At 35.3% G+C, this 72,089-nt stretch overlaps 4 protein-coding genes and 1 long non-coding RNA gene across 7 annotated transcripts; 2 read left to right on the forward strand and 3 right to left on the reverse strand.

Moving 5' to 3' along the window:
- The first annotated feature begins 12,298 nt into the window (after positions 1-12,298).
- LOC121251085 (protein phosphatase 1 regulatory inhibitor subunit PPP1R7 homolog) lies at positions 12,299-15,808 on the forward strand. Its single transcript, XM_041150399.1, has 6 exons — positions 12,299-12,671; positions 13,124-13,354; positions 13,594-13,740; positions 13,849-13,991; positions 14,079-14,193; positions 15,301-15,808. Exons 1-6 carry the CDS (start codon positions 12,375-12,377, stop codon positions 15,379-15,381), a joined length of 1,014 nt encoding a protein of 337 aa, XP_041006333.1. The 5' UTR covers positions 12,299-12,374; the 3' UTR covers positions 15,382-15,808.
- Positions 15,809-17,160: 1,352 nt separating this feature from the next.
- Positions 17,161-19,997, reverse strand: LOC121251061 (SNW/SKI-interacting protein A). Of its 2 annotated transcripts, none has more exons than XM_041150365.1 (3): positions 19,840-19,997; positions 19,636-19,704; positions 17,161-19,204 (listed from the first exon to the last, which is right to left on the reverse strand). In XM_041150365.1, exon 3 carries the CDS (start codon positions 19,157-19,159, stop codon positions 17,345-17,347), a length of 1,815 nt encoding a protein of 604 aa, XP_041006299.1. In that variant the 5' UTR covers positions 19,160-19,204; positions 19,636-19,704; positions 19,840-19,997; the 3' UTR covers positions 17,161-17,344. The 2 variants fall into 2 exon arrangements, with proteins under 2 accessions (XP_041006299.1, XP_041006300.1); XM_041150366.1 differs by having other exon boundaries at positions 17,161-19,216.
- A 1,679-nt stretch (positions 19,998-21,676) lies between these two features.
- LOC121251054 (dolichyl-diphosphooligosaccharide--protein glycosyltransferase subunit STT3A) lies at positions 21,677-30,094 on the forward strand. Of its 2 annotated transcripts, XM_041150357.1 has the most exons (23): positions 21,677-21,914; positions 22,337-22,399; positions 22,691-22,746; positions 22,837-22,908; positions 23,098-23,203; positions 23,287-23,337; positions 23,944-24,039; positions 24,289-24,348; positions 24,433-24,546; positions 24,790-24,876; positions 25,392-25,495; positions 25,585-25,680; positions 26,070-26,190; positions 26,270-26,350; positions 26,454-26,585; positions 26,690-26,920; positions 27,286-27,429; positions 28,133-28,319; positions 28,396-28,493; positions 28,648-28,727; positions 28,832-28,919; positions 29,485-29,574; positions 29,670-30,094. In XM_041150357.1, exons 1-23 carry the CDS (start codon positions 21,798-21,800, stop codon positions 29,730-29,732), a joined length of 2,337 nt encoding a protein of 778 aa, XP_041006291.1. In that variant the 5' UTR covers positions 21,677-21,797; the 3' UTR covers positions 29,733-30,094. The 2 variants fall into 2 exon arrangements, with proteins under 2 accessions (XP_041006291.1, XP_041006292.1); XM_041150358.1 differs by lacking the exons at positions 21,677-21,914; positions 22,337-22,399; positions 22,691-22,746; positions 22,837-22,908 and having other exon boundaries at positions 23,146-23,203; positions 23,287-23,353.
- A 7,301-nt stretch (positions 30,095-37,395) lies between these two features.
- On the reverse strand, positions 37,396-41,860 carry LOC121251104. The gene is made up of 2 exons (XR_005937916.1): positions 41,746-41,860; positions 37,396-37,911 (listed from the first exon to the last, which is right to left on the reverse strand). It is a non-coding gene; the product is annotated as an uncharacterized LOC121251104 (long non-coding RNA).
- A 2,967-nt stretch (positions 41,861-44,827) lies between these two features.
- Positions 44,828-53,036, reverse strand: LOC121251052 (protein unc-13 homolog). Its single transcript, XM_041150353.1, has 5 exons — positions 52,232-53,036; positions 50,907-51,773; positions 49,586-50,041; positions 46,472-46,661; positions 44,828-46,381 (listed from the first exon to the last, which is right to left on the reverse strand). Exons 1-5 carry the CDS (start codon positions 52,727-52,729, stop codon positions 45,456-45,458), a joined length of 2,937 nt encoding a protein of 978 aa, XP_041006287.1. The 5' UTR covers positions 52,730-53,036; the 3' UTR covers positions 44,828-45,455.
- Between the last annotated feature and the right edge of the window lie 19,053 nt (positions 53,037-72,089).

Below are 72,089 nucleotides of genomic sequence, written 5' to 3' on the forward strand. Positions count from 1 at the left end.
AGAGTCGTAGGAAGTGGAATAAATTGTAGACTATATGCAAGGAAAAACAAAGAAGGCATTACTCATACATGAAACCTTACAAAATCAGCCTTAATCTCTCTTTGGCAAGTCAAATTTGTTAACGAGGAAGCTGAGAGGGGTGGTCGTGTTGGTTGACTGGCGTGGAGTGGTGGCTTGGGAGGAGTATGATGGCGCTGGGGAGAGCTGGTGGCCCTGGGTTGCGAATAGAGAAAGGGAGAGAGGGAGGGCTTGGGCTGTTGGGCTAGGCGTGGAGGAGAAGGGGGCTTCGATGGAGGACTTGCAACGACGTCGAGGTGTGGGTGGTGGCAAACGGCTCCCCTAGCGGTGGCGATATAGAGAAATCAGAGAGAGAGAGAGAGAGAGGTGAGGCCAGATTCGGGGAAAAGGAAATAGATCGCATGGGGGCTGGGAGAGAAGAAGGGGTGATCGTCGAGATGAGGTGACGGTGGCGTGAGCTACACTGGAGGAGCGAGGAGGAGGAGATGGCCAGCTTGGTGGGGTTGTTGGTGACGGGCTGTGTGCAACGGCTTGGGTTGTGCGCAGGGGAGAAGAGGGATTAGGGTGGGGGGAGACGGCTTGAGGGAAATAAATAAGGGTAAAACAGGTTTAAATTTTATTTGCTTTTACGTCGAGTTAATATCGCCGCACAATCTGAAAACTTCGCCACAAGAGTTGAATAATCCGGAATAAAAAATAATAATAATTCAAATAAGTTTATTTGCGGTGAGAAAAATTTGCCGTAAAAAGCTAATAACGGCGTAGCTAAAACCAATAACCCACGAAAAATTAATATTTCTGGTAAGACTATTTAAGGTAAGAAAAAGTCAATGCAAAAAGCTAATAACCTTATCACAAAAACTAATAACCCACGAAAGGAAAATATTTCTGGCAAGTTTATTCGTCGCAAAAAGTTGTTTTCCTACAAAATTTTACTTGCCGACGTGATCTCGTGGCAAAAGGCTTGTCTTTTTTCCCACGAACAATTTTCGTGTCATCTGCACACTATTTGCCATGATCGTATATCTTGGAAAAATAATTTGTAGGAAAAGTCCACGATTGTATAACATGTTAATGAACATCAGGAAACAAAGATTCTTTTTTAGATGGTTTTGGGTTTGTTTCCAAGTAGTCTATTTCTCTTGAAGATGAAGTTCATTGTCACAAATCTCCAAAACTCAAATTGCTTTTTGGATTTCACTTCTTCCACGGCAAAAGTTTGTATTTTTTTTTTCTCTCTATTAAAGCCTAATTCAGAACCACAAGTGCATGTAACCCCCTATTTTTCTTTTATAATCTTTATTTTCCATTTAGTTGCTTCAATTTTCATAAGATTGCATAATCTGGGTCTTTGCTATTTCTATTGTGTTCTTCAGTGAAGTGCCTACTTGACAACAAATTCACCATTTATTATAATTTTCTTATAAAATTTGCATGTTGAGTTTTCTCTCATTACATTTTGAAGGATGATAATTGACCGGTTGATGATTTGATACAGATCCATTCTTGGTATTTAGAGTTGTGAGCAATGGGCTAATTTGTAGTAAGAATCGATAGTAAAAGAGGCAAATATGTGCTGAGGTTTTTGTTCTGCAAGATTCATTGTGTCATTCATTTGCTTTTGTTAAGAAGACTTGGAGAAGAGAAATCAAGACTAGGTTGTAAAGGCATCTTGTCGAGAAGACGAAGAACTTTGGCATGCACCATTTTACTTACCATATAAGTTGGGTTCGTGCACAAGGAGTGCACAAAAATGCCTGGGTTTAGACTTTTTCTTCATTAAAAACAAAAGAGGAACGACCAAACTCCACAAGCAAGAGTCAATATATAGCAAGTAGATCTACAATCAGTACTCTTGTACGACGTAATTAACTACATGCAACTTCTAAATGGAACTTGTTAAAGGACAAAGATTTAAAAAAAAAAAAACAAACAAAAAAGTGTGATGATCATGGCAAAAGTTTCTTGTTCTATGGGAAAATAAATTATCAAAAAAAAAAAAAAAGAACATTTAGAGGAGAGGAAAGAGTACTTTTTCAAGCATAATCATGCAACTTAGTGGGAATTCATACAATTAATTACCATAGAATATGTATCCATTCCCTAGGGATGCCTAAAAAGAAGAAATGAAGCCCTAGATAGTCGGTTTACTCACAAAAAATATTGCATTTTCCTTCAAATGATTTTGGTGGCAAATGGCCAGCTCACTTCCATGGAAGAAAGTCATTTTCCACCAATCTTACTCGTGGAATATAACTCATCACAAAAACTGTTTTTTTCCTATGAGAGGCCAATTGTTCGGAAATACCTACGTTTTCCCGCGATAAAAATGGCGGCAAATGGCTACTGATCTCACCTAAAATGCTTATTAATTTCATATTTACCTGTGGAAATAGAACCTATTGCGGCGACAAATTCCAATGAGTTATAATAGTTTTATCGACCAAAATATTTGGTGGAAATAACTTCTTTCCCAGCTAGAGTTTGTTCTCAGTAAAGGTGATGACCAAACCTTTTCCCACAAAGACTTTCCCTCGATGTTCATTTCCATCATGAACTCATCCCGTAGGAAATAGTTTTTCAAGAAGTGAGATTTATATGCTTTTTACAAACATTATCTTATCGGGAAAAATATTATTTCTCACGAGAGATGGGTTCTAGAAAATACTTATTTTGAAGCATTTCCAATAAATTGTTAGCATTACTAATTGTCAATTGAATTGTATTTTCTGTACACGATCGTTGCGAAAAAAAAATCCAAAAATACAATTTTTTTCCACGGATGTTGCTACAACTGTTGGAAATAAGTGATGCTTATTTCTTGTTAGGTCATTCTTATGTGTCTTTGTAGCGTGATAAATCAATGCAGCCAACTTTGCATTTTCTGCACACAAACACCACATTATTGTTTAAACACTCACATCTATATAACACTCACAATTTGATATCTAGGTGAGATGTCCAAAATACTGGAAAAGATAGTCACATCCATATAACATAATTTATATATTTCAATATTTATAACATTCCAATATGTCTCATGTGATCAATGAAGACCATGAAAATATATCAATGTTGAAAAGTGGGAAGTATAGGAGGGTAACTCACATGCATATGCATGCTATATTGTTCATAACATATATATGACATATTTGACTTTAGACACACATAGCTTAATTCAGTCCATCATGTGAGATAGCCCCAATTCATCACCTTAATAACTCACCAAATAGCCTTTTCATCCACACATATTAAGGGCTGATAATTACCTAAAAATATATTGAAAGCATATTAGTCCATAATTAGCCTTCCTATAGTGGCACCACACTACAAAAAACCAATTGTTCCTGCTAAATGCCACAGATTTCCTGACCTAAATCTCCCCCAAATCCAATTGGTCATTTTAGACACCTTACTCAAGTTTATCATAAAGATTATCATGCAAAGAACCCCATAAATATATTACTATAATGGTCCATAAATTTGCTGGGATGAATGTCATGTGTTTATAAAATATGCTTAGTCCCTATGAATTTGAGTAGGAGTCCATTCATCACTCTAGTATGATTTTCACATAAAACATGTTTTTTCACATTGATCAGCCATATAAAATTCAACAGCTAATATTTGAATTGACCCTTTTTAAACAGTATCTGGAAATGATTTTATATCTAAGATACACCATCAATTTGTGTACAAATATAACGCCAGCTCCTCTTGCACCTATTTGGAAAATGATGAACTATGAAAAAAGATGAACAAGTTCCATATGCAAACATGACGAACTATGAAAAAAGACTTTGATATATTTTTAAAAAATTACTAACATGGATGTGTTTTTCTTATTGGTTACTTACTTATGTCAAAGTATATTTTTCATTTCTTTTGATGATTGCCAATTCTTTCAACTTTCTCCTCACAATCGCATTCCATCAAGTTGCATTTCTATTTGTTGGAACCCCTATAATGCAGCTACATGCATGATGGTGTATCCCATCATAGAATGAATTGTTGGTTTTAACCCCCCAATGTAGCTAATGAATTTAATAAGTTCTAAAAATCAGTGCATGGTGATTGTATAAGAGAAGATACTCACATCATCATAAAAACAATCAAGCGATTATGTAACACCCCATTCCTATAGGTTAGGAGTGTCACGTGTTTTTCATAAAATAAACCCGGCAAGAGATCATATTTAATAAATGAATTAATAATTTATTTTGTAGAAAAACTGTCAAATAAAATGTCTTCAAAAACTCAAATGAATAAACAATTTATTTCATAAAATAGTTTTTATTCTAGAAAATCTGAACAAAATCAACTGCTCCTTCTAATCCTGGCATGCCTGCTTGTATTCATCATCCTCACCTGGGTGGTTAATAACATGAAAACAAAGTAAAATGAGTCGAAGACTCAGCAATAAATCCATCATAACGTAAACATAATAAACATAAGGTCTTCATAAAAGTTTTCATGCTGAGAGCTTAAAATCATGACTGTTCATACTGATATTTATGCTATGCATGACTTGATTTATCTAAATTAACTGACTGATTTATCTGAATTAACTGACTGATCTGACTAGCCAACACACTTAACCTTATGTGCGAGGTTGTGCACCGGTCCCACGTCTCGCGGCCGCGAGGGGAGCCACTGATAGTATTCTGACATACTATGGTGGACCAAGCTTGAGTCCGTGGCTTGCACATCCATCCTAAAATTGAACTGCATTGGTACCATGCATCTGAATAGCCATATGATTAACTGATCTGATCTGATCTTACACTTGAACTTAAGATATCTTACATGTCTTATACACATGAGATGCATGACATAATACATACATAATTATAATTTTTGAATTTGAACATGATGGGGAATGACATGATCGTATGCTATGCTGGATAACATGTTTTCATATGACATGAATGGTTCATAAATGATGGTTGTCAATAAACTGGCTTGAATAATACTTATATATAAGCTGAACTGTGATGATCCTAATTTATGATCAAATTACTTATCTCACTGCACTTCTTCATGAATATCACTTCATAACTCGTCACCTATATGCAGTATTGACTATCACTAAATCTGTTTAGGAACAATATGTACTTATATCTTACTTAATTAAATTCATAATCTAGAAGATAATCAAATAAATCTTTTGTTTAACACCATAATCAATAAATCCTGGTATTTAAATTACTTAAATACTAATAACATATAATAATTTAGTAGAATACTAGGGCTATTTTAAAATAAGTCATAAAAATCTCAATTCTTAAAATAGGTTTCCTTTCTTAACATAAAAACTCATAACACATTCCTTAATTTTTTTTATTTAAAGTATAACATAATAATTTTAGTAAAAATCCGACTAAATAGACAAAGGAAATATTAACTAAAATATCAGGCTCGATAGTATACTTTAAAATATATTTCAAATTCTTTAAATACTTTTTTACTTATGACTAATACATTTCTTTAATAAAATTAAACTCAATTTGAAATATTAAGCCCAACTCAACTACAAATAAAATGAAGTAATAATATTCATAATTAACATATACTTAAACGTAAGGCTACAAATGTAATTATACTTAAAACACTCCTTCAAGATACTATGGGAAGGGATTAAGAAGGGCATAAAAGTAATCTCCTTTAACACCTGCACTTAGTATTTTAAAACTTAAAATCAACTACTATATTCTGTAGAGAAACAGAGGGCAACGGGAGAGGTGTGCAAGGCAGGGGACTCACCGAGAGGAGGAGAAGCACGCGACGAAGATGGACTGGATGGTGGCTTTGGGTGGTTGGGAGTGAAGACAGCGTAAATGGAGGCTCCTATGTGGTGGTGCGACGCCGAGAGAGGGAGAGAGAGTTCTGTCACACCGAAACGCAACCGAGAGAGAGAGGAGGGTGGTGGACTGCAATGTGCTTATCGGAAAGGAGTGGGCTCGAAGGGGTATAATTGGCCGGTGATTTCAGTGTCGTCCAAGGGTGCTCCGACGTCCTTGAGGTGGCTGGCGAAAACAACTTGGGCTGCCTACGTCGAGGTGCTCGTCTACGGGTGCAAGAGGCTTCAGCATGGTGCACGTGTGACAGTGCTTGGAGGTCTTCACAGTCATGCATGGTCTGGCAGTGGAGTCACTGCGGTGGTTCTGGTTCCATCACCGAGTCGCTACCCCATTTTGGTTGCTGTTGTTGGTGCTCTGTTTGAGGAGTGTAAAACAGGGCTATGTTCGTGCATGTTTTAGGCTCACGGTGGTCAACTTTCAGAGCTGCTAGCGGCGGAGGTTTACGTGCATGGTGTGGTGTCAGAGTTTTTCGGCTGCAATTCAGATCACGGGTGGTTCACTGGTGTGGTAGTCGGTGTTTTCCATGGCATGAGTGTGCTCTGTGTTTTGCTTATCTACGACGTTGGTTTGTTGTGAAGCAAGGTTAAAACGTGCATGGGGAAGGTCTGTTATTTTGTGTTGTATTTAATACAGTTGTTTTGTGAGCTTTTATAGAGGGAAAAAGGAGGATATATGGTAGGGTTTTCTGATATGAGTTAGTCTCCTAATAGGATTTGGATTTATCAATTGAGAGATAAGGATGATGCTTGCGAGATAAGAAGAAATAAGACTTAAAATTCAAAACTAACTCTAGTGGCTATTGCAAAAAATCGGGTCATAATAAAATACCAATAATAAAATGATAATAATCTTATAAAAATGAACAATATAAAATCTAATAATAATAATAATAATATATTATTAGTTATATGAAAAATACATAAAACTTATCTTATGGCATAATCTTAAAATTGGGTTGTTATAGATTACCTCTCATATACCATCACCATCATCATAATAAGTCCTCCCACTTGTATGTTTCACCTTCTTTTTTGCATATTTTTAGTGTTTGTTTTGAGATAGCTCTTGAAACATTTAAGAAAATATCAACTCTCATATTTTCACTTATTGCTAGATGCTAGAAAAAGAGTAATGACCAAAAAGACTGGATGGTATAACAGAAATAAGTATGACTAATGTTAGAATTTGTGGTCAATCATAGTCACAAGTACCTTGAATGTGCTGCTAGCCCACATTTCACATAGCCACTCTCAAACAGGTTTCTCCACCATGGACGTCCCACCAGATAGTGCCTGCTCATGCGATGCATATTCAAAGTAGAGTTTGTGTAGTTCATAATGATATGCATTGTACTTATCGGCAAGCGTTGTTATCACAGTTTCATGATGGTTTTTTTTTTTGTCCAATCCAACACAAAGTCTACCTGGAAATTTAAACCTTATATAAACATATGTTTTGTCACGCTAAAACACCAAGTAGAAACTCATAATATCATCATTAATGCATATATAATAAACTCATACTCTAACACAATCAATGAGCTCGTGTTTCTCCTTTATGACTACCACTGTCTTGCTTACATGCTTCATTTTTGCATATACTTTAATTATCCAGCTCACTCGACTAGTAAAAACGGGAGCATTCTTGCATGATGGACCTCTGTGCTCATCCTTTACATGTAAAGGAATCTTACCAAACTTTCGCAGGCGTTCAAATGTTGTTCCTTTCGTTGGCCCTTGACACTTTTTATTTATTTTATTTTTTTTATGGGTGGGACTATAAATAAGAGTTAATAAACTTGTTATAGCAAAAAACAAGGACAATATTGTAAACTAATAATGTTAGTATTCATGGCAGAAAATTATCCATAGAACAAAATTGCCATTAACTGCCATACCCGTAATAATATTCAACTGATCTCCGTCATGTTCTACATCCATGGACTCTTTTAGGCCCAAATCTGGTACTGCTTGAAGTGAATTATTTGAAAGGGGATCCTCCTCGTCTCATAGGTCCCTTGTTAGATGCAATGCATCTCAACCTCTATGTATAGGCTTGATACTGGTCTAACACATCCACTTCATCCCCTCCATCCTCCATTTATAGCTTGCATCATCGTTGTCTTTACTGGAATTACTTATACTTCTCAACATGCAACCTACAATATAGCCATTAACATTAGCTAATTTGTTATAGGGCGACATGAATTCAATTTTATAAATTTAACTACTACTAATTCCCACCAACAATATCATTTCTCTATATACATCACTACTTAATAAGCAAACTTAATAAAACATCACTTTCTCAGGTTACAAGAGATGAACAAATGATCCTATATAATATGCACTATGACACTTCTCACGAAAATACTAACTTAGATTTTTAGATAATTAAAACCCAACACAAATAGGTGCTTAGAAATCTAAGAAAATTTAACCAAATAAGCCTTGTGTGGGAGCTTGAAGAGGGTATATTTCTAGTCCTGGGTTCACCAGACTTAGCAAAAATAACAAAAAAAAAAAAAAAAAAACACAGATTTCTTGTTCAATATTTACATCTGTTATTGGGGTATCCTCGTATGAAAACTTGTGTAATCTGTGTCAAACTTCCAACCGTAGTTTTAAATCAATTTATAAGAGATCAACCATTACAAAAATCTTAGTATAAGCCTCAGAAAAATTTGAAATCAGTGACTGATATAGGAAAAACCACACATAAATTAACCAAAAAATGTTTGAAACCATTGGGGGAAAAAGTCTTGGTGAGGATAAAAATACCTATTGTCTCTGGGTTGCGTGAATCATCCCTGTTGTGATGTAAAACTACTAAGAAAACTTGAAATTAGTGATTGATATAGATAAAACCGCAAAGAAATTAAACAAAAGATGCCTAGAATCATTTGGAGGAAGAAGCCTTGGAGAAGACAAAAATGTATTTTTTTTTTTTGTCTCAGGGTTACGTGACTTAGTCCTGTTATGGTGTAAAACCATTGAGAAAATGTGGAGAAGATTTTTTGTGTGAAAGGGAGCTCGCTCTGGATGAAAAAGAAGGCTCCACTTCTTCTTGAAAAAGGGATTGGGCATATTGAATGTTCCTCTCAACTTACTTTTTCCTTCAAGCAAATTAACCAGTGCAAACTGTCACAAGTAACTGGGTAGAAACTAATCAGGAGCTGCTTGCATGTGTGTCTCTAACTACCGTGTCACCAACCCACTTACTAGCGCCAATTCACAAATTTCCACAATTAAAATCTTGCCTCTTACATTTCCATCCCGCGTGTGGCATTTGGTCAACTCATCTAAATCTTGTCATAAGCTTTGTTCCACATGTAGTTTGGCTGGTCCTCATGTGACGTGTCTGGGATTTTACGAAAACCTCCATGAATCCTCAAACAACATACAATAAAAATGAGGCAAACACATATAAATGTCAGCATTATCCTTCTAAAATAAAAATATAATAAGAATTATTTTCATTAGTTACTATTTACCATCCTACACCTCACACCTTATAAAAACACTCTCACATCTTATGAAAAACACTCATACACTCTATAAAAATGTTATAAATGTGGGGTGTGAGAGTGAATATAGTTGATGCATAGCATTCCTCAAAATATAATAATCACAATGCTATTTGATATTAATAGTGGTGAGAGATTTATTAATTTTTCAATCTTAAGTTTATACATTGGACGAATACGTAATTTATCGATTTATTCATACTTGCTAAGATGTCTAGAACATTTATTTATATTTCAACATACTTAACTACATATTTGGTTATTCTCTGTATATGTAAAATTCAAAATTTTGTATTGACGATGTCTTGTATTTTTTGGAATCTAGAAGAAATTTATTTAGTTTTAAATTTATTTGTTGTAATGGTTATCATGTTGGAATTTATGTTCCAATTACACATTTTGAACGCATTAAGATGGGTCATTAACGTAGACTTGTAATTTATTTTGATTTTGATTCTTACCCTATCGTTAGATACCTCGAGCTTTTAACTGGAGATATTTTTAAGGCATGTTTTAAAAATTATCATTTTGATGAAACAATCTTCCCATTATTAGGGGAAAAAAGTTGTCAGAATGACAAAAACAAATAGTATGGAACACTTTGATGTCATTTCATCTTAATCCTCATATATATCATTGGAAACTAGAAATTCAGAGAATTATTTATTTACAAGCTATTGCAAATCAATTACTGGATGCCTTTACTGACATTGAGAAAATAGTGAAGTCTCGCACTCTGGTTGCTAATAATTCAGTAAAGATCGATGTTCGTGTAGGACAATCGAATAATACAATAGCTAATGAGTTTAAGATGCTCGTGAAGTGTGAAAAACTTATTGGTGCAAAGGAAAAGACTTCCCGAAAGAGAAACTACAAATAAAAGAAATCGGTACTCTTGAAAATGCCATACCTACAAAATAGGTAATAAAAGCTATAGATCCATATAAACTTTTTACACAAAATTCTCTTAGAATAGAATCTCTAAAAGCAAAATTTTCTAAAGAGTTATCCCCTAAGGAGGAAAATATTCCTGAAAATAACGAGATCTTGACACATTATACAAGCACAAGAGAATTATTCAATGAAAACTAAATTGCTGTTTACAACATATTTTCATTTGAAATTGCTCTAAATATCACCCCAAGTGATGATAAAAATGAATAAAAAATAGTAAAAAAATGTCAACATAAAAATGATTGGCCAAAATAGAAATAAGTAATTCATGCAGAATTGATCTCACTTGTAAAGCGTAAAGTATTTGGATCTATAGTTCAAACACTTAAAGATGTGACACTTGTTGGATATAAGTGTATATTTATATGTTAACAACCAGAAAAAGAGACTATAAGATACAAAACATGACTTGTTGCATAAGGTTTCTCGCAAAAACATAATATTAATTATGAAAAAATATATTCTCTTGTAATAGATGTAATTACATTTAAATTTTTTATTAACTTGATAATCACAGAAAGTCAGGATATACGTTTAATGGATGTTGTTACAAAATATTTATATGGATACTTGGATAATGATATATATATATATATATATATATATATGAAAATTTCTGAAAGATATAAAATACCTTAAGTATGTAATTTTAAATTTAAAAGTATTTATTCTATCAAGTTATAAAAAATTTTATATGGGTTAAAGTAATCTGGACACATGTGGTACAATCATCTTAGTGAATATCTAATAAAAAAATAATCTAAAAATAATCCAATTTGTCCATGTGCTTTAATTAAAAAAATCATGGATTTACTATTGTTCTAGTCTATGTAAATGATTTAAATCTTGTTGTGACTCTAAATGAGCTCATAGAAACCGCCACTTATTTTAAAAAAAAGGAGTTTGAAATGACAGACTTTGTTAAGAGTGTAAAAAAAAAGCCAGAAAAATGGTTGAACCGAATCGAACCGGATTAAATTAGCGGGTTCGGTCCGGTTTGTAGGTAGTCCAATGTGGTACTGATTTTCCTAGTTTTAAAATCGGTTTAAACTAAACCGGACCGGTATATATATTTATAATTATATATATATTATAAGTTATATTGCTAATTAATATAACATGAAATTCTAATCTTATTATTTAAATTTATTACTTTTGATATATCAATATATATATATCAATGATAAATACATTTTTAGCATAATAAATTATCATATATATTTATTCTTTTTATAAATACATTTTTACAAATTTGACCATATATATTCTTATAAAAAATAAGTTATATAGACTATAGTTAAATTCAATATTATAGTAGTATTATTATAAAATAATGTACTTATACTATAATATAAATAGACTAATAGTTTAGTTTATAGAAATATCATATTATTACTAATATAGATAATCTATAAAACTGGAAAACTAAATCGAAATCGTAAGTTTCGGTTTTAGTAGTAAAACTGTTCGGTATCAGTTTTTAAATTTTCAAAAGCACGTATACTGGTTTGGTTCTAAAAAATATATAAAATCGGACCAAATCGAACCAATTGCACCCCTAGACTTTGGAAAAGAGAATTTGTATGGTTTACAAATTGAACACTTTTCAAATGAAATTTTTGTCCATCAATCAACATATAAAGAAAAAAATTTCATACTATTGCTAGCGAGCCAAACCGGAAGCATCAAAACTATCGAGCCAAATCTCTAATCCAAAAATCAATGTTGTTGTAATCGCAAACGAATATGTTTCGTTTGGTTATATAATTTAGATAAAATGAGATAAAATGAGATATTTTATTTAAAGTTAAATAAAATATTATTATAATATAAATTTTTAATATTATTTTTATTTTAAAATTTAAAAAAAATTAAAATTTTATTATATTTTATGTGAAATTTTAAAAAATTTATAATATTATATGGGATGAGATAAGTTTGGATAACCAAATTAACCCTAAACAACGCGACCTCTGTGAATTTTCGGATTCCTTCGAACTCAACTCCACTCTCTAATGGACGACGAGACCCGACCACCAACGAGTCCGGATCCCGAGGCGGATGATACGATGATCCAGGACAATCCCTCCTCCACCGTCCTCGACCTCACCAGCTTCCAGCTCCACGATCTAGATTCGGTCGAGTTGCACCCGAGTCTAACCGAATTGGACCTGACGTCGAATCGCTTGTCGAACTTGGACCCTCGAATTGGCCAGCTCTCCAACCTCAAAAAGCTGTCTCTCCGTCAAAACCTCATCGATGACAACGCCGTCGAGCCGATCTCTCGCTGGGACGCCTTGTCGGGCCTTGAGGTATTCAATCTCTTACCTCGCTGCTGTTTTCTTTTTAATGCTTTAATTGGGCGCTTGGTCGTGTTTCTGTTATTTCTTTGGCAGTCTTTTGGGTTTCCGTAAAATGTCTGAAAATAAATACGGTTTTTACTTCTATTTCCGGTTTTGAGACTTCATTGAGTTGTTAGAGTTAGGCCATTTGTGTGATTTTCTTGGTGCTCTGTTTGGGTTCTTAGAAGATGTTTACATATATAAGAATAAGTTTAAAGCATTGAAGCCCAGAACTCCTTAAAAGTAAAATTTGAAAGGCGTATATGCGGTGGATGAGCCATTGGACGGCTCAGATGGTTCATTTTTGTTATCAGGCTGATATTAGTTATACTTCTTCTACTTCCTTTATCTCATTCTTGTAAGGTTTAGTTTGTTTCTAGAATGGCATAGAGCCAGTTATTTACTTATTTATTAATATGCAGGAGTTGGTGCTCAGGGATAATAAGCTGACGAAAATTCCTGATGCCAGCATATTCAGGAAGCTTTTTGTTTTTGATGTTTCTTTCAATGAAATTACGTCGTTACATGGACTTTCCAAGGTGTCCAACACGCTCAAGGAACTCTATGTGTCCAAAAACGAGGTTACTAAAATAGAGGAGATTGACCAATTCTATGATCTGCAAATTCTTGAACTTGGATCTAACAGATTGCGGGTTAGCTCTCTACTGCCGTAAATTTTTCTGATGCGAAACTAGAAAAGAGTTTATTTTGATAATTTACAAATTTATAAGAGTGTATACTATACATAATTGGTCATCGTTTTTCAATTGCGCACCCTTTAGAGTGGGTCTATGCGACAATGAGAGGTATTAAATTGGATGGAACAAGAAGTTTTATAGTTGTCTTTATTGGGCTATTGGATCAAGCCTTAATTAATGACTTGCTACTTCAGGTGATGGAGAATTTGCAGAACTTAACAAATTTACAGGAGTTGTGGCTGGGGCGAAATCGTATCAAAGCAGTAAACCTATGTGGGCTGAAATTCATCAAGAAAATTAGCTTGCAAAGCAATCGTTTAACTTCTATGAAAGGATTCGAGGTATGTCATTTTGGCTATTGTGAGACAGTCTATATTAGTGATTCTGAAGGCATTGAGTTGCATAAAAGAGTCCACTGAGCGTGTTGTTTCGTTGATTGTCTCTGTAAGGACTGCGTCGGTCTTGAAGAACTCTACTTGAGCCATAATGGTATTGCTAAAATGGAAGGCTTGTCATCTTTAGTAAACCTCCGAGTTTTGGATGTATCATCAAATAAGCTAACGTCAGTGAATGACATTCAAAACCTGCAGCAGTATGTATTTTATTCCCTTCCCAGTCCTTTGTTATACTGTCTTGTCTTTGGTTGTTGATTTTACCACTTGGACGGATCTGTTTACAGGTTAGAAGATCTATGGCTTAATGACAACCAAATAGATTCACTTGAAGACCTCGCTGAGGCTGTTTCTGGTTCAAGAGAGAAGCTCACCACTATCTACTTAGAAAACAATCCTTGTGTATGGCCATTAACTTCTTGGAGATCCCAAGTTTTTAAAAGCTTCACTATTGCATTCTGCCTGTTTGCTTAGTCTTCTTTTCTGACTGGTGATATATGTTCTTTCTATAAGTCTGACTGGTGATATATGTTGACTCTCATGTTATTTCTTTCTGGTTCTGCTGACATTCTCCTGGTCCTTGATTGGCTGAAAATCAATCATCTCACTCACTAATGATTACATTTTTGAACTTAAGGCTCCCTTTAGAATGCAATGGTGGTGCCTGGAGAAGCAAAAGGGCAAACAAAAACAAACAAATGAGAAGTCCTTTTTCTGTGTATTATTCTTTAGAAAGCACCATACTGGACTTTTTTCTGCCCTTAAAAAAGTCATGGGATGTCAAAACTATGACTAGGAACGCATATGAATGTATCTTACTAATTGCAATGTTATTTGTACTGCTAAGTTCAATTACAATCTATTGTCAACTTTGTGTTTTGTTTTTTGCTCATGCATGTTGCGAGGTTTTTAAAAGGTTGTGGGATGTTACGATCATGCCTTGTCCACAATTTTCTTGAATTATGAGGGAGTTCTTCACATCATTCATCATTTCCAAATATTAAAGATATTTGATGGTCGATCTTTCCTTGTGCTCATATTCCCATTTAAGAGGTGCATGTTTTTAGTTTCTGACAAGCAATCTAAAATGAAAAGAATCTTACTGCCTCTATTTGTCTGTCGTTAGTAGTGCAAGTAAGTATTAAGGGGAAAGAACTGAACTAAACAACTCTAAATTTAGTTGTTACCTCATCTGCATTCATTGCATAGATGAGACACTAATTTGAAGGAAGTACACATAAAGCATGCACACAAGGTGATCACATTCTCTTGTGTTTCTAGTTAACTGATACAGACTAATGATCCTTGTTTGACAAGTGCAAAAAATCTTGTTTTATTATACCGTGTAACAGATTCTTGGTTCTGCTTTTCCGCCTTTTGCATGTGATATATGGATATAACTCTTTCCGTAGTTCGAAAGTATTTAAGCTTATTTTCATTTCAACTTTGGGTTAATGTATTTGATATTACTTCAAGACTTCTATATCTGATCCTCTTGCTTTAATTCAGGCTAAGTCTCCAACTTATTCGGCTACTCTGAGACAAATCTTCCCAAACGTCGAGCAAATTGATTGCAATGTATTTGCTTAAAAATGTGGCTACTGATTCTCTCAGGAGCATTACAGGAAGCCCATCCAGATGTGACAAACCTCTGTGAGTTATTGCCTATTTATGCGATTGCCTGTTGTCATAATTGAATGTTGCTGCCTTCAACTTAACAGACCTGAGTGTTGACGAGCCAGGCTTGTAGGCGAATGTTGGTCCCAGAGGTTGCTTAAAAACGCATAGTAGTGGTTTTGGAAGAATTTGATGGAAATTAGAAGGAGCTATATACCGATCAAGTGGGGGATAGGGGATAGGGGATATTGAAGACTCGTGCTTGCTCATTGGTTGTGGCATTTAAGATACTCTTTAACAATTTTCTTGAGACCGCCACCCTGGCCCCATTTTGATTTTCTGGCTAACATTTGAAGTAAATGATGTATCCTTATTGTAATTTAAGAAACTGTTACTTAAAGTGATGGAATGCTTTGAATTCACACAGAGAGTAATTTGCATTAGCAATTCTCTGAATTCATACAGACGTAATTGGATTGCCCTGAATTCAAAGCAATCCCACCAGTGGACTGTTCCAGCAACTACCTGCATGGCGGCCTTGTTCTTGGTCTTTGGGCCAAGAAATCATGTCGTCCAGTTTTCGACATTCTTTAGAATCGAAATTACCGGTTTTGAAAATTTAAAAACTGCTACCGGATTGACTCACCATCAGAAGTTTCCGTTTTGGTTCGGTCCGATTTTTCTGATTTTACGGATAAACAAAATTTTGGCTAGTGGTTGATCCATGTCTCATTTTATAATTTTTGGCTAAAATGTTATAAAATTAACATTTATATATTATATCAAAATTCAAATGTTAAATTAAAAACTATAAGATTAATTTATGTTTTTCATAATCAAATGTTATATTAAAATATATAAGATTAATTTTATGTTACATCAAATTTTATATTAGTTTTATGTTATTAGATTAATAGACAATATTACAATTTCATTTTATATTAATTAATAATTAGCATATAATATATATAATATAATGTAAAAAAATTATATATAAATAAAAAATTATATAAAAAAAATATTTTATATATAATATAAAAAATGAAAAAATATATATATATATATCGGTCCAGTTCGAATCGATGTTCTAAATATTAAAATTGAAATCGGATTGGTTTCTAACCAGTTTTGATTATTAGGAACTGAATCGGACTAGACCAGTTTCAAATTGGAACACACCTTGCTTTTATTCTCTCCTTCCTAGCTTTCGCTTCTTTTGGAAAGCATCTAAGATTCGAAATTGACTCATTACGTAACACTGATCCTTAACTCATTCATAGTATAAGTTTCTTTTATGGGAAAAAGAAATTAACTAAAATTAAAATACCGCAGGAAAGGGTGGAGAACCAAACAATTGCCAACAAACAGATGTTTACAATGCATAAAACAGAAAAAGAAGTTTGAAGTGAAATCGAACACAAATACCAATATACAAATATTTCAATGCATTAAATGGAAATGAAATCTAACAATTCTGATCCCTTATTTTTTTTATTCAGAGTCCCAAAAGAGTGCCCTTGGGTTTTTTGGGTTGAAGGACTGAATAACACTAGGATGTCCGCTAAAAACTACCCATGATGGAATGTATAACGCTAAATCTCAACAAAGGACGCATCTAGTTTCGACTCTCATTCAAAATAGTGGTTTGGAACTATAAGACGTTCTTATGAACACGGAATGAAAAACACCACTTCTTATAAATTTAAGACGGGCACATGTAGCACAGCAACAACTGAAAAATAAAAATGCAAGTTAAGAAAGGAAATTGGTACAGCCCATTTAGCAAGCAGAAATACATGTTCTTAACATAAACCACTTCAAACCTCTAGGATTTGTTTTGGCAACTATAAGGTGATTGGGAAGCAAGGGTAACATCAAGGACTCATAGGAGTCCAACCAAGAAAAAGAGACAACAAAGAGAGGCAATAAGAGCTCATTAACGCCCTCTTTCAAACCCGATTCGAGTTCTACTGGAACCTCCTTCATACCCATCTCGCATTGAGGAACCAGCGCTTGCTTTCATTGTTCCTGCAGTGCCAACTTTGTCGAGAGCTTTCTTACCCTTCTTCACCTCTGTCAAGAACTGATCCAGTCCAAACGGATCAGCCTCTTCAGCCACCTTCTCAAACTCAAGTGGCCCGTCTCTTGTACCGGCCTTTTCAGCTGCTCCTGTAAAGCCCTTGTCAGGTTTGAAGCGATCAGTCTTCATGATATTCTCCAACTGCTCATCTGCACCTCCATACATCTCAGCATCAGCATCTTTCTTTGGCCTGTATAGGGTTGACAGTGTTGGTTGAGCAGTAAACAAACCCTTATCATACACATTGTATTGATCATCAGTGGCAAATCCAGAGTCCATTCCTTTTTCCTGGTTGAACAGCCTCTGGTCATACATAACTTCCCCTCCTCTTCCTGCTCCAGTAGAAGCCATACCAAGAGCAACCTTCTCACTGATATCACGGTCTCTATCTCTGGTAATCTTGCTCTTCTTTCCCATTGCAGCATCCTTGGCTTCCAACCTTCTTTCCCTCTCCCTCTCTCGGCGTCGCTCCTCACGAATTTTCTCACGACGCAGCCGTTCTTCCCTTTCATCCTTAGTCTCCTTTGGGAAATCCCTCTCTTTGTCCCTTGTGTGCTCATAATCAATTCTCGAATCAGAACCATCCATGGCACTCTTCTCAGAAGGGATTGGAATGGCTGCTGGGGGTGCCACACCGGTTCTCTCAGAACGTGCTTTTTGAGCCAGTGCTCTCAGTTCCTGTTCTTTTCTTTCCTTCTCCTTCATCATCATCTCCTTCTGAACCTTTGATCTCATGGCTACAGCTTCACGAGCCTTCTGCTCTGCAACATAAAGCGCCTCTGAAAGCTTTGCAAAATTATCATTGATCTGAACATCTTGAAGACCTCTACCATCAGCTGCAAGACGCTTATCAAGAGGAATTGTATAACCTTTCGGGTTCTTCCAATTTGAAATACAAGGTGGGATCTTCCAATCTTGTTGATCCTTCACAGTCACGGGGCGAGGAGGAGAATGCATCACTGGCACAGGTGGTGACCCCGAAGCCTTTGGGACACGCTTATGCTTGAACTTAGGAGGCTCAAGCGGATCCACAGGCATTGACATCATACTGATTATCCTCTCCTTAGCCCCAGAGTTGAAGGCTGCAGATTGCTGTGATGGCTTATACTTGATAAACTTCGTTTCAGAAGACTGTTTTGGTACATTTTTTGGCTGGGCCGCACTCAATCTCACATTCACAATCTTTTCAAGCGCAGCTTTTGTCTCTTGTGTTGTCTCCTCAATTTCTTTCTCAATCTCCTCATCAACTTCTTGCTCTTCACTGTCGTTTTTCAGAACCTTAGGGATAAGATCTTTATGCTGGGAGTAAACAATCTTCTTTGCATTCTCATTCTGCCTGACAATTGCATCATAAGCAACATTGCCATGGGCATCAACAGTAACAGGAAGAATCTTTGATCCAGGCTTTGATGATCTGTTCCTACCCATGTCGAGAGGGTACTGAGCTAAGTGAATCTCCGGAAATGCACCCCCATCCCCAAAATCCTCGACTCTTCGAGGAACAAAACCCGCACGCTTCAAGTAAGGAGGCACGGGATTTTGCTTGATAAGAGAGGACTTTTCAGCCTCCGAGGAAGTGAATCTCTGCTTGAACCATGGATCATTTGAGTGATCATAATATGAAGCTGTGGTTGATTTCACAGGCGGAAGAAGCTCCTTCAAAGCCGCCATGATAATCTGCTACCCAAAACCTAATAGAGCTTTAAACCCAAGAAACTGCAGATAGACCTCAAAAACGATAGAAAATTAATTTAGGAACAGATGCAACTAGATAGAAAAACTAAATAAAGAGAACAAGCAGTAACAATTTATAATCAGAAAAATATATAATCTAAAGGCCATATAATTACTATTTATGAAACAATCAAATTAACTTTCACAGATAAAATGTCACGCCCTGAACCCATGAGGGTTAGGGGAGTGAGTTCCTGCCACTTAAGTCAAATCCCAACAATCAAAGTCTAGACCCCAAATAATATAGGAAAAACCTCAACTAATTTACTCCAAATAATATGTTCATCCAAAAGAGACGAATTGAACTCCTCCAATTTAAAAAAATAAGAAAACCCTACAAAATCTCAATAAATTCATCATCATCTCGATTATCATTCAAAAGAAAATAAACGAGACGGAAGAGAGTACTTTACCCAATCTTGGAGCGGTGGTCGGTCGGATTCGAGATCGAGGCGGCGCTGCCTAGAGATGTTCGAGAAGCTCTGTGACATTGAAAACAAGGTCAAATCCGAGTTTGAGTTGGTGAGGAAACACACGGAGGGAGAGAGAAAACCGGACGAAGTGAGAGAGAGATACAGACAAGAGAGAGAAAGAGAGAGGCGGACGGAGTGACTTACCGACTTCGACAACAGCGGAGTGAGGCGTCCGACGGGAAAAAGAAAATCGCAGAGGAGAGGGGAAGGATGTCGAGCTGGGGAAACGAAAGGGGAAAAAAATCGTTTTGTCAAAAAAGGTGCGCTGCATTCTTTTGTTTTTCGCTTTTTTGCTTTCTTTTTTTGTTTTTGGTTTAATCGGTGGGCCGGGTTAGGGCCTTGGGCCGGGTATTACGTATAATCTAATAGCTACATTGACATTATCAAATGGCAATGAAATCAAACCTACTAAAAAAAAAAATTCATTTCCATCCCTACGTTCAATAAAAATATTTTATAAAAATAAATTTATAAATTGATCTAATTTTACTTAAAATATTTTTATTCAATTAAATTTGTTATAAAGAGCAGGTACATATTACGCGAATCTTGACTAGAATAGGAAAAAAATAAATACAAGCAAGATCGGAGCAGAAACCAACGAAACCCTAACGTAGAGAATCAAGGATAGATCATCCCCTAAGTCGAATAAAACACTGCAGCAGATGAGGCTGCTACACGCTTTAAAGGAAGAGGCGGTTCTGGATAAGATGGGCCACAAAGCCTAACCAGTGGTGGACTAGGCTGCAAGCCAGCCACATCGGTTGGAACGGGTCCTTGTTCTTCAAAAAATAAAAAAGAAAATGAAGAAATTAAACAAAAATTAAAAATAAAAAACACTCTATAATTTATAGCCTAAATTAAAAAAAAATACGGTCAATTAAAAGTATTAAACAAAAACTTAATAAACTTAGGTTAATAAAAATAAATAACTTTATAAAAAAAACTTTGATATTAAAAAAAATACATTTTTGGCTCGCATGTGTGAATGTTCATCACTTTTGACCTAATTGTTAAAAGTTTTTTAAGTGTATTTCTTTCTGATTTTTTTTTTCAATTCTAATTGATTATTTAAAATTACAATAGCTTATATATATATATATATATATATATATTTTTTTTATCTATTTCTTATATATTTTTTCTTATTTCTTTAAGTTTTTCAAATATCTTTTACTAATGCGATATGTCTATGCAATTGGCATGGGTACTTCTTGATTTTGAAAACTCGACTCTGCATTTGGGATGGGTGTTTATATGCATTTGGCTATGAAGTGACACTCCAATAATTTTCATTCATGAAATAGTGAAATTTAAATGACCACTTTAATCTATATCTATACGTATATAGATGATTAGATATTACGTTGTTGAAATATTTTTTGTTTTTTAAAAATATTATTTATAAGTCGGTATAAATAATATACTTAATAAAATATTTATATAATATTTTTTAAATTTAAATTATAAGAAAAAAATTTTAAAATTTAAATTTTATAAATCAAATATTAGAATTTAGAAAGGAGAGAATTGAATAATTTTTTGTTAATTTTTATTTTATCTAGAAACCAAAATTTGATAAAAGGTCAAATCATTACGGTTTTGTTTATTTTTACAGATGAGATGAGATGAATTAAAATTAAAATTAAAAATTAAATAAAATGTTGTTAGAATATATTTTTTTAATACTATTTTGTTTTAAAATTTAAAAAAATTAAATTACTTATTTTATTTTATATAAAAATTTTAAAAAATTATAATAATTATATTAGATCAGATGATTCAAGTAATGAAATAAAGAGGCCTGCGACCTGTCCAATACAGTCACGCCAAGTCGGAAACCACACGTCCACAGCCAACCAATGACGAAGCATGTCCGAGCAGCCAATAACTTTTCGCCACGAGCAACGGAAGAGGATATACCTGTCATTTCTGGACATATATGAGACCCATCATTGTCATTTTTGGAAATCAACCTCCCTTGTTCAAAGTCCTCTCGCTCGTCCACCCACGACCTACAAAAAAAACCCACTCTCACAGCTTCGGAGTCTCAGACACACAAACTCTCTCTCGCACCTACTCAGAGCTCGATTAGGCCGTCAATGGCGGCCTCGGAGACCTCCAAGGAAACAATCTTAAGATACGCTTTTGGCAATGTCCTCTCCTTCTTCATCCTCGTCCTGATCGGTGTTCTCGCTTTCTCGATTCGACTGTTCTCTGTAAGCTATCTGATCTTCTAGTTTCCTCACTTTTATTCCAGATCCAATCGTCTCAGAGTATTTTCTTTTATAATTTTTCCCTTCGGCTGCTGCGACAAAGAAGGCAAAGGATGTCTGAAGTTAATTTCCCGTCCGTCACACATAATTTATGTTGAATACTACTCATCAAACTCGAATATTGAATAATTTAACCACGAGTCTTATTTTTTTAAAAAAGCTTTATGCCGTTTAGGGATTGATTGCATATAACGTAGCAAATCCAAAACGTTGCTGGAATAAGGTCTGACAAATGGAAAATTAGAATATTGAATTTGCATTTCCTTCATATCCTTATATTTTCTCAGCGGCCGGACGAGAACAATTGTGTTCCTGTAGGATTCATTTTTATGCTCATAGCTACTGCTCTGTTTGATAATTTGCAGGTTATAAAGTACGAAAGTGTTATTCACGAGTTCGATCCTTATTTCAATTATCGAGTCACTCAGGTTTGTTTTTTCTTGTAGAGAAAGCTTTACTTGTTTTATCGGCATTAATTTTCTTGATTTGCACTTTGGTGTTGATTCTCGAGGGTGAATGTTTTGGAGTCGCTGTTTGATTACTTGAAAAGTCACTGTTATGTTGAACTTAATTTTCTAAATCACAGTGCCCATATCTGCAAAATTCATTAAATCGTCATAATGCAAATGCATGTAGATGATATTCTTCTCAATCATATCCTTTACTTCTATATAAAAAAAATCCATGAAGATGATAACGGCCTTGTTTTTTGGTTTCAGTACTTGACAAAGAATGGGATATATGATTTTTGGAACTGGTTTGACGATCGAACCTGGTAATTTCTTTTTTAATCTTTTTTCCTTTTAGCCAGGTTTCTTATGTAAAAGTCCTAAACTGGATTTTTTATTTAATTATTTTCCTCTAGGTATCCTCTCGGTCGCGTTATTGGAGGAACCGTTTACCCCGGACTGACATTGACTGCAGGCACTATATGGTGGTGGGTATTTCAGAGTTCGTAGTAAATAGTTAAATGCAGTTGACTTTTTCATTCAGTTTTGTTTCTGGATTTGGTATACCGCTATGCTTGTCTCGATATGGTTTCCCCATGCTAACAGTATTTGAAGTACTAGATATTGACCAGTCCTATGTTGCTAATATTTTTGAGATTTTACTCTGTGATGGGCAGGCTTTTGAGTTCTTTAAACATTCCTCTGTCTGTGGAAACTGTTTGTGTATTTACTGCACCTATATTCTCCGCCTTTGCCTCATGGGCTACATACCTTCTGACTAAGGTGCGTATTATGACTGGAACTGTGCCCTTAGAATCTTGAGTTTATCCTCTGTTTTAATTATGATCTTAATTTTGTCTTTATAGGAAGTTAAGGGTGCTGGTGCTGGACTGATGGCGGCTGCTCTTCTGGCCATGGTAAATTATGCAGCGGGTATTCATAACTCTGCAATTTCTTTCTTTATAGTTGGGTTTTTAGAACGAGTACAGAACCAAAACTAAGTCATTGCTTCTGCATTGTTGTACATATATTTTACATGTGATCCTTTTATCATGTTTCTTTTGTGATGTATCTGTCTTTCTGTTGAGTCTAAATCTGCATTTCTCTACTCTTTTCACTTAGATATTCTGATCTTATTCTCGGGGTCCTGTGGTTGGGATAGATTTCTGGAAAAAGCTTACCATTGAAAAGTAAAGAAAAAGATTTATCAACAATGAAAATTTGGCTTAAAGAGTGTATTCTGTTTAACTAATATCTAAGCTCACATGACATCTTTTTTCTTTTTCTTGTTTTTCTTTTTTTTTTTTTGTTTTTTTTTTTTTTTTGGGGGGGGGGGGGGGGGGGGGGGGAGAAGTTATGGACGTACTTGAACTATGCTCTTGCTCTCTATCTCTGATATTTTAGAATTGTTTTATAAACATTAATCTTGTTGCCTGGTGTCACATTTTTTTTTCAATGCATCATTTTTATAAGTAAACAAGCTCATAATGCTTACTATTCTCTTTTGTATTTTTCATTTTCAGGTTCCATCATATATATCTCGATCCGTGGCTGGCAGCTATGACAATGAAGCCGTAGCTATATTTGCTTTGATCTTCACATTTTACCTTTATATAAAGGTTTGGTTTCGTTAAATTCCAGTAGAGTTTTTCCTATTTATGCAGTGTTGTAGTTACTTCTAAAACAGATGTAGTTTTTAAATATAATTCTACCATTCTGGTTTGTTTCCAAAAAACAAAATGTTAGTTTATGAAACAATTACATGTAGTTTGCTGGCAAACTTTTTCCGATTGATGTATTATTGGATTTCTACTTGAATCATCATTTTATCTGTGTAATCTTTGTCTGACCAAAATATGTTTTTGCAGACACTGAATACAGGATCCCTCTTCTATGCCACATTAAATGCCATATCATACTTTTACATGGTAACCGTTGCGTGCTAATGCAGTTTAAGATCTTGTCTATGTTCACTTTGTTTATATTTTTTTCTTTTGCAAAAATTCTTTCAGGTTTGCTCTTGGGGAGGGTACACCTTTATCATTAACCTTATTCCGATGCATGTTCTTCTGTGCATTGTAACTGGTCGCTACTCTTCTCGACTGTACATTGCATATGCTCCTCTTGTAAGTATCTATTGCATTCATACAACATGTCTTGTATATGAGCACAAAATGAATGGGCACTATAAACGGAGATTGAAGAATGCATCCTAACATTGATCAGAGATTAGTCTCTGGTTCATAACTGTCTCCAAACTAATAATACCACTCTTAAAGGTCACATTTCTTGCAATTTCCTTCACTCAAAATAGAGGTTGTCACTGAATTCTCTCGGTTCTCATCAAAATTATGTCTCTTCCAATGCAGGTTGTCTTGGGAACTTTGCTAGCTTCATTAGTGCCTGTTGTTGGATTTAATGCAGTGATGACATCAGAACATTTTGCATCATTCTTGGTGAGTTGTCTTTTGTCTTTTCTCCACGGATAATCGACTCTGATTTTTGTCTTGGGTCGAAGTTATTATAGTGTTATTTTACCTCTTGATTTTCCATTTCTGAGTGCTCTTGCCTGCCATATCTATTGGCTCTTGATAGAAAACTGTAAGCTGTGTTGACTTTAGCAGGCACGATTGAGAGTACATAACTGGACTATGCTACTCTTATGGGTTATAATCTCATGACTAATTACTTCATGATGGTGTTTCTTTTGAGGCCAACAGAATTTTCAAACACGGTCTTACAAGCGTGGAAAAGATTTATGGGACAAAGGAAAGGGGTGTGAAGTCGGAACTGTTTGAAATATATCACTTGGGGACATAACTTAGGATAAATTGATTTGACGCCATCCACTGTTCTTTTCATTTTGTTCAGTTTGCCACAGGATTTGTTCTCTTACACTTGACCTTGTACATTTTATGCCATGTTGCTTTTATTTCTTTCACATCTTGATTTCTTGTTAATTTCACTACAGGTTTTCATTATTATCCATGTGGTGGCTCTAGTGTATTACATCAAAGGGAGTCTCTCCCCAAAGATGTTCAAAGTTGCTGTTACCTTTGTTGTCTCTATTGGCCTGTAAGCTTTAACCATTCAATTTCTCCACTATATTAATGCTATGACTGAACGAAAACCTGATCACTTTTTTATCATTAATTTTTCGGCAGGGTGGTATGTGGTGCTGTGCTAGCTGTACTTATAGCATTGGTGGCTTCAAGTCCGACAAAGGGATGGAGTGGACGTAGTTTGAGTCTGCTTGATCCGTAAGCATCTAGTTCACTTCATATACCTTATTTATTTAGCTACTTAAGTCTTCTGTAATGATAATATCCCATTCTGAAGTCATAATTATGGTCAAGTGCAACCTGTTTCGTAATTGACCACCCTCTTGAGTTGGCACTGTTTGTTTTCATGAGTAGGCTTTTTCTGGCCTCAAGTTACAAAGTCTAGAGCCTTACTCCCACCACCCATTCACTCCAAAAAAATTGCCCTCCACTCACTTTGAGATATACAAGAATGGCTTGGGCTGTTTGTCATTCTATTGGTTTTCTCATATTATCGGAATAATTTTTGTTGTGCCATTGACCCTTCTAGTTATATGTTAGCATGCAACATTATTTATTTTCAATTTATTTTTGATGTATCTTGACAGAACATATGCAAGCAAGTACATACCTATTATTGCTAGTGTTAGTGAGCATCAGCCTCCGACTTGGCCTTCTTATTTTATGGACATCAATGTCCTGGCATTCTTGGTTCCTGCTGGAATTATAGTAAGTTTCGAACTGCAACAAATGTTTGCTCTGTTATGTATACTTGTGACATCTTAACATGCTCTGTTTACTTTGGTAGGCATGCTTCTTGCCACTGTCTGATGCAAGCTCCTTTATGATCCTTTATATTGTCACATCTGTTTATTTCTCTGGAGTCATGGTGAGCCGGTTTTGGGGATATCATGTGTCTTTTTGACTTTCTTCTGTCTAGTCTCATATATCTATGTCTATGTCTGTTATCATTGTTTCGGCTAATATTACAGGTGCGGCTTATGCTTGTACTTGCTCCAGCAGCATGCATCATGTCTGGGATTGCTCTTTCAGCAGCTTTTGATGTTTTTACACGGTCAATCAAATTTCAGTTGCCTGGAGCAACTGAAAATTCCAAACGTGATGTAAGCTTGTTTTCTATACACAGTACTGTGCACATGCATTCTTCTGTCCCCACTTAGTAAGTGTAATCAGGAATAAACTTCATCTTCTTTCTTTGACCATTAAGGCAGGGGAAACTAGTTCCGATAGTGTTGTAGCACAGAATGATGTGGCCAAGACTGAAAAGAATGAAGATGCAGTGAAGGAGCGACCCTCGAAAAAGAATAGGAAAAAGGAGAAGGAGAATGTGGAAAAGCCTTCTGTTAAGTCCCAAATTAAGAAGAAGCTACTGATTTTACCTTTGGAAGCATCTATCATTGCTATTTTCTTGCTTGTGTTGCTGGGTGCTTTCTATGTGGTATTGGAATCGTCTTCTTTCTCCATCTATAAGGATTTTTCCGTGAAGCATATATATTATTCCATGTCCAACTTTTAGTTCAATTGATATGTACTTGTGAAACAATTTGATCCATATCAGTTTAACTTTGAAAATTTGCAATTATATTCAACCTGTTTTCATGCTGAATAATTCTGAAGTTTTTCACCTTTCTGACCTGATGCTTATCCTAAAAGTACATGATATATTGTTCTTGAATTTCCCTTGGATTTAAATACTAACATCCATATGCTGCTTTCCTCCTTTGTGCTCCCTTTTCTCCTTCCATTAGATGTATTTCTTGATGAGCGAAGGCCTCCAATTTTGAGTTATCTTTCTTTTTGAAGGTTCACTGTGTCTGGGCAGCGGCAGAAGCTTATTCAGCTCCTTCAATCGTTCTGACTTCTCATTCCCATGATGGTCTTCATGTTTTTGATGATTTTCGAGAGGCTTATGCATGGTTGAGCCACAATACTGAGGTGGATGATAAAGTGAGTGTTGTGCCATGTATTTTCCTTTATTATACCACAATTTTGTTCTATTCTACATCTTTTTCTTTGTTGTCATGAATCTGAAGTCTAGCAAACTTTTCTTTAGTTTCTTTCTGGTTTCATCATCTGAAGTTGCAGTGGTATCATGAGCTTGTTTATAATTTAAGCCTTCATGATTGTACTAAATCTGTTACTTCTCAAATTGCGAAAAAAAATTGTGTTCGTCTTGATTACAATTATTTTCACCAATGGGCTTACTCAAAGTACTTGTAGATTGCTTTTTCTGGCCATAAAGAAAGTTTCTTGTAGAATGAGTTGGATAAAACTACGATAGATATAATTGCTGGGGTGAGAATATTGGGATAACATATTGCTTTTATCTACATTAATGTCTCTGGTTCTGATGATTTCCACAGCTTCATTCATTATTTCTGTTCTTCAGGATAGTTGAATGTTAAATGCTTATCATTGTCAGGATTATAACTACTAATATAAAAAAATGTCAGGAGAGTGTAATTGCTTAGAGCCAACTGAGAGCTTCCATGAATTTGAGTTCTATGTTTATTTTACTATGTTTGTGAGATATCTATAAAATTGAGGCCTATGTTGATGTATGTGGATATTGAGCCTTCTATTAAATTTTTTTCACTAATGTGACCAAATGAAGTTATTTAGTACACTGATTCCTTGCTGAAATTTTCAGGTTGCATCTTGGTGGGACTATGGTTACCAAACTACTGCTATGGCTAATCGTACTGTCATTGTTGACAACAATACATGGAACAACACACATATTGCAACTGTTGGTACTGCGATGTCTTCTCCTGAAAAGGCAGCGTGGGAAATTTTTAACTCTTTAGATGTAAAATATGTTCTTGTTGTCTTTGGAGGTATATTTCTGTCTTTGATGCTTGAGATTATTTTAATAATGAGAGAATTTTATTCTGAAGTTCTATTTCTTATTAGGTCTTGTTGGCTACCCTAGTGATGATATCAATAAGTTCCTGTGGATGGTCCGTATAGGAGGCGGTGTATTCCCTCATATCAAGGAACCTGATTACCTTGTGAGTTATCACAAACTATTGCTAGCCAAAACAGTCATCACTAACAAAATGGGATTTAAAATTCTTTTGGCAAAGAAACTGGATGATACGTTAGTTTAGTGATAAATTCGATTTTCCTTGTATTTAACTATGTTCCTTTTATGTTTGTATATAGAGAGATGGTCAGTATCGCATTGATTCTCAGGCCACTCCAACTATGCTAAATTGCCTCATGTACAAACTCTCATATTACAGGTAAATTATGTTGTAATGTTGGAGGTTGTATTTGTCTTGAATGTTTGGATGTTGAATTTTTTCTCTTTATTACCATTCAAAAAAATTTTGCCTCTTTACTACAGGTTTGTGGAGACAGATGGTAAAGCCTTTGATAGGGTACGGCGTACAGAAATTGGGAAGAAATATTTCAAACTTACCCATTTTGAAGAGGTCAGTTGATCTTAACATCTGGTGTTTAGAAGTGTTACGGGATATCAGAAATATGTTCGGAAATGGCTACATTGTGACTTCAAAAAACATTGCTAGGGATAGTTTCTAAAAGTTATTAGAACTCCTTGCTAAATGTGGGCATTGAAATGCAGCTGTTAATTGATGCAAATATTAAACAGTTCCAGTGTGCTTTTTTCCCTTAACCTATGTAATTCTTCCGTACTCAAAACTATTGCCCTTAGAGTATAGAACACTGGCAATAAAGTGTCTTTTTTATGGTCACGTAAATATCGTCCATTAGCTAATTTTGGCCCTCTCTCCTTTGTATTTTGATGCGGTTAGATTTTGTGACATTTGCATTGATTTCCTTTCCAAAATGTTATCCTACGCGAGCAAATTATCCTCATTACAATAGATACTGTAAGCAAGTCTTCATTCTCATTTTGTCAGAAGAGAATGTATGAGCTTTGCCGATCTAATGCAACTAGGCAAATTTATTAGAAGTCTTTATGTGAAGTGCATGTGCTTTGTCTGATTGGACTTTTGTGGCATTTGATCAATTTAGGTGTTTACGACTCATCATTGGATGGTTCGCATATACAAACTGAAACCTCCAAAGAACAGGATACGGGGAAGGGCGAAGAAATCAAAATCGGTACTTAATTATTTATACTTTCTTCTTTATGTATCCGGAGATTTGACCCAGTGTCATCAACATAACTGCTTTTATATATTTTGGGTCTTTCACAGAAAGCAAGCTCGACGACTAGCACCAAAAGAATTGGGACGAAAAAGAAGAATCCTTGGCACTAATGTTGTAATGTCACCTCCCGAATTCAGTGACTCTAGTTGATCTATGAAAGTGTACCAGAGAGCCATTTTGGAGGACTGCGCTGGCATAGTTAGTCATGTTTTCTTAGTTTTCTTACACAAATGCACATTTCGGTCCAATATTTGCAGCCTCGAAAGATTTTGTACTTTTCTAGTCTCTTAACATTTGGCCAGGGCTGAACACATTTGGGTAGTTGTTTGGGATTGGCTTCAAGTTCTACATTCACTGTGAATGTACTTCTCTGGCCCAATAGAAAACCCCTTGCTTTTTTGCCACGTGATTTTTTTTTTCTTAATTTTATTTCTTGCGGTAAATGCCCTGTGGCATTGCCAACTTGAGATTATTGTGTTTCTGTTTTCTTAACATGCCTAGAAAAATTCACTGGATTCGCTGCATTTTTGGCCTCCCGTAGCACAATGATGAAATCTCACAGAAATGGGACAAAAAGAATCCTGAAATCTTAAGACAAGGCACGCTAATAGAAAGGAATAGAGTTTTTCCTTCTGCATTTCCGGAAATAACATGGTAAACAACAGCGCCTAATTATGGTCAAGTAGTTCAAAGATGCTTTTATCAACGGGTTTTGATCATTTCTCTCTCTTATATGGGTGAGTGCACCATCTGGACTTTCTCTTTTGACCGACGAAGTAATCAAAATTGTTTACTAGGTACATTCTTGTTATGGTTAATGCCATTGTTTCTCTATATGTTTATAGTGACTAGTCTCCCATTTTAGCATCGCAATTCTGATACAAGATTGGAATCGGTTTCCAGCACCTAATCGGTATGGTTTAGGTAATAGCATAAAAGTTTCCCTTGAGATTTATGATCTCAGCAAAAAGATTTGCACCATGACCACAGAAATGAGAAAAAGAACCATCCCATGTATGTATGTATGCATAACATTACCAGGATTCCCATAAGAGGCCACCATCATCATTAGATTAAAGCTTTCCATATTGGGGGTCATGACATAAGAAAATGACTTTAAAGCTTGACGGTAGAAATAAGAATTTTTTTAGAGCCTTTAAACCATCTAGAAACTTTATTAATAATAAAATCAGCTTCCATATTCATGATATTGTTAGACCTGCAGTTCTTTCTAGCAAGTCCAATTTCCCATGATGGGAAAAGAGCCTTGCTGCAAAAGAAGATAACTTAATTCAACAGGCTTAAAGTGAAGAAACCAAGTGGAGCTTAGATCTTTAATCTTGCGACAGTGGAAAAAGCAAAGCCGAAGATAGAAAAAGAATAAGACTATACTTTATAGCAATCTGGGGAATACCAAATAAATAATGTGCCAATTCTCTGAAAGCAGCAACATCTCAATACAAGAGGAATACAACATAGTTGTACGGCTGAATCTAGCGTGACTCCATCAAACCATGTTTCCAACAGGATCAAAACCTTGGAAGTGAGCAATATTGTACAGAAAGAGTAAAGAAGAAGATAATCTAATAAAATCCAAAGTAGAATTGGTTTGAAAAAAGATCATTCAGGAGAATGCAGATTTGGAGATTCACGCTCTCTCTTGACTAACCGAGAAATTGGATCTCACTTTTACAAAATGTGGGCCTATCACGAAGTTGTGACAGAAAAAGGCCAATTCCAGCTACCATTGATGGCCCACATCGTTGAAAAGTACATTGGGAAGAGAAACAAGAAACCTTGTATTTCAAGTGTGCGGACCAAATCTTCGAAGCACAAACTTTGCTTACAATTATGTAAAAAAATAATATTATTTTGACTTTTTCTTTTGATTTGATGGATTTAAATTTAATAAAAAATATTATTATATTTAAAGTTGTATATAAATTATAAATAGATTATAAGCCTATCACTACTCAACTTGTATTACCAGGCCTAATCTGAATATTTCCACGGTGAGAAATGATAAACTTCAACCATTGGTTCAGTAAAAGGAAAACCTTCTGACCAGTTGGGCTTATAACCCACTAAAAACAACCTGCCAATAGTGTTATGTCAAGTACGCATTTCATCTTTGTGATGGTGTGACCGCACCTCACCTAATTAGAAGAACCAAAGCCTTCTGACTTTTGAATTTCCCTTTCAAACAACAAAGTCATGTCTAGCATTTCTCACCAAAGTCGTCATATCCAAGGACCCCTCTCGCGACAATGACAGTGAATACCAACCCCCCTCGCGATTGTGGCAAGGAGACAGACAGCCCCAGCCCCCTCTCGCGACCATGGCTTTGGAGACGGACATCACAACCAAAGCGACAGATCCAGAAACCCTACACCGAATGGTTCGATTTTTCTTATCCCTTGTGATTCTTTTTCTTTGATTCTCTCTTCACATCGTTCACTACTTTGGGCTAGAACATTCTCCAGTTGAAATTGATTAAGCAATTGCGGATTTTACATTGTTCCCCTGAAATGGGTAACTGCCTTAATATGGGATTGGGAGGGAAGAGAATATATATATACATGTGTGTAGAAGTGGGCATTGAATTTCTTATTGTTTTCCCCTAAAAATTTGCTGATTGGGATTGTTAAGTTAGATGACCATACTAATTGCTGATTGCTTAGGATTGACCATGCTAACTTATGAAAATTTGCTGATTGGGTGAGCTTGCTAAGCTATGAAAATTTGTTGATTGGGAGTGAGCTTGCTAAGTTAGATGACCATACTGTAATCATGTTTGACCCTTTTTGCACCTCAAAATTTTTCTCTATATATGCACCATATATGCAAAAACTGCTAGATGAGCTTGCTAAGCTAATATTTTCCTCCATATATGCATCATATATGTGAATGCTAAGTTAAGAACAATAGATTCAAATCCGCTGTGTGAAGGAAAGGGAAAAAAAAAACTAAAAGTATTCAAATTCCCAAACTAGTAGTGATCTTTGCGCCACCCATGTCATCTGCATTCATCTCTTTTGTCCTTGTCTCCAACTTTTGCCTCTTAGATATATCTGCTCTTGTCCACTTCTTCCATGCACATGCACCCACCATAAAACTAATAATAGTGATTATAATTCTAGATCTTCCAAATAAAAGTTAGCAGTCGAGCAGTTTCAAAGAAATTGTCCAGTCCTTTATTTCTATTTTATTTGGCATAAAAAAGTCTTGGCAACCTGAGACATGTACTACACTTTTTATGCTAGTTTTGGACCCTTTCTATCCTTTTCATGTACTATCTTTTGTTTTGCTGGTTTTGGACATATAGCATCTCTATTTTCATAAGTCAGTAGTGGGGAAGACAAAGTGTCATTTTCATGGAAATCTTGCAACAATTACATGGAATGTTAGTGCTTACTTTTTTCGATATTATGACAGAAAATGAGAAGTTCCGGTTCTCATTCCGGCTCAAGTTCTTGGATTGCAAGATGAGAAGATAAAGTGTCAATGGAGAGACCATTTTGCTATTGTGGCATTCAAGCAAAAGTACGAATTTCTGGAAATGCCAATAGTTTTGGTAGAAGATTTTACAATTGTCCAAATTATAAAAACAAAGTACAATGTGGATTTTTTGAATGGATTGATCTTTAAAGTGACCAGAACAACTGCTGTAAGATGACGTTAGAGTTAGTAGAACAAAGGAACAAGAGGGTACTTCATGAACGTCTAAGCATTGAACAATCCAAATTACAAACAATGGAGAAGAAGCACAAGAGAATGTTGAAAGTGTTGTTCATATCATGATCATTTTTTTCATATTTTGTGATGTAATTTCGATATTGCCAAAGAACAACAATGTATGTTGGCCAATGTTACAACTTATGTAACCCGTTGTAATTTGTTAGTGTGGATGTAATGTTGTGCTGTAATTTGTGGGTATGAAGTGAACGTAATGGACGTGTTTTGAACATCTTTTAGAATTTTGTGCTGTAATTTGTGGGTATGAAATGAATTTAAAGGTTTTCTTTCCTATCTCTTTAATTAATTTCTTGGATATTGACTTCAGATGCTCTTATCAATAATCTTTATAATCACTTCAAAATCTGTCCAACATATAGGCATTTCAAAACATAGGAATGAAGTACATAACCATGAAGATTCAACACATTCTTCATAATTACATAACAAAAAGGTATATTCAGTTACATCCAGAATCACATTCTTCAGAATCATATAAAAGTAAAGCTTCAATACATTCTTCAAAATTACATAGTCTAAGGGCATAGTTGAGGTACATTCAATTATATCTACTCAAAATAAAGAAGACAACGACAACTCAGTGCAAAAGCTTCAATCCACTCTTCAAAGCGCACAATCTATTGCGTTATTCCCTGTCACAATAAAATAAAGACATGTTAATTAACTTTACGATAAATAGAGGCTAAATTAACAATCCATGACATGACAAAAGATAAAAAATCACATACAACGTATAAGATAATTTGCACTACGAGTCCAAATGTTGTGATATGTCGTTAGTTGTTGGTCAAGATCCCTACATAAACAACAAAACATAAACTTTTTGTTATACTTCAAAAATAAAAACCAATAAACCACAAATAATTCCAAAGCTGCTATACCTCACTAAAGGACAATTGTTTCTAGCATGTTCCTCATTCTTGCAAATGCCACAACATCTTTTCTTTGTTGTTTGCGTTTCTTTTGAGTTTTTAGCCCTCAAAGATTTTGGTCGACCTTTTGTTGACACCCGTGGAGGATCCTAGACCATTTGTGAAAAATTCGATACAACTTAACTTTTTAACATTTTGTCATTATTGGTTGGCTCTCCTCTATCTGGAAAATGTGTTTCCTGAGTATCTACATGATCTTCCATTGTAAATAACTCTTTGTGAACCTTCTCCAATACAAGGGTGTGGTGCTTGTGTTTTTTGGTTGACTGCGACCCAAGTTCAATAATGTCATAAAGCTGTGTCATCAACTTGTTTTTTCTCAATGTATGATCATCCAGTACTTGCCGAAATTGCCCTTCAGAACATGATATGTCAGGAATGGGTCAATTCTTAGCATTAATAGTTCATCTTTCTAGAACATAATATTGTGGCAATCTAACTTTGCTTTCTTGCAAAAAACACACAAGATATGCCTACAAAGAATCCTCATAAACTCCCACATATGGCATGTACATGTTGCATATCTTCATCACCCTCCAATGTCACATGGTAAATAGGTGTTTCTTTACCATAAGCTGTCACTCCATATGTTTTGGTCTCACCCTCTTTAGACAATTTTCTTACTTGGTACCGTAGATTATCGAACAACTCATTTTGGAAGATCATGAATGATTTTCTTCTATAAACCATTGCTGCCACCTCTTCAATATTAAGAGGTGTCTTCATTATCGATCACCGCTCTTGATTAAGCATCAACTTAAAAATAACTTCTCATACACTCATCCTTATCAACTTGCATTGAGAACACAAACACAGGTTCTTTTAGTTATTGATCAAGAAAATAGGAATATAACCGTTGTGCATCTCATCTTCAAATACTTTTCTTCTTTTGTTGCCCAAGTAATTTTTGACATTTTTGCTAATACAACTGACATTAAAATCACTACCTGATTCCTTACTCAAGATCGACATAATCTTCCTTGTCGTACACTAGACTCATTCAAAGTCACTATAAGTTTTTTTTTTTTTTTTTTTTTTTTTTTTAACTCTCCTATATCCACGGAGGAAATTAGTACTTCTCGGTATAAGTAGAACATAGTTATGTCCAATCACAAACTTGTTGGCAATCCACTTTTCATTATCTTTTCTTATACTCATCAAAGTTTTACATCCAATCTTTGTCTCGATAGATTCAGAAATTGTTTGTTCTTTTTCTTCCTAATTTACCCGCCGAAATCATTCTCTTGTGCAAATATAGTCTACTCTGCACATAGTTTTTTTTATTATCTTTCAACAACCGAGTATGATTCGTCCGAATTGCAAAATCTTTTTGTCTTGCATATGTCTTGTAAAATGCTTGTGCGTCTTCTACATCATCGAATAACATACCAATGAATGGCTCCAAAGGACCACTACTGGCATTGACTCCATCCACATTGACTCCATATTCGACATTCATACCACCTTTAACATTCACCACATCCTCAACATTCATACCATCTTTGACATTTTTACGATCCTCAACATTCACCACATGCTATCTTCAACATTCACTCCATCCTCAACATTCACCCCATTTTCAACATTCACATCGCCTTGAACATATACACTTTCATCCTTAAGTTCTTCACTATCAAAACAAGAGATTTGTTCATTCCATTCAAAATCACAACATTAAAAAATTATTAATTAAAATATGTGATGCTTTCAAAAATAAAAAATGCTTCCAAAATATGCTTCCAACCCAGTAACGGATCAATTGAAAATGGAATATGGCTTCCAAAAATCGAAAATACTTCCAACCCAGTAATAGAACAATTGGAAATGGAATATGTGTTTCTTCCAGAAATAAAAAAAATGCTTCCAACCAAGTAACAGAGCAATTGAAAATGGAATATGGCTTCCAAAACTATGCTTCCAACCCAGTAACAAATCAATTGAAAATGGAATATGTGATGCTTCCAAAAATCAAATAGTCTATAAAAAATCGAATAGGTGATGCTTCCAGAAATCGAATAGTCTATTAAAAATCGAATATGCTTCCAAAAATCGAAAATGCAAAAATTGAATATGTTTTTTTTTTTACCAGATTTCAAATGCTATTATGTGAGAAATTAAATATCATGATGCTTCTAAAAATACCTGAGCAACACCAAGGTAGATATTGTCAGCCATGAACAACCGTGTGGGCATGTAGCGAGCAGGGTCTCGGTGAGATTCTGACGAAAGAGATGGCAAGGTCTTGGTGAAATGAATTTCGAAAGGGGCAGGGTTATGCGATTTGAATGGCAGGAAACGTGACCTAGCCTTTTGATCTTGTGTGGCTACGACTATTTTCCTTTTGATGTGATTTCTGAAGTGGTTGATTCTGATAGGAGGACTGCTTATCTCTAATAAACGGCCGGATCGCTTAGAAGTGGCTTTGTTAAGTAAAACCCCTCAGATTTGATAAGATTTTTTGGTGTATAAAAGTTATCAGGGTGTTCTAGAAGTTCATATCCTCCAACCCAGTTTAATATGCAATGACTTATTAAAAATAAATAAAAGATGCAATACCTTTAGAACGTCATGAAAACTACACAACCTCAATCGTCCTTCCTGTAGTTTATATATTTTCTCCCAAGCAATCTAGATTTTACTTAGAAAATTTATAATTATACCAACTCTTGGGCAAAAGCAATATCCTAAGCAATCAGTCTTCCTTCCACGAAAGCTCCCTAATTATGAGAAACAAGTTTGGGCAATAATGAAGAAAGCGTCTAGGAAATATCTTAGAAAAGATCATACAAGAGACTTGGCAAAGGCGGCCCCGTTTAGATGTTGAGTTGAGTTGAGATGAGTTGAGTTCTTTATGAATAGTAGTGAGATGGTGAAGTGAGTTTTGTGGGGCCTATCTAAGATGAGTTTAGATGTGTTTGGATGTTAAGATGAGTTTAGATGTATTTATAGAAAGTTGAAAAAGGTTGTGGGTCCCACATGTAAAGAAGTTTTGAGTTGAGATGAATTTAAGGATTTGAGAGTTGGGTGTTTGGATGTTAGACTTAATTTAAAATTAGATTGAACCATGTTTCAAACGGAGCCTACATGGGTCTAAAGGCGGTAGATTTCTTAGGGTTCTCTAACTTGGGCACAAGTGTAAGCAAAAGAAAAAGACCCTCCATGCAACAACTCCAGGGTTGGCTGCATATAAATCCTCAAAAATAATTGGCCAACAATTCAAAGAAAAACCACTAGAAGAACCATTTGCACTAGTGGCTGCATATGTGGGATTAGACAACATAGCATCCTTAACCTCTTGCTTAGGAGGTGTGGCCAAGAGCATTTCATTGTCGGCTTCCGAGACTAACTTAGTAATAATCAGAAGAAAAGGCAGAAGGATCAATGATAGAGTTTTTTTTTGAAATATATACTTATCTATAATCCCAAAGGGAAGCAATCAAAGAGCTTACAACAAATTTCTTTCTTCTGTTTTCAACCTGCTATGAAAAAAATTTGATATTTCTCTCACCTTCAGATAACCAATAATCAGTCATTGTTTCGAAAAGCTCTCCTCATTCTAAAGTGAAATTGAATCATAAGATTGCTGCAATTTCTGTTAGACCTTGTAGAAGAACAGGTCAAAGAAATCTCTAATCTCTTTGCAACAACTGAAGACTCCCAAAAGCTCTCTGCTTCAACTCCAAGATTTCAGGAAACAAATGAAGTAGTGCAGCTGTTAATTATCAGCCTCCCTCATTCTCATCTGTGAATTAAGGATAAATCACAATAATCAGTCTCTTCAAGTTGCTACTTCTGCGAATATGGCCATCAAACAACCTCAGCAACAAACCAGACAATCTGGTAACTTCCAATCATCAAATCAGAATTGAGGTGGCTATCGTGGTAGAGGACGTGGAGGATGTTCTCAATTTCGTGATGCAAGTCAAAGCTCTACTATCTGTTAGGTATGCTTCAAACCAGGTCATAGTGCCCAAAAATGCTATTACTGCTTTGATTTATCTTATTAGTATCACAAAAATTCAAACAATCAGCCACAAGCAATGTTAGCGACTAACTATCAACATCCTGACAAAGAGTGGCATCCCAACACAGGAGCCACCCATCATTTAACAAATGACATGATCAACATTCATATTCAAAATGAAGGCTATGATGGAAATGATCATATCGAAGTTGCTAATGGTGCAGGTCTGATAATCGTGCAAAGTGGCACTTCTACAAGCTTATCTCCATCTAAATCCTTTGTTCTTAATTAAATTCTACTTGTTCCCGATATTCAAAAAAATCTTTTATCTGTTCAATGTTTTTGTTTAGACAATCATGTTTTCTTTGAGTTTCTTGCCTCTTTCTTCATTGTGAAGGACTACTCGGGGACTATCCTGCATCGTGGCCCCCTCAGTAATGGTCTATACAGCTTCTCAACTTCATTAGCACATCTCCAGCCACAAGCCTTCCCTAGTATTCGTGTGTCTTCCCAAATATGGCATCGTCGTCTTGGACATGCTTCATTTCCAGTTATCAATAAGGCTGTTTCTCTACCTATTCAAAATAAAAATTGCTCCATTTGTTCTAATTGTCAATTGGCCAAAAGCGATGCTATACCCATTACAAAGGCGCATGTTAATGTCTCGAAACCTTTGGATTTAATTTATTCGGATGTTTGGGGGCCAACCTCTACTTTATCCACTTCTGGTGCACGCTATTATATTAGTTTTCTTGATAATGCTACTAAATTCTTATGGCTATTTCCTTTAAAATTAAAATCAAATGCATATAACACATTTTTATGTTTTCAAGCTGCTGTAGAACACCAGTTTGACAGGAAAATATAATCACTTCAAACAGATGGGAGAGGCGAATACCGTAGCTTAAAAACATATCTACAAAATCAAGGATATCTACAAAATCAGGGATAAACCATAGAATAACATATCCATATACACACCAACAAGCCAGTGCTATAGAGAGACGTCACAGGCAAATTGTTGAAGTTGGACTAGCTTTGCTTGCTCACTCCAACTTGCCTAAAATATTTTGGGAAGATGCATTCTTAACTGCAGTGTTTATTATCAATAGACTACTAACTTCAATCTTAAACCAAAAATCACCATATGAAATGGTACATCGTCAAAAACCAGATTATAATTTTTTACGTGCCTTTGGATGTGCTTGCTGACCCTATTTACATCTATACAATCAACATAAACTTGATTTTCGATCCAAAAACTGCATTTTTATTGGGTATAGTATTGGTCATTGAGGCTACGAGTGTCTAGATGTCTCTACCAGGAAAGTCTTTGTGTCTCGGCATGTTGTCTTCGATGAAACACTTCATCCATAAAAAAAAAATCTATTGACCCTTCACCAAAAAATAGTACCGTTGCTCTACCATCTAACTTAATATGTCCTGCTGCTAGTTCTTCGTTTTCTACAGGTGCCACTCTTAACTCCACTACACCAAGCAATCTAGATATGGTCACTACATCTGAACTTCAAAATAATCATGATATTGTTTTGGGTTCTTCTGCAAGGGATATCACTTGGCCTCAGCATGAAGATAGTCCACCACAACCTCCTTTAAATTCCCCACCTGCACCACAAAATAGGCACCCCATGACCACAAGAAGCAAAAACAATATATGCAAGCCTAAATTACCTTCTAATTCACATATCAAATATCCCATTCCCAAAGCCCTAATGGCCACAATCCAAACACAAGAAATGGAGCCAACTTGCTACTTAGAAGCTGTTAAAAGCAGAAATTGGAGAGATGCTATGAACTAAGAATTTGATGCCTTGTTGAAAAATGGCACTTGAAATTTAGTTCCAAAACCAACTAATGCTAATTTAGTTGGTTGCAAATGGGTGTACTAGATCAAGAGGAAAGCTAATGGTGATATTGACAGATTTAAAGTAAGACTTGTCGCCAAAGGATTCCATCAACAAGGAGTTGATTTTAACGAAACATTCAGTTTTGTGGTGAAACCAACAACAGTCTGATTGGTTCTATCCTTGGCTATTTCTCGTGGTTGGCATCTTCAACAAATTGACGTCCAAAATGCTTTTCTGTATAGACACTTGCACGAGGATGTTTACATGGCCCAACCTCCAGGTTTTGTTCATTCACAATTTCCACATCATGTTTGCAAACATAAAAAATTTCTTTATGGCCTTCGCCAAGCACCCAGAGCGTGGTTTTCACGCTTAACAGATAAGCTCCAAGCCATTGGATTTATAGGAAGTCAAGCCGATCATTCCCTCTATGTTTATCATCAAGCCTAAACTCTTATTTATTTTTTAATTTATGTCGATGATATAATTATAATCGGAGGTGATATAAATTCTATAAACAGAGTAATCAGCTTGCTGCAGGATGATTTTGCAATCAAAGACATGGGTGAACTCAGTTTCTTTCTAGGCATTGAAGCAATCCGAACTGACCATGGTCTCTACTTGACACAATGACGCTATATTTTGGACAAAAAGTCGTGTGTTACTCCAATGTCCACCTCACAGCCATTGAGAAAATATGATGGTGTTCCATTCCATGATATACTCTTGTATTGAAGTATAGTTGGAGGATTATAATATATTTTCTCGAACTTGCATTTGCAATGCATAAAGTTAGCAAATATATGCATAATCCTATGGAAGTACCCTGGGCAGCGGTTAAACGCATATTGCGTTATTTAAAACACACCATTTCACATTCATTACTTATACAACCAACTCCAAGTGTAACTATACAAACCTTTAGTGATGCAGATTGGGTATCCGATTGAGATGACCGACGATCCATTGGAGCTTACTGTGTATACTTGGGCCATAATTTAATTTCTTGGAGTTGCAAGCGACAACAAACCGTAGCTCAAGCAGCACATAAGCCAAATACAAAGCACTTGCCAATGCTGCAGCATAAATTCAATGGATAAAATTAGTACTTAATGATCTTTGTGTTCAAGTTGTTCATTCTCTAATTCTGTGGTGCGACAACATAGGGGCCACTTACTTGACCAGCAATCCATTATTTCATGCTTGTACAAAGCACATTGAAATCGATTTTCATTATGTTCGAGATCACAAAGCCACTTCCTGCTCTCAGATTTCAAACTTTACGTGACAATCTTAAGGTTCGATCACTACGCTTTCGATTGCAAGGGTGTGTAGAAGAACATGTTAAAGAAATCTCCAATCTCTCTACAACAACCGAAGACTCCCAATAGCTCTCTGCTTCAACTAGAGACTCCAATTATTCAAATTTGAATCAACAAGATTGTATCTATTTAAATTTTGAATTCATGAGATATATACGCAGATATGTATGATAGAAGTTAGAGTTGTTTTCTATTTAAACTCTGTACATACACAAGTAAATTCAAGTGAATATCAAAGTATTTTCAGGATTCCTTTATACAAATTGATAAACTTTGCATACCTCAAAAGCAAAAGATGACCCCTGAACTTAAAAAGTTCATATTCGGATATCTGAATTCTATCCCAAAACTGATTCAAAAGAGTGAAACATATTATCAAAAGTAGATGTTCCAATCTTCTAGGAAGTTACGACGAGATACCCACCACATTCATTGAAATAAGATCCAACTCTAGCAATATGATTATTTTGAAGAAGCAAAGGGGCGTCGTCATAATGATTTTTCTCAAGATGAGTGAGCAAATACAGCAGAAAATTCAAACTAAATTACTTCAGAAGGTATTAGCTACAACCCTATCCAATCTTTCCAAAGTTAAAACTCAAAACGAAAGCCATAAAGAGCATTATCATAAATGAAATCCAAGAATTCAAATTTAGCAATGCGGGAGAAAGGACTACCCCTAGCTTCTCACGATCCCATTTAATAACGAAGTTGCCAATAGTCATCCAAGGGAAACCACCAAGAATAGACCAGTTAATGACTTCCACAAAGTTTCTAAGATATGTGCATTTAACATAAACCAAGGGGAAAATTACATCAACACACAACCAAGAAACAGAGAATGTGAGATGGTTATCAAACATGGTAAGAATGCGCAACCAAATACCAGGTTTTATGCACTGCCAAATCTTCCTTCCAGCACTTACATTTTAGTAGAGACAGCTGACAAACCCAACTTAGAGCAAATGGGATCAGCTTTAGCAAAAGGAACCGTGAGTTCTTAAATAGCTACAGAAAAGGCAAATTGCGTCTTTACAAGATTTGAGAGCATCCACATTGGCTTCTTCAAATAACATTTCATCTTTAAGTTTAACTAACTTTATTAATAGTTGGCCCACATTGAATTAGCCAAACAGTTTTCATCCAAAATATTATCTACAGTAAATTCATCTTTTTCTTCAAAGATGAAAATCACTATTTCACCTCTAAATACATTATTTATTAATATCGGTCTCTCTCTCCTGCATCTCCTTTCTCTTTCTTCTTCCCTCTTTTCTCCCGCGTGTCTTCTTCTCTTCTTCCTTCTTTTCTTCCCTATTTCTCTCTCGCGTCTCTTCCTCTATTCTCTTCATCTATTTTTTTTTCTCTTCTTCTCTTCTTCCCTCTCCCGCGGGAGTTCCTTCTCTCTTCTTCTATTTTTTTTTTCTTTTCTCTTCTTCCCCATTTCTCCTCTTCCCTGTTTCTCTTCTCCCACAACCATTTCCTCCTGCAACCATTCTCTCCCGCGACGGCACTCCCCAGCATTGCACAGCGGCAGCACGGCACTCCCAAGCACACGGTAAGATTCGAAACCCTACCTTGATTTTACTTTTGATTTTTATTGTTTGGGTTTGATTTTGTTGATTTTGTTGATGTTGTTTGGGTTTGATTCGAAACCCTAGCTTTGATTCTAGCCCTGATTTTATTGTTTGGGTTTGATTTTGTTGATGTTTGGGTTTGAATTTGTTGGTCTTGGGTAGTTTCTTCGGTCTCGTTTGTCTTCATGTTTGCTTGTCTTCATCTTGCTTGGTAGTTTCTTTGCTTGTTCGGATAGTGTCTTTGGTCTCTTGCCTCTGGTTGATGTTTTTTTTTTTATAAGATCTCTCAATGTAAGAACAAAAATAAACAAATAGATAGACAGAGAATTGCGTTTTCACTTTCATCAGCCTTGTTCTTCACCACCATTAACCATATATATGAAGTCTTTATAGGATTGCATAAACTTTTCCGCATTTGTCCACTGCCAACCAAAAATCAGGATGGAAAACCATAGAACAATAAAAGAATTCAGACAATTTTTTGCGAACTTTTGTTCTAAGGACATTTCAAGACCTTAAAACATATATATTGTAGAAATCAAGGCCACAATATGAAAATAGAATTCAATGTAGAAATCAAGGCCACAATACAAATTCAGTGATGGTTAAAACCACAATATTGATATCGTGCGATGAAGTTTTGTTTATTGGATTATCTACATTGAAAATGAATATGATTGTTGGAGATTATAGGAGATTATGAAAATAGAATTAATTAAAAAATAAAAATTAATTATAAAAATATAAAAATAAAAAATAATAATATTTTATTATTATAGAGAGTGTGATGACTAATCCAATATAGACTTTAAGTTTTGAAGGATTAGCTAAAAGTGAAAAAATTACATATTTTTCAAAATTTGAAGAATAAAATAGCCAATCCAATGCCAATGCTCTAAGTGTAGTCAGAGTTCCTTTATGGGATATACTCCCGAGCAGTCCAAGCCATAGTCAAATAGGAAGAGAGATTTTGTTCTTGTAAGAAACATAAACACGATACATTTTCTGCTTTTTCATCCTAGCATTATCCTAAACAAGGTCAGAATCTGAATGCTGAGCACATCCACATCCTGACCGAATGGAAAACCAGATGAAGCTTTATCAATAAGAACATCAAATGAATTGCTTAAAGCAATCTCATCACCACTACCGTTTTTGAGAGAGCCGCAGTTGAGACCAATAATGGAATCCTTCATGGATATATCTAGGATTAGATGGTTTGACCTCTAAAGGAATAGAAGAAGGTAGAGCAACAAAAGGTTCAACCTCATTAGGACAAAGGATCCAATCACTAGACTTCAGCTATCAGAGGAATAACATTCTGCATATTTAATTTAGAAGAATGAAAAATTGTGATAAATGGAGAAGCAGAAGACGTGAAATTCATTAACCAAAACCAACGTTTGCCATCGAATTTTCCTTGAGAGATAAAGATTTCTCCAACTCCATTACAAGGAAAGAAGACATCATCTTACAATCACTAAAATCATGCCCCTGAAAATAAGAACAATGCCGAGATCTTTCATAAATCACCCTCTACCAAAAACCCACCTCATTATTAAAATCAATCTCTACACGGATCCGAGCATAATTAGCCCTTGTGTGAGTTAGAGGACCAGCAACTAAGAGTTTACCAAGACATTTCAATTTTTTTTTTTTTCCAAATAAAAGAAACACAAAAATCAGTCAGTAACAAAGGCAATCTAAATTAGACAGGAGCCATGGGAGTAAAAAACTGAAAATGGGTACACATAAGATCCAGTCTACCACAGTTCTGCACAGCTGGTCCAACAATAAATTCTCATTATTGGTAATAATTTTAAATATTAAATTGTACAGATGATACTACATCTGACAACAAACTACCTGATACAGATACCCAAACTCTGAAGTAAGAAACAATACTTTCCTATCATCAAACCTTTTTCTATATTTTTCACTCTGTCATCATATGCGGTATAAGACATTAGAAATAAAAATCAAACAAAAGAGAGAAGAACCCCACCATATCCAGCGAAAACTTTTTTGGCAGTTTGGACAGAAGAGTTGGCTTACGAGTAGCTCTTATGGGAAGGACTGAAACCCATATCCGCACCCTTCCAGGTGTATTATAGATATCCAAGCTTATTAATCATAAGCAAAGGAGCAAGTCCACCATTCCCTCGAGTTGTCACAACTGACTGGCAAAGGCTCTAATTAAATCTAAAGCAGTCAATAAATCACTATACAAGAGGCTAGAGCTATACTTTTCCTCCAACTAGCTCAACCCTGCCAGAAGCCACAATGGAAAATACGTTGTTTGGAAAATTAACTTCCAGTTGGTATAATAAACACCGGCAAAGCTTGAAGTAACTGCGCAGCATTCCGTGCCCATGAATGCATCATTCAGTCATTATTTTCAGAACCCAAAGCAGTTATAGTTTCTTGGGCAGATTGTAAGTCTTCTTAAGAAACTTTGCAGCCACCTCATCATTCCGATAACACAAAACTCGCAAAATCGTGTTTGGTTCAGTTGGATCCCATTGAGCTGAAGTCGGAGGCAATGGAAGCTTAGAGTTAGCAGAGCCAAAACTCTCAAGAATTAGATGTTTAAATTGCTCGATTAGGCTCTCTGTGTCAGTACCAAGTAGAGGAAGAATATTTTTAACTGTGGTTGAAAACTTATCTATTAAATCAGCTGGCAATCCATCCCCATTGGACCAAAATAGATCCGTGAGCAACTTAAAATCCTCCTTTATTATTTCAGAATCTTTTTGAGTGAAAGCACGAGAAGGGCCCCCAGCAAGCACAACCAACAGAAACCCATCAAAAGAAGCTTTCATTATGTCAGTAATGACCCTAGTTCTGACTCTGTCATGCACTGTTGATGAAATAATCTCTAAATATTGCTCGACCTCCTCAAGGAATGGTCCAATCCTACAAGAATAAACTTCCCCGACATATAAGCCATCCCAGAGAACATGACTTAAGTTATGGAAGATGATTTTATATGCTATTGCCTCACAGAGTTGTTGGATCCCTTCCACGCAAGCAGTTGCTGAAAGGTCAAACCTTTTCCCTGTCCCATTTGCAATATCATAAATCAGAGTGCATTCAGCATTTTCAAGATCTGCAAGTATTCTCTTCTCCAGTACTCCCAATTCTGTTCGTATTTGCTGAAAGGTATTTAGGCGAACACAAAGCTGGGGTATCCCAAAGGAGTTATCCCCATTTGAAGTTCCAACCTGCCTCTTCTGTGTAATTTGTGATTTTTCCTTCTTTCTGAATACGCCGTGGAACTTTGATCCTGTTGAGCATCTAGTCAAAGCAGGCAAACTTGGAACATAAGTACTTCGTGTCCCTGCAGATCAAAGAAGAGAATTGGTTATCATTGAAAGATTGAAATACAATTTAAAAATCAATGCAACAGTTGCACGCTGTGGAATAATACCACAGCCAGACTTGGCCTTCAATATGTAATGTTGAAGACATCTGTCAAAACCAGTCATCAATTCTGGAAGCAAAACCAGATGCATGGGAATTGGCAACAGAAAGTATGCTTCTAAAGTTTCGTCTATGATTCGTAGAACTTCAACAGCAGAAGGAGCACATCGCTCTTTGTTGGCTTGTGGATTCCAGACCTACAAAAAGGAGGACAGCAAGGTTTGGTCATGGACTAGTAAAAGGGTAAGTTTCACATATATCTTAAAGGAATAAACATCTAGTAAAAAATGACTAGTAAAGTTTTAAGTTTTGCGACAGAAGCATAGAAACTAATTGCCATTACGTAGTACATATAAAGGAAAATGGACTAGTATTACTGCTGGTTGGAACAAATTTCTATGGCACTGTACATAAGGTTGACTCAAAATATTTGAAGTTTAACAAAGACTAATCTATTAATCCCTAAACTCATAGGGGTTCAGAAAAGATACCTTAACAGACAAGGATTGTTAGCAAGTGACTAGTATTCAAAAGGTGAAAATAATATTCAAGCAAGGGGGCAATTTAAACCTAGCTTTAGAGTTTAAGGGTACATTTGGTAAATGAGATGAGATGAGAAATTCTTAAAACTTCTTAAAACTTCTTACAATTTCCATTCCAAACATCACTCAAACACAAACACTTTTCAATTTCATATCTTTAATTTTCTTATCTAATCATTACAACTTTTATAAACTTCAAAACAAAATACAAAAATCAATACAACCTTTTCAAACTTCAAAACAAAAATTATATTAAAAAATTATATTCAAACAATTTTTTAACTTTAATAATGTATTTATTTAACATTTTCTCTCATTTCCCAAAACCCAATAAAGCATTTTAAGTCAAACTATTTCACTACTATTTACAGAATTTTGAGATACTCCAAGTGTCCAAACGAGCCCTAAATTTCAAAAGTTGATACCCAGAATAATTTACCTGTGGTACTTAAAAATGAAGCAAAACACTTTCAAACTCCTAAAACTGAAAATTCATGTGCTACTTTCAAGACAGCAGGTATTTGGATGTTGTGATTGAAAAAATGGAGTTTAGACTGGCAAGTTGGAAGAGGTTATATCTGTTTAAAGAGGGTAGGCTTACATTGATCAAAACCATCTAACCCACCCACATACTTCTTGTCTTTATTTCCCCTTCCCACAAAGGTTGCCAACCGTATTGAGGAGCTACAACAGGGTTTTTTGTGGCGTGGCATGGGGGATGAGTGGTTGTGGCGATAGCAACAAGAAAGGGAGGTTCTATGCAAGGCTGTTATAGATTCAATGTTCAGTAACCTGTAACCATGGGGTGACTGGTGCTCGAATGAGGTACATGGACCACACAGAGCGTGATTGTGGAAGCACATAAGAAGCGGATGGGAGGAGTTCTCTAGACACACTTGTATTGAGGTGGGTGAGAGTTCTTGAGTCAAATTTAGGCATGATAAAAGGTGTGGAGATCGAAGCCTCAAAGACATATTCCTACCAGCTTTTGAGATTGCACGGGCAAAGAATGCTCCAATGGCTGACCTATTTGGATTATCTAGTGACTCCCTGCAATGGAATGTTGATTTATCCAGAGCAGCACAAGATCGGGAAGAGGATGCCATTACTGAGTTTTTTTACTTTATTGTACTCTACAAGAGTGATAATTGGAACTGTAGATGATCATTTGGAGCCTCTCTACGAAAGGAAGATATCTCTTGATCATCCTACCAGACCTTTACTAGCTAAGGCATGAATACCTTTTTGTGGAGGGAATATATGGAAGACTAAGGGTTTGTCCAGGACTTTATAGATTCACAGCTCATGCCTAGAAGACTGGTGGATTTTATAGCAAGTTGGAGAGGCCTCCAAGGCAACCCACAAGTAGCAACATATGGAAGATAGCTCCTATAGGTCTATATTGGTGCATTTGGAGAGAGAGAAATGATAGAAGCTTCGAAGATCGCGAGCGGACAATAGATGAGCTGAAAGCTTCTTTTTTTTTTTTTTTTATAAGTAGGATGAGCTGAAAGCTTTCTTTTTCAAAACCTTGTTCCTTTGGGCAGTAGCGATAGTACGGACTGTGTCTATGATTTTCTTATTTCAAATGTAAACCCTAGTTAGGTGTTACTCCTGTATAAGTCTAGTGTACTTGGGCTATGCCTATTAATTATTCATAAAATTTCTTGTTTCCCTATAACAAAAACTATTAATAATTAATTGAAGAAAAGTCTAAATTTTGACAAAAGAGACAAAACACCAACCCGCATCTTCCCAAACCCCAATCAAATCAATGCTGAGAAAAATCATTTATGGGGTCATCCTTCAAGATATTCTACTATGCATTATAAACAACTCGATATTCAGGGTTTTTGCACCACCACCCTCCTTTTTCTTTCTTTTGTTTTCAAGATTCAAACCTGAGACGTCCCCAAGCAAACCCCATCCCTTAACACCTAAGCCAATGTGTGGAAGCACTTTTTTACTGTTGCCCTGTGTATATTCCTGTGTATCAATACTCATTGATAGAGTATGAAAAAACTATTCTCATCAACAACAAGGGCAAATTGACTCTAGAGTTTGTCTACCTTATTTTCTCATCATGCAACTTCTTCACGTGCATGGTCACTGACAGAGTCAATGCATAAAGATGATGCAATTGCAATATAAATGTAACTAGAAGTTGTGACAAAGCAATGAGGTACAAGTGGCTCCATCCAAAGAGACCACAAAAATGGTTTTTTTTTTTTTTTTTTTTTTTTCTTCCTTTGGAGCAGTGGGTGGAAGGTACTGGCATCTGACTAAAGTATTTGTTTGTGTGGCACACGTATGATGAATAGTGAATGGTCACATTCAAGTCCTTTTGCATAAAACAGAAAAGAATAAACGTTCACTCTTTTTTTTTTAAGTAGAAGAGAACAAACATTAATCCATATCACACAAAACAGAACAGAATAAACAGCAATAACCACTGCTCCATATCCAATTTGCATGACATTAATCCATATCAGATTTGCATCTGTGGGTGCTGGGCCATATCCAGACATCAATCAAACTGAATAAAATTCAGAAAACACCATCCTATTTCCAAAACATACCTCCTGTTGCAGATTCCTGTCAGTCCACTCCTTCAGTCTGTCCACTCTTATCTCTATCCATGACTTTACCAGATTGGCAATTACAGCTTCAGCCTCATAAGGAGGCATCTCACGTATAATGGACTTCCCACCATCCTCGCTGTCCACAGCATCTTCAACTGCAATCTGCACAAGATCTTTCTCCAATTTGTCAGCAGCTCTCAGGACTTCTATCGCATCAGGAGTCAACTCACTAATACCCGTAATAAATTGCTTCAGCTCATTTCCATAGCAAGAATGAAGGGTAGCTACAGCAACACCTGCTGCAAAAGGGTGCCACCTCTTCATTATTGGACTAAAAATCTCTTTCTCATTTAGAGCCAGTTTGCTAGTGTCTTGTGCAAGGATGGAAAGGGCAGGAAGAGAACCCTTCTGGTTCTTAGATATATGCTTCCTTGAGTTCACCTTCTCCATTTTCTGCCTTAAGACAGAGCAATCAGAACCTCGAGTCATATCTCCATGGCAAAACTAAGAAGTGAGACCGTTACAATAGATATAAATGTTTCAAACATAAACTGGGGAAAAAATCAAGGGGATTCTGTATAGCCAAACGGTAACTGAAGGAAAAAGGATAGTCGCTTGAAAAAATGTATATAGTTCAAATTGCATTTTTCAGACTTTATGGACTCAAATACGGGGAATATATTCCTAACAGCCACACATGTTTTGTATTCCTATAGGCTAAGCACAGCCATAAAGTTATTCGACCACACAACTTTTACAGAAGTACATAAGCTTCTCATCAAGAGCTTCACTTCTAATTATCCATCCATACTTTTGTCACAGACAAATTGGAGGTCAGATTGATTCATAATATAAAAATAAGAAAACTATCTTGAAATGCCAATTGGCTAACAACAATTGAGAAATAAAAGGAATACAAGGAATGTTAGATTCAAGCTCAAGGAAAAGAAAAGATTCAAGTAAAGGACTGAAAATGCTATCATAGGAGTACAGGAGAATGGGGATATTCACAAACTTTTAATCGTACATGAATAATCCGGTTAAATAACGTCTCACAAAAAGGTTGGAAATGGTCATAAATGTCTTCAATTATTGCAAAGAAGAATACAAAATTGCAATGATGAATCTAGTTCCACATTATAAATATGAGAACCCCAGATAATTTGAAATATCTTTCAAGGGTTCACCAACTGATCAGTTTTAATTGATGGTCCCTGTCAATAGCCTACCATATACATCTCAAGATCAAATGGGTTGTACATCTGTTTCATCTTGCATGCATATTCATATTTAGGGAGATGATTCTAAAGAAACTTGCCTGAGCAAAAGCAGTGCGAAGTGATGATCTTATATAAGTTTCAACCCTTTCACATGTGACACTAACTTCTTTCCTGTTCCTACGATACTCATAAGAGATATCTTCCACCAATATTTTTGCTGATAATAACCCTAGAGAGACAACACTTTGCATTGATTCAACATTACCGCTGTGGAAATTGTCGTGGTAAGCAAGAAGCCGTTTCTCCGCCCAGCCTAATATCACACTCAATATAGAGCTCAAAATATTTGACGAAACAGGATCCCTTATTTCATTGGCATCTTTTTCAACTTCAATCAATAGATTATTGGATGCAAACAGCAGGTCATTTTCCACTTGGCCAGTTGCAACATAACGGTGGAATAAAACCCACGAGAAACAAAGATTATGCAGCATTTGGTTCAATCCGAGGATTACCCAGGTCTTCTTAATGAGTTCTAAAACCTCATCAACCTCTTCAATAATAGATGTATCTTCATTTATATCAAAAGATGCCTCTAACAGCATTTTGTAGAGCCTGAGGTTCAATGGAAACCCATCCGCCCAATGACATGTCTCACTTGCAGACCCGTCAAATGATCTGCAAGCAAGAGACATAACAATACTACGCAAGACTTGCATTGACTCGTTGTGTTTTCCAGTTTCTAGGGGCTTCTCTGGGGCCCCACGAATAATCTGCTGGAGCTGTTGTGAGGCAGAGTTAGTCTTCTCTAGCGGCAGGTGAGGATGCAGGAGAAGTCCCGCTTCCAGAACCTTCAAATTTTTCCTTTGCCAAGCCGCATATTCTTGCTGACTTGGAAAATCGGAAGACTTGAACTGCTGTAATAGCTCGAGTGGTAAAACCACCGACTCCATTCGTCTTCCAAGCTGATTCATGAAATAGCACTCCAATTTTTTAGTGTACCTGACTAAAATCATACGAGAAATGGAAAAACTATGGATTCTAAAGAAAATGTTTAGTGCAATGGTCCTTGCATTAAATATACTCCCCAAAAATATCGATTGAGCAAACGAGAAACTGAATATAACAGTGCAAAATTACAAGACAGTAATGACTACAAAAGGTGCCAAAATTTTTATTCATGCTCCCAAAGAAGTTCAAAGACCCTAAATATAATCCGGACTTGAGTTTTCTCTTATTCATACTATATATAGAAAAGAATGAGAAACAGTTTAATTCTTTTTTTTCCCCTGCCTTTAATTCCCCTCAACTTTCTCTGCTTCCCAAGAGAAGCCAAATCATAAAACTAATAAATAAATCAAACAACCCAAATTCATATTGTGAACAAGAAGGCCAAAGCTAGTTTATTATTATTATTTATCACCTGCCCAGCAGCGATCCTCAGAAGAGCTCTCCTAATTCTCGAATCGGTTTGCTCTGAAACCCTCATCTGGACCCTTATAAGCTCCCCAACCGTGACCGCCTTCTTCCCTCGCCCTTGACTCACCGAGTCACCGCCACCGACTCTCCTCTTTGAAGCCGACGACGTTTTCAGCCCCAGAGCCTTCTTCACCCGGCTGGCCGCAGACGAAGTCAGCGACCTCTGCAACGAAGCCGAATGCGAGATCGCAGGAGCCCGTTCAGTTTTCTCCGACTGCGGGATGTAGGTCAACGGCCGCGTACCGGTGCTCCGACAAGCGGCGACGAGGATCTCATAAGCAGTTTCTCGGAGCTCGGAGTCCGAAAGATTCGAGCCCGGGTCTTCGAACGGGCAGGGCAGGCCTTCGACCGGGTATACGGGCTGCTGCTGCGGCATGGGGCTCTGGTACTGGCTATGTCTTTTGGAGGATCCCAAAGCCCTGTCCCTGAAAATACTGGACATTGTTCGCACGCTCCGTGGGTCTCACTCTCGTGCGTTTGTGTCAGCGCGCTTTTTGGGTATTCGAGAGATCAGAACAAAAAAAGAGTACGAAAGAGAGGGGTTGTATAAGTTCTTCTGTTATCGTTGCTTGACTTTCAAGGAAGTGATGATGGCGTGACAAAGGAAGTAGAGGGTGGAGACTGGAATTTTACATAAAGGGACCAAAAGTGTGACAACCATATTGGTGTTTGCGCTTTTGCTTTGAGATTTGAGAAGAGAAGGAATTTCTGTGCGCGAGAGAGAGAGAGAGAGAGAGAGAGAGAGAGAGAGAAGGAGGTAGGGGGCCCGTGGGAGACTTGGGAATGAAAGAAAAAGTCGGGTGGTGGGTACTGAAGATGGAGTGAGAAAGAAAAGCAAGAGAGAGAGAGAGAATTTGAAGTTTGTAGATAAAATAAAGGAGTTGGATATATACTGAATTTGATGTGATTGAGATGAGAGAGACGCTATCCCTTCCATTTGGCCTGTACTGAAAGAGTATGTTCTGGTGAGAGAGTCTGAAACCAAACAACGAAGAAATAATAAATAACAAAAAAAAAAAAAAAAAAAAAAAGCCATGGCATTGTCTCTTTGTCAATAACACTCCCATCACTTTGTCCCGTTGATTCACTTTACATGTCTGATTTTAAGTATTAGATAAATAGAAATGATATTTGTATTAAATTGTGTAAGATTTGTGTATTTTTTTTTAAAAAAATATAAATTTAAAATTTATATAAATATATATATATTTTTTAATTATACACTCCATTCATTTTTTTAAAAAAAAAAATACGAAATTTATATATTTTAAAATTGTATCTAATATTAATATGAATAAACTGCAATTCGTTTGTCTCATGCGTTCTTCTCCCAATTTAGAGACATTGTACATTTGCTTCCAAGATTGCTTTCTCAATGTAGCCTTCCCGAAATATCTATCTATACCTAATTACCTACCTCCTATTTTGTGCCTATCTAAAAATCTTCCTCTTCCTTCACTCTTAAAAAAAAAAAAAAAAAAAATTGCCATTTTAGCAAAGTCTGTTTTGGGTTTTTGCTTTTTAGGGTGAAAGACATTTGATCTTTCAACTATATATATCTTTCTAATAGACGCGACCATCTTCTTCAAACTGAAGCACCACGAAGATCAAATAGACAAATATTACATCCAAATGATGGACGCCTGACCCTCAATTGTCTGCGTAGTGACCAGAATTTTAAATTTCAAACCCGCGTATTTACCATATCTAGGATAGTGATTGATATAAGAGAGGTATGTGTTTAGTATCGAGTCAAATACTGGTCGTATTGGTGCGTTTCGGTCAATACCAGCCGGTTTTCAATATATCAATCGAAATTATTATTATTTTTTTTGTAATCAATGTAGAAATTTGGACTTTTTTATAATCTTCGTTATGATTCTCACATCTAAAAATTATTTTTTTAACTTTTTTTAATCTCTTTTTCTCGAGAACTGAAAATCAAATTTCTACTCTCAATTTCGTGATGAAAATGAGTAATTATTTTTTTAAATAGTTGGATTGAGAACTCAAAAATATTATTGAGTTTTATAAATATGTGTTTTAACTTTTTAAAACTTGCATTTATATTATTTTGAAATATAATTTATATATATATATAATTAATTTATTACATATAAACTATTTCGAAACGATAACAGTATCAAAATATTTCGTTTTAATATCTTAACTAAAACAGCAGCTAAAATAGTATTCAAAACTTTGATAGTGACACATAAGGCTCACGATATATATACGTGTCACATTTTTAAACTTGTTTGAACTATACACATTGCTTTAATAGATCCGGCAGAATAAGATCTTTAAAATACTCCACGTCCATTTATGCATAAGCCACGCATGCATGCATGCATGCTGATATAGAATATTATCTGTCTTGAAAAATGATTCGACCTGACGGCCATTTTGACTCTATTTTCTAATTTTAAAATTTAAAATTTATATATTAAATTATGTTATATGTATAATGTATAATATAAAAGTATTCAAATAACACTACCCTTTTTGTTTTACATAAACGTACTGCACGATAAGAAGAATTGGCCTCCTAAAAAAAATTACAGATTCCGCCATTGGTCGTATGATCTTCCACGTGGGATCATGTACATGTTCTCTGTTGCATTTCTCCGAAATTAGGCCTCGTTCAGGAAACATCTCATCTCATCTCATCTCATCTCACTTTATCATTATAACTTTCCTAAATTCCCACACAAAATAAAATAAACAATTCAACTTTTTCAAATCCCAAAACAAAAATAATATTAAAAAATATATTCTAACAATATTTTATTCAACTTTTTAACTTTAATCTCATCTCATCTCTGAAAACAAACGAGCCCTTACCAATATGGTTCACTATATATATATATATATATATATATGAATTCAAGAGTTCTTAATTTATATATATAGTACTGTACTGGAATCACTGTCACTATTCAATTTTAAATGCAAATATTAAAATACGATACCTAACGTAGATTCATGATTTGATTGATGGTCTTGTTGCTTGCCCGAGAGACAACCTTGAACGGAGAACAAATCCAATGCATTTTCCTTCTGAATTATTTTTCTGTTTATGTTGAAAAGAATAGTTTTGTTTTGTATGATCTGTACAGTGACTTTTCTCAGATATTTTTACTTGGTTATATTACTGCTTAAATATATATATGAAAACACTTGGCATTTTTTTTACTTTGGAATCGCTAGAGAGATAGTTGGTCCGAAGTTCGTGCGATATGTCGCTTAAGTGAAGTTCAGGTAGAAAATTCGCTTGAACGAACATCAGACGTAGAGTTCGCTCATGACACGCTCAACATTCCACTCAAGTAAGTAACATATAAAAGTGAAAATTAGGACTTCCGTCGTGTAATATTATAAATATGTACTTATTTGAACAGTGATTTTCGTCCCAAATTGTATTTTTTCATTCCTCAATATAGTAAAATCATCTGCAAATCTGTGTGGATAGACATATTGTTGACCCACATTAGTTTTGTGTCATGTTATTGATTGTTCTTGTTTGCCTTTTACTTTTCTATTATCGTTTTCACAACATGAGTGTGTGTGTGGTGCTAGCTCCGGTCATCAAGTACCTTTTTCTAGTATTGATAGAGTATGTTTGATTGATCTTCTTATTCCTCCAAAATGATTTTTCAAAATTAAAATTGTTGTTTGTCATGTATTTGAATTCAATGTTGTTGCTTTGATTGATTCAAGATCCCTAATTCCGATGTTATCTATTGCTACTATGATTACATCGAAATATGGTTCAAATTTATGTTATTCCAAAATGCTTAGATGTTTGATTCCTGATTCATTAATTTTGACAAAAAATTCAATTCCCAAAACCCAATTCCCCTTTTGGTTTTTGAGATGGTGGACAAAATTTGACCATATTTTAGAAATCTTTCCTGATAAACTCAATGGTGCTATTAAATATCTTGCTATTGTCTACAAAAGTATGTCTTATTATAGATAGTATCAAAATGTTTTCATTTCCAGAGTTATGCTCCGAGAAGATAGTTTGAAACCTTATTGAAAAGAGAAGTTCATTGATACACTACTTCATCTTTTTGCTCATAAGGTGAAAGACGAACTTGCTGATGCTATTGGTTTGATTAATTATGATAATTTCACTTACAGTAATATCATCAGTACGTACTATTAAGAAATTTAGTATTAGTATGTGCAATGATAAAAAAAAAAATATTACGTCAAGAATTGAAAAATATTAAAAATATAATCTTGATCTAACCCTTGCTTTAGATGATCAAAATATTCTTAAAGCTCTGACTTTACATTTATTGACATCTGATAATGATATGAATGAAGGGACTAAACCTCCTTGCTATTGTTTATCTTATTTATTACATAGTATTGAAAACTAATTTAAATCCTAAGGCTTGTTTATCTTATTTATTACATAGTATTGAAAACTAATTTAAATCCTAAGGCTGTTTTAAAAAAACTTAGGTAATAACATTTTGCTAATCTAAAGTTCTACTCCTTATGTTAAGATCCAAATTCTAAAAATGATTCATTGGGGAGATATCCTTATTTCTAATGAATGGTTATTGAAACATGAATCTCAGCCTGCTAAGTTTGTTTATGATGAGATTATATGCACATATATATATATATATATATATATATATATAATATCATTTCTCATTCGAGAAAAGTAATGACTTGCTATTCGAGAAAAAATGAGAATTTTTGGATTCTGGTGAACACTCAAGAACCAGCACACATATCTCTAACCCATTCAAGAGCCGAGAAAAAGAGAGAATCCATTTTCAAAGGGGGGAGAGAGAGAGAGAGAGGCAAGGCAATGTATATATTTCCTTGGTCTACACTTGATGCAACGTTAATTCTCGAAAGTCTTATTAAGTTTTCTAACAGTTTAAGGATGCACCTGAAGTTCCCATAGAAAGCTTCTCCTTCTTTTTAATTCAAATGTCTTTAACATGGGATGCTTCTACCATTCCTATTCACTAAGAGTTTAGGTTTCTAAGGTTTTTGTGAAAATCAAAAGCTTGGGTTTCTAAAGAGAATGGATGGGAAAGTTCGACACCGCAAAACAGGGACAAAGCCAAGATGATAAGTTTGGAGGGCCAGGTTTAGAATAAATAGTTGAATTGAGTTTTTTTAGGAATACCTTTAACGAAATGATAAAAGTGTAAAAAATAATAAAGAAATGAATAAATTTCAAATTTGTATTTTTTCATGAATATTGATAATTTTACATCTAAGTTTTTCATATATTGCAATAAAATGTGGTGCCGAACTATAGAAATGATCTATATAAAAATTATAAAAATTAGGTAATATATGTAAACCACAAATTAAGTTTTGTATTTTACTGAATAATGTATAGCAGTAACATATATTTAAAAGATTTTTAATTAAGTAGGGCAATTACATACCGCGTAGGTAGCCATCTAGTAAACATGGAGGTCTTTGTTAAATATATTTCATCGAGAGAATTACAAGCTTTAAAAGAGAATTAATCTAATGTGAATATTATATATTAATTTAACTTCTTAAAATAAATAGGAAAAGAAAAAAAATATTTTTCCCAGAGCCTTGGGGGGCCTTGCCTCCCTCCCTTGGCCTCGTCACTGCTATATAATCATTTGTGGAGACTAACCCCCTAGTACTTTTGGATGAGCGCCGAAGATGATGGATGCAAAGTGTTTGATAAAATTCCTTAATCACCGTGAGAGTATTGAGAGTCACCTCTTTCTTTGGTACTTATAGAGTATGTTACAACATTCAAATATAATTACAAGTTGTATTGTACCGTTAGAAATTATATTACGTAATATTCTATGTATTGAGAATCCTAATGTTGACTAATATCGAGTAGGTAGCTGTTGGTGATACCACCTTGCTTCTCATGTATAGAGTATCCATCCGTATCTTGAGTGGAGTCTGTGATTATGGGAGTGTCGTTGGAGCTTGGTTTGTGCAGTCTGGGTTAACACTCCCTTGCAAATTAGGCTGAAGTACATGGCCAAGTTTAGCACGAAGAGAGGACAGTGTAGGTCATCCGAGCGGTTTGGTGAGGAGATCAGCAAGTTGGAGAGAAGCAGAGACATGTCATGCATGGAGAAGGCCTAGTGCGACTCATTCACATACATAATGGTAGTCGATCTTGATGTATTTGCTCCGAGCATGGAAGAAAAAATTGGCTATCATGTAAAGAGCACTCAAATTGTCACAAAGGAGGAGCAGTGTAGAAGAAAGAGAAACACCAAGATCATGTAAGAGGAACGAAATCCAAGTGAGCTCGACAGTAGTCTAGCCCATAGCGTGGTACTCAACTTCAGAGCTAGAGCGTGAAACTATATGTTGCTTCCTGGCAGACCAGAAGATGCAATTGCTTCTGAGGAAAACATAATACCTAGTGGTGGAATGCCTGGTTATAGGAAAACTTGCCTAATCTGCGTCTAAAAAGGCATATAAATCAAGTGTAGAGTTTGAACTAAAATGTAAGCCAAGATCAACAATACCCTCTAAATATCTTAGTATTAGTTTGACCATTTTATAATGAGCCTCTATCAAGGAATACATAAATTTAGAAGCATAGTTAACACTATAGGATATATCTAGGTGAGTAAGAGTGAAGTATTGAAGAGTACTGACTATGATACAATAATGGACTGGGTTAGAAAAAGGTGTTGCAAAGGTAAGACCTCTTAGGCATCATGGGAGAACTCATGGGCTTATAGTCTATCATTTAAGCACGTTTGAGAATATCAAGGACATAATTGGTTTGGGACGAGGTAAGCCCAATAGGGGTTGGGGTGATTTGAATACCAAGAAAATAGTGAAGGGGGTCAAGGTCTTTCATGGCAAATTGACTACAAAGAGTCGAAATGAACTTGTGAAGGTAAGTAGGAGAGGAACCAGTTAATAATATTATCAACATACAATAATAAAATAAGAGAACCACAAGATGAATGATAAATAAATAGAGAAGAACCAGCATTCCTACAAATAAATGTAAGAAACTATTGAACTTGTCAAGCCAAGCACGTAGCGCTTGTTTGAGACTATAAAGAGCTTTATTTAATTGGTAAATATGAGAAGAGTAAGTTTGGTGGATAAAACCTAGAGGCTATTCCATAAAGACAGATTCTTGGAGGTCACCATGTAGGAAGACATTCTTGACGTCAAACTGACAAATATTCTTGTGCTTGATTAAAGTTAGAGTAATGATTAGGGCTAGGCTCCGACCCCGACGGATTCCGAATGCTTAACTCTGACCTCCGACTCCAATTGGAGTGGATTCTGACTTTGATTGGAGTTCTTGGATTCAGAATTGGAACATTGAAGGCATAGAGGGAGAGAGACGGAGAGAGAGAGGAACATAGCACAATAACATTGACTTTGAAGCTTACTTTGGTGCAACAGAGCACGAGATTGTCGTGCTTTGTGCTCGAGGGAACGGTCGAAAAGAGTAGCGATGGTGATTGTAGAGATGGTTTGATAAAAATGAGACTTAGGTGGATTGCAGATAGGTTTTGTTGTATGAAGGCAATAACTTTGCCGTTGCCATGGTAGCATAGACAAACACTTTAAGAGAGAGTGAAGTGAAAAAAGTGTTTTTACTGAAAGGGAGAGTTTGGTTAGGGGTTGAGAACATGAGATTGTGATATGGAGCCATGGAGGAGCGAATGGTGGAGGAAGTGGAGAGGAAAGCAGGCCACAATCTAAGTAAGAAAGGATGCGTAGGGTTTTTGCTAAAGGGAAAGAGAAGAATATATAGGGGTAGAAAACAACTTTTATATATATATATAAAAAATAAAAATTTAAATGAATTTGGTCGCCGGGGAGGGGGCGACTGCGGGACTGACAATATGCAAAATACTGTCTCCACCATTAGGCCACTCAACTGCCTAATACTTATATTACAATATTAAATTTACATATCGGAGTCGGAGCCTAGGCTTCGACTCCGTCCATTTTTTTTCGGAGTAACTCCAACTCTGAACTCTGAGTTTTCTTACATTGTCAGAGTCGAAGTTAGAGCGGGTGTCAACCGGAGTTGAAGCCACCGAAAGTTTCTTCCACCCCTAGTAATGATTTCTAAATCATGCTCGGTTTGATAACCAGACAGAAGGTTTCGTGATAGTTGATACCATCTACCTGATGTAAACCTTTAGCAACTAAACGAGCCTTCAGACAATTAAGAGTGCTATTGGCTTTGAGTTTGGTTTTAAAAATCCATTTGCAATTGATGACAAACAAGTGAGGCTCAAGAGGGACAAGAGTCCATGTATTATTGTCATGTAAGGCTTGTATTTCATCATGCATTGCTTGGGACCAATTTGGATGAGTGAGATTAGATCTGTAACATACTAATCATGGATTTAGGTATATAAGTAAATCTCCTAGTTAAATTTTTCTATTATTATTATTATTATAGTCTTATCAGATTTTATATTGATTATTTTAATAATTTCTATTATAATATTCCTTGTTTGAAATTACTAGAGTTTTGTGTTATTTTTTTTTTAATTCTAATAACTATTACTAGATTTTTTCAGATTTTACGACTTTTAGTTTGAATTCAATTCTTAGTTCCTCCTATCTCCACTGAATCTCATCTCTTGATTTTAGCCTCTGAAATAAACACTATAAACCTCCAAACCCGTACGTCTCTCAGTATTAGTTGTTAACATTCTAGTGGAAACCGACTCTGTTGACGAGCAATTTCTCCACTCCGCACGTCTCCACTCCCATGCACATGCACGTCTCTACTCCTCTAGGTTTCCTTTTATTTTTTCTCAATCTTCTACATTTATAAATTTTGCTTACCCCTTATACGAGAAGAGAAACTCAAAGCCGTGAGCCACCCCACTGTTGAACTCCTCCACACCTTGAGCCTTCCCCCACTCTCAACCACAAGGCCAAGAGCCCCCAAACACAACCTCAGACCCACCCTCTTCACGAAACCATTTTTGGTGAGCCTCTGTTTTCCACGTTCGAAACAGAGCCGTCGCCCCTCCTCCACGGTAGCCACCTCAAGAGATGCCGAACTACCTCTCCGACGACACAAAGTTTGTCGACCATCTTTTTCCGTCGCACCCACTCCCTTCCAGTAAGCCCACGACCGCCGCCAGCCTCCTCTCCCTCTCAGTTGTTTTCGGTTTAACAGAATTCTCCCTCTCTAACTCTCGCTTTCTCTCTCGGCGTCGCACCTCCCTGCCTAAAGGACCACCCAGCTGCGTCGCCGTCCACTTCCAGTTATACCGCCAGCCACCGTGCCTTACAACCCCTCTCGGTAAGCTCTGTCGCCAGCTCTCTCTCTCTCTCTTGTTTTCGATCTAATAGTTTCTCTCTCTAATACTCTCTCTCTTGGTGTCGCGCCACCACAAGGACCCTCCAGCTGCGTCGTCGTGACTCCCAACCGCCTGAGCCACCATACTGTGCAACCTCCTCTCTCGGTGAGTCCATCGCAGAACTTCTCCCTCTCTCACAAGCTCTCTATTTTTGGCCCCGTGTGTTTTGTTTTTCCAGAGGAATCCTTAGTTCTTGATGGGCCCTTGGGCCCTAGGCCCTTATGTGCGTGTGATGGGCTTATTTAGATGGACTCACGTAGTAATATTATTATGGGCCAGATTGCAACTATTACAGATTGTAATGATCTTTAAATGGACTTGTATTTTGAATTGAACTTGATCTTATTTTATTTCAACAACAGTTCTACTAATTTTATTGGGCTTAATATTTTAAAAGTCAGTTTTTCTAAAATAAATATATAAGTCAAATGCTATTTTATAAGGAAGTGTTTAAAGAATTTGAATTCTATTTTAAAGTATATTATTGAGACTAATATTTTGTTAATATTCCTTGGTCTATTTAGTAGAATTTAATAAAATTATTATGTTAAGAATATTTAAACAATATTAGTATTTATTAGGTTTCTTATAAGATTTAATAATTATGTTAAGAATTGAGAGTTTTATGACTTATTTTAAAATAGCTCAAGTATTCTACTAAATTATAATATGTCATTAGTATTTTGTAATTTAAATACCAAGATTTATTGATTATGGTATTAAACAAAATATTTATTTGACTATCTTGTAGATTGTGAATTTAATTTAGTAGGATATTAGTGCATATTGTTCCCAAACAGATTTAGTGATAGTTATTGTTGCGTATAGGTGTCGAGTTACGAAGTGATATTCAAGAAGAAGCGCAGCGAGATAAGTAATTTGATCACAAATTAGGATTATCACAGTTCAGCTTATACATAAGTATTATTCAAGCCAGTTCATTTCCAGCCATTATTTATGCACCACTCATGTCATATGCAAACATGTCATCCAGCATAGCATACGATTATGTCATTCTGCATCATGTTTAAATTCAGAAATTATGATTATGTATGTAATATGTCATGCATCTCATGTGTATAAGACACATAAGCTATCTTAAGATCAAGTGCAAGATAAGATAAGATCAGTTAACTAGATGGTCATTCAGATGCATGATACCAATGCAATTCAGTTTCAGGGTGGGTGTGCAAGCCATGGGCTCAAGCGTGGTCCACCAAATTATGCCAGAATACTATTACCGGCTCCCCTTACTGCTGAGGGATGTGGGGCCGGTGCACAACCTCGCACACAGGGTTAAGTGTGTTGGCCAATCAGATAAATCAGTTAAATCAGATAAATCAATCAGATCAATCAGTTAATTTAGTTAAATCAGTCATGCATAACATAACCATCAGTTTGAACAATCATGAATTTAAACTCTCAACATGAAAACTTTCATGAAAACCTTATGTTTAGTATGTTTACGTTGTGATAGATTTCTTACTGAGTCTTCGACTCATTTTAGTTTGTTTTCATGTTTTTAACCACCCAGGTGGGGATGATGATTACGAACAGGCATGCCAGGGTTAGAAGGAGCAGTTAATTTTAATTTCAGACTTTCTAAAATAAAATTTACTTTTATGACATGAATTTATTCAGTTTTTTCATTTAATGTTTTTGGAAGATATTTTATTAGACTTTTTTCTACAAAAAAATAAATTTATAATTTCATTTATGAAATATAAGATCTTTTGCCGAGTTTATTTTATGAAAAATACGTGACACTCCTAACTTACAGGAAGGGGGTGTTACAAGATCAAATTGTTTTTATATCTTTGGGATGGTAGTAAGATCATGAAGATTAGAATATTTGGGGTTGGGTTTGCAGATTTCAATTTTGGAGCATGTGGTGTATTCATATGGCACTAAAGAAGGCGTGAGAATAGCAGTAGTGGGTGTGGATGTAGTGGTCGGTGTATCGGAGTTGGATAACGCAGTGGAAAGGGAGTCATTGGTAAGGGTGCTAGGGGGAAGGGAATGTGAAGAGGTCAATGGATGTGGCAGCAGGAGGGGTAGATCATTGATGAGAGTGGTGACACGGACCTCGAATATGGTGGAAGTAGGTATAGGGGAAGTATATAGGGGGAGTAGTCCACATATCAAAAGATGAGAGAATCGGCTTAGTGGAGGGAGGCAAGTGAAGGTTCCCAGGTTGTTTAAAGGGAAATGTAAGTTCGTCAAAAATGACATTTTGTTAAATGAAGGTTCATCAAGGAAGGTTGTAGCATTTGTACCCACGATGTTTATTGTTATAGCCCATAAAGACAAACAATAAGGATTTTGGATCAAATTTATTATGTTTGGTATCTTAAGTATAGGAATAATATTTAGATCTAAAAACACGCAAGGAACTATAGTCGGGGTAAGTCTTGTAGAGTATGGAGAAAGGAGATAGTAAATCAAGGGTAGTGGAGGGGAGTCGGTTAATAAGAAAGCCTTCAACCCAAAAGTGCTTTGGAACATTACTATAGAAAAACATGGTCATATAGAGTTCATGAATGGTATGATGACAACGGTCTACCATACCATTTTGTTCAAGAGTATGTGGACAGAAAAAATAGTGAATAATACCTTGTTGTTACCTGTCATATGGGACGATGCACTAGTGTTTGCAGTTTATTCAGTATCATGAGAGAAATACTCAAGGGTCAGAGCAGCTAGTGCTTTAGGGATATCATCAGGTTGGTAAGCGTGATTGAATCAGTTCCAACATTTAAGATTCATGTGACCCTTCTTGCCACATATTTAACAGTGTCAACACGGGAGAGATCACGAGCCTTAGGATTTTGTTTCTACTAGCCTGTTGGATAATGCGTATTAGAAGCACCAGGAGCTTGGTCAAACCTAGCTAAGTGACTTGCAAGGTGAACCCCACGGCCTCTTGAAGAGAAAGAATGCAGCTTGGAGGTCGGAGCACTATTTTTTTTTACCATAAAAGGCAAATGAGGAGTTACATGAAGAATCATGTAGGGAAGATTGGATTTCAAACCCTTGGAGAAGAGGTATGAGCTCAGCATAGGACAACATCGGTGGTTTCAGCATCGACGTGGTGAAGGGCTTTTGGGTTCGAGACTGCTCAGCAACGAGAATACCTTCATCTTGTCTTGCGTAGAGCATCCAATAGAGGCCAAACTGTGGCACACTTTTGAGTGATGCAAGTGATCAACAAGCTGTGTGCTTGGCTCTTTCTATAGGTAAGTGAGTTGTTGTGTTGGGTGAAATTCTCATTCTTGCGAATCAAGGGAATAGGCTTCTTTGAGTGCAACCTAGGCCTAGTGTGCAGAGTCCAGCCTGACAACGAGACCGAGTGCTTCTTCAAAAAGGGTTTCAATTGATCCGATTTGTGCCATTGGAGGAAGACAATGGTGAGATCTGAATTAACATAGTCAGAAGCACCATTGATTATGTTGTCAAATTCTGGGGGTGCCAAAGTCGCACTAAGGAGGTGTTCAACAAGGTTTTGGCTATCGACTGAGGCCAAAATTTGTTCATACCAAAGATGGTAGTTGGTGCTATTGAGGCAAAGGGTAATAAAGTTACCAACATTCAAAACAATGGTGGTCATGGGAGGAAGACTCTCTTTCTCTCACACGAGCTTTGATACTATGAAAAAAATGGATGAAAAGTATTTGATAAAATCCCTCAATCACCTTGAGAGTATCAAGAGTCACATCTTTTTTTATTTATAGAATATGTTACAACATTCAAATACAATTACAACCTGTATTGTACCGTTAGAGATCATACAAGGAAATATTCTATATATGGAGAACCCTAATGTTGACAAATATCGTGTAGGTAGCCATTGGTGATACCACATTGCTTCGTATGTATAGAGTATTCATATCTTGAGTTGAGTCTATTATTATGAAAGTGTCGGTGGAGCTTGATTTGTGTGGTCTGGGTTAATCAGCACCATGATCGATCCTAGGGTCCAACCCCCAAGATCGTGAAGCAATGCCCAAAGATGGTCAATGCTTGCCCTAAAGTGCAAGTGTTGAATGCAGCCTCAGTGCAAGGGGTGGCTCAATCCACTAGTGGGGTGGCAGATGCTCCCCAAGATGTGGTGGTTGACCGCCCCAAGAAAGTGGCTGGTATGGTCCTATCATTCCAACCACCCTTTTATTAAGGATTTATTTTGTTTTATTTTAGTTTTAATTATTTAATATTAATTTGTGCAGTGAAAATGGTGTTGCTAGGGTTTTGTTTTTATTTTCTTTTCAAATTTCTGAATAAATATTCAACATCCAACGGGCTGGCCAACAGGCAAAAAATAAATGATAACAATATAATGCCTACAATAGACATGAATTGAAACTCAAGGCATTACAATATTAGCTTTAATTATCCCAATTAAAGATTGTATTGAATTAAGTTACTGGTGTTGTGGTACATGGAATGAAATTTTTTGGTCATATAATAGAGGACTGCCATGACTCGCATTAGTAGCTAATTTGACATTGATATTACGGAACTTATATAATGTATTTTAAGCTATGAGAGTTTTGTGGAAATGAATTTGCGCAGTATAGTTAATTTCCTGTAATAAATTATGAACGAAAAAGATTATTTTATGGGTGTATGGGTCAAGTGGGAGAATGTAAGATTTTTATTTAAATTCTATATTCCACACACCCATATCCTGATGGATTTAGAATATCTCAATACTTATCACTTAATTGATGAGTTACAATGTGATAAGATTAACTCCAATGAGATAAGATTAACTATACATCTAATTACAGTGGGACACAAAGTCTCTAGATTTCTTGATAGCCAGAAGTCTATAAATAGTACGAGAGATTAAGGGTTCTCACCTACAATATCATTGTGCCTCTAGCCATCGTGAGACACTCAAAGGTAAAGTTGTTAGGGTGGTCATTCTCTCATAGTTAGGTCAAATTCTTTATCAACTTGTAATGGAGAGATGCACATTTTTTAATTGTTATTATTTTATTATTTTGAGTTATAGAAAAGTAAAGATCTAATTATTAATGTTCATGTTAAATATAATATGTGGCATCAAAGCCAGGTTATAGATTTTTTTTTATCTCGATAAAATATTGTATATGCTCGTGCCGAGGCTCAAAACCTCCTTTGCGACGGCTCTGTGACAATGCTACAGAGGGCTTTAAAGCCCAATGGCTGCGGTGGTGATTATAGTAAGAAAAAAAGAGAGGAGGATAACCGTGAATGGAGGTGGGCATCGACGGCGAGAGGAGGCTGGGGACGCCATGTCGTCTTCTCCTCACTGGTGACATCCACTGTTGCGCCAAACCGAAGATAGTTTCAAAAGTCTGGTACAAGCTGCTTGGATGAAGAAGAAGAAGAAGGAGGAGGAGGTGTCTGTCTAGGGTTTTCAATGTAAAGGGCTTGGGCTGTGGGCCGGGCTTTGGCCCAGTCCAAGAATAAGTTGTAATAAGGGTATAGGCCAGCACAATGGGCCAGAAAACTAGCCTAGCACAAAAAAAAAAAAAAAAAAAAAAAAAAAAAAAAATGAAAAAAGAAAAAAACTGAGCGAGTGGGCCTGTACAATAGGCCCAACCAGATCAAGGGCCACTGTCTAACCTGACCCCTTGTCTCCTTTTGAACTGGGTTTCGGCTCGGGTTTACTAGACCGGTCTGGTTCAGACCCGGATTGGGTCAGATTATAATATAATATAATATTATTTTAATATTATTTATTTAAAAAAAATCTGAAATTTGATTTTATGTACATGTTCTTATTGTTAAATACATGTATGAATTATTTAATATTTATTTTTGGCTCTTATTTAAATTATTATTATCATGTCATATATAATTATTTATCTAATATGGGCCAAATGATGTACACCAAAATTAAATAATAGATTGATTGCTCAAAGGTACAAGATTTTCTTAAATTTTGGTGAAAAATCATTAAAGTTCATAGTAAGGTGGATATGGTGGAGTGAACAATTTTGTGTATCAAGATCTATTCCCAAATGAGGATTTTGATGACACTACTAGTTCATCCATTAAAAGTTTATTCATCAAAGTAAAGTTGAGTGAATAATTTGTGTCAAGATCTACTCTCAAAGGAGGATCTTGATGATACTACTAATTCATTCATTAAAATAAAGTTGGAGTGAACAATTTGTATGCCAGAGTTTATTCCCAAAGGAGAATTCTGATGATACAACTAGTTCATCCACATAATTTAAGGTTAGATGGAACACTTTATATGTTAGAATTTACTCTTAAATGAGAATTTTAATGATACAACTAGTTCATCTATATAATTTAAAATTGGAGGGAACATTTTGTGTGTTGGAGTTCACTCCCAAATGAGGGATCTTGATGACACTATTAGTTTATTCAAAATGGCTTAAATTCTATTATTGTTTGTGAGTGTCGAACTCAAAGCATTAATGTAATTAAAATGATTTTCTTGCAGTTAGTATATGAATATCTTTACAAAGTTTTTTGTATAGAATGAACTTTAGTTTAGAGAAATATAAGCATGCCAAATTTACACTAAGAGTTTTAGATTCTGGTTTATCTATTCTAAGTCTAACATTAATTATTGTTGAGAATAGTGATAAGGTTAAGAAAAGTACAATGTTTAAGAAGATTGAATTAATTACTACATATCAAACTATACGAATTTCTTAGTTTTGTACATAATAGTTTACTTCAGAGGCATTATCATTTCATTAAAGTAATGAGATATGAACAAGTTGGTAGCATGGTTGTTAGCTAGATAAAAATTTATTTTGCTAATTTGTATGAAAAATTATTTGTGTCTTTTGGGAAAAGAAGGAAACGATAGTGATGAAAATATAAGAATTGTGTCAATTGAAGTTTGAAAGAAACAAAGACATAAAGATTTAAGTGCCCTAAGCATAAGATATGATTCGAAGAAAAGAGTAAATCTTTTTTTGTATAAGTTTCGAATCAGATCTTATACATGTTTATACATTCTTATTAGCTTAAACTCGAGTGCAAATGTTCATATTTATTTTGTTTGTATAAGTTTCAAATCGAACTCTATAAATGTTGATACTTATTTTAGTGGCTGAACTCGAGTACAAATGTTCAAATTTTTAAATTGTTTCAAAACATTTATGTTTGTTCCATTTTTCTTTCGAATAAAAATTTTATTTGTTATGCCTTCATAATAGTGCTTTTGTTAAAATTTTTTCCTTTTCACTCATGAGGCATGTAGTGAAATCAAATGAAAAATGATTTAAGAAAATTGTTTACAATTTGTGGCATAGAATTTGAAACATAATTTGTAACATAAAAGTTTGAAGAATATCTCCAAGAAAAGTTATAGTGATTAGTAAATAAAATAATTTTCGCATTTAGATTTTCTAATCTCAAGATGTGTGTTGATTTATATAAAAGGAAAACAAATCAAACATATCAAGAAAATATGGTATAAGGAAAAGAGAGTTTCTTGAGATAATGCATATAGACGCATGTAAACCTTTTTTCTCTATAATATTTGATAGATAAAAATATTTCATTACTTTTATAGATAATTTTCATGGTATAAATGTATATATCTGCTACATGAGAAGTCTTAAGCCATTAATAATTCTTGAGATACTTCTTACAGGGAGGACTTGCAATTAGATAGAAATATGAGTCTATATGCATTATCTCAAGAAACTCTCTATTCATTACTTTTATAGATAATTTTCATAGTATGAATGTATATACCTGCTACATGAGAAGTTTTAAGCCATTAATAATTCTCGAGGTACTTCTCACATGGAGGAATTGTAATTAAATAGAAATGTGAAAATCATTGAATTAGATTGAAGTAGTGAGTGTCAAGAAAAGTATTATGAGTCAAGTCATAACCGTGATCTATTTTGTTAACTTCTTGAAAATATGTGCAATAAAATTCTTAAAGTCAATGGCATATATCTTAAATTGTGTTCCTAGTAAGTAGTCTCAAAGACTTATTTTGAGTTGTGGAGTGATAGGATACTTGATTTAAGGCATATAAATGTATGAATAGTCAATCTAAAGTAAGACTTTACATTCCAAATGAAAGAAAGTTGGATAATATAATAGTTAATGGGTACATTATTGATTACTTAGGGAGATCCAAATGATTTAGATTATATTGTCTCTATTCATAGTTTGAATTTTGAGGAAATTGAAATGTCAAATTCCTTATGGTTGGCAAAATCAGTGGGAATATAGAAACTAGATATATGATTGTCGTGAAATGCATTCTTGTATTTCAAAAATGCATGTAGTTCATTTTTATGATTATCTCAATAATAACATGGAATAACATACAAATGATCATCTACCTCATTAGAGAAACACTGCTAAAGAATTGTCCATAAAGACATTAGAACATGTAACCTTATGTGATTTTCTTGATTTGATTATTCGTTACGTGGTGTATTTTCAAAATTTGAATTTAACATAGAAATAAATGAAGGTTTGTATATATTTTCACAAGTTATAGAAATAAGTAATTTTATAAAAGATCGATGCATAAAAGAGTAATTGAAATCTATGAATCAATGTAAAGTATGTAATTTCGTCTAAATTGTCTGAAATGTATATAAAGTTGAATGTAAATGGATGTTGGAGACAAAACCCTGACTCTAAAGTCAATGTTGAATGATATAAAGTCAGATTTCTAATTAAAGATTTCACTCAGAAATGAGCATTGATTAGAAAGAGATTTCTAATGAACCCGAAATAACTCAGTAAAGATCACTATGACATTAGTAGTTTATTATGGTATAGAGTTACATAAAATAGATGTGAAAAAAATTATAGTGTGACAGTCTGAAATCTACAAGAAAGGAATAAAATGATTACTTAGAAAATGTAATAGATTATTTAAAAACTGGTATTTGAAAGTTGATAATACCAATACTATTTTTGGATTTAAGAAAAATATTTATTGTTAATGTATATACCCTAAGATCAATGTGAGTATATTTGTATTTATGGTCATGCATGTATATGACTTTTTGGTCGGTATGAATCGTGGTTTGTAGTATGACCTAAGGATGTTTGACCCAAAAGCTGTAAAAAGAGTGTAAAATTATTTTCAAGAAATTAAAGACTATATTGTTGCCTTAAGAAAAACTGATACTCTTCAGATAACTGGATATTTAGACCCTATTTTGTGGGATTACTTTAATGATGAAAAATACAATTCTGGTTATGTATTTTATGATCTAGTAGAGTTATTTTATGGAATAGTATGAGACAAATCTCTTACTGCTTCATGTGCAATAGGGACTAAGTTTGTGGTATGTTTTGAGGCTACAATGTATAGTATCTGACTGAAGAAATTTATTTTAGGACTTGGAATTGTCGACTTATAGTTAAGCCGCTAAAAAGTATTGCAAGAATTTCTCAGAATATTTTTCTCCGAATGATAAGTATTTAATGAAATTTTAAATACCTAAGTGTTAATGAGAAAATATGAAAACAAATATGTCCATGACAATACTGTGTTAATGATTATACTTTAAATGACATGTTGAAAATATGGGTCATATGCTTATACCCATTATGTGAACATGTTAAAGAGATCATTAATATGCTGAGTATTTTGTTACAGGACATTGAAAGATGTCCATATGGTTGTTTCTGTTTTCTTGTCTTTCTACTTTATATGTACATTAAATGGTGTAAATGAATGATAATAAGATAATGTCTACAATAAACATGAATTAGAACCCAAAACATTACAATATTAGTTTTAATTGTCTCAATTAAAGATCGTGTTGAATTAAGTTACTGGTGTTGTGGTACATGGAAGGGAATTTGTTGATCATATAATAGAGGTCCGTCATGACTCATATTGGTAGCTGGTTTGATATTAATATTACGGTACTCATGTAATGTATTCGAAGCTATGAAAGCTTTTTGGAAATGAATTTGCCTAGTATGGTTAATTTCATTAATAAACCCATAAACGTAAAATATTATTTTATGGGCGTATGGGCTAAGTGCGAGAATGTAAGAGTTGTATTTAAAATCTATGTCTCACACACCCATATCCTGATGTGTTAGAATAACTTAATACTTATCATTTAATTCATGAGTTACAATGGGATAAAATTAACCCTAATGAGATAAGATTAACTCTATATCTAATCACAGTGAGACACAAAGTCTCTAGATTTCTTGATGGTTAGAAGTCTATAAATAGTATTGAGAGGTTAAGAGTTCTCACATATAACATCATTGTGCCTCTAGCCATCGGGAGACACTCAGAGGTAAAGTTGTTAGAATGATCCTCGTCTCATAGTCAGGTCAAATTCTTTCTCAAACTGTAATGGAGGGATGTACATTTTTTAACTGTTATTATTTTATTATGGTGGATTATAGAAAATCAAATATCTAATTATTAATATTCATGTTAAAATATTTAACAAAAAGAGGTGATATATG

The sequence above is a fragment of the Juglans microcarpa x Juglans regia genome, chromosome 2D, assembly GCF_004785595.1.
Source record: "Juglans microcarpa x Juglans regia isolate MS1-56 chromosome 2D, Jm3101_v1.0, whole genome shotgun sequence".
In the NCBI taxonomy this organism is placed as follows: Eukaryota; Viridiplantae; Streptophyta; class Magnoliopsida; order Fagales; family Juglandaceae; genus Juglans; species Juglans microcarpa x Juglans regia.

Coding starts and splice junctions, on each gene's coding strand:
- LOC121251085 (XM_041150399.1), top strand. CDS start 12,375: ATGGACGACGAGACCCGACCACCAACGAGTCCGGATCCCGAGGCGGAT. Junction 13,355..13,593: donor TTGGATCTAACAGATTGCGG/GTTAGCTCTCTA, acceptor TTGCTACTTCAG/GTGATGGAGAATTTGCAGAA. Junction 13,992..14,078: donor GACATTCAAAACCTGCAGCA/GTATGTATTTTA, acceptor ATCTGTTTACAG/GTTAGAAGATCTATGGCTTA.
- LOC121251061 (XM_041150365.1), bottom strand. CDS start 19,159: ATGGCGGCTTTGAAGGAGCTTCTTCCGCCTGTGAAATCAACCACAGCT.
- LOC121251054 (XM_041150357.1), top strand. CDS start 21,798: ATGGCGGCCTCGGAGACCTCCAAGGAAACAATCTTAAGATACGCTTTT. Junction 26,921..27,285: donor TGCTGGGTGCTTTCTATGTG/GTATTGGAATCG, acceptor TTCTTTTTGAAG/GTTCACTGTGTCTGGGCAGC. Junction 28,494..28,647: donor TCAAGGAACCTGATTACCTT/GTGAGTTATCAC, acceptor GTTTGTATATAG/AGAGATGGTCAGTATCGCAT.
- LOC121251052 (XM_041150353.1), bottom strand. CDS start 52,729: ATGTCCAGTATTTTCAGGGACAGGGCTTTGGGATCCTCCAAAAGACAT. Junction 50,042..50,906: donor TTCGCACTGCTTTTGCTCAG/GCAAGTTTCTTT, acceptor GTCTTAAGGCAG/AAAATGGAGAAGGTGAACTC. Junction 46,382..46,471: donor GAAGGCCAAGTCTGGCTGTG/GTATTATTCCAC, acceptor TTTGATCTGCAG/GGACACGAAGTACTTATGTT.